We start from the raw sequence: 63,879 nt of genomic DNA on the forward strand, positions 1-63,879 counted from the left end.
AGTAACGGAGGAGGTGGATTAGAAACATGGGTAAGGCATTCATAGACTACACCATTAAGATGTGAGTAGCACCATGCCCATCCGTAGATCCTTAGCCAAAAAACTATTTGGTAAAAGTTCAACAAAGATATTATTGGACTTACATAATTATGAGACTGATAACAAATTATGTTTTATCTGTGGGACATAAAGAACATCTTGTAATAAAATGAATTAGAGGGAGAAGAAAGAGTGGTGGTACCCGTGTGAGTAATAAGTAATTTATGACCATTATCTACTAAAATCTCATCAATTCCATCTTATTCTGAGTGCATGGATAGATTTTGAAGATTTGTAAAAGCATGATGAGAAGCCCCTAAATCCAGTAACCAAGAGAGAGTTGTGGATGGATTTGATGGAGGTGGTCCAAGGATAGAACCTATCGCATAAGCCTGTGGTGGTGATGGTGCATGAGGAAAAGAAGGCTGTTGTTGTGGAGTGTAAGTCCATTGTTGACATAGCAAGGGAAAGAATCTGGCTGAGTGACCTTAGGGAATTGGTCAAACAAAAAATTGGAGAATTGGTCAAATGAAAAACTGGACTGGTTGAGGCAGCCATGTTGAAGATGGGTTTACGAAAGGATGAAGCAACACCACTATAACGAGATTGGTGGTCTCTGGAATTGTTATTTTTGGTGGAGGAGAATCGGCTGGCCATGTTTACTATCATGGCAAAATCTTCAGATTTTGTTTTATGTAGTTTTCGTGCTCCACCAATTTTTTATGGAGTTCTTCTATTGAAATTGATGTGTCTCATGTTCAAAAGGCAGCAAAAATAGTTTCAAAGTTATTGGACAACCAGTTGATGATATACAAGGTAAGATCATCATTGTTGAAGGGATTATCAATCATGGAAAGCTCATCTGCAGTAGCTTTATTCCATGATTGGGCATGTGCCTAGAGAGCGAATAAGCCATTCATGAAGTTTCATTAACCTTGACCTGGATGGTTTGGCAAATGTGAGGGGCCAATTATTGCCATGCTTCTCTAGATGTTTATATATCAGAGATGAATCGATGAACATCTGGTGATAAGGATACAAGAATAGCACTGAGAAGGAAGGAGTCCTGTCGAACCTAGAAGGTGTAGTCAAGATTTGAAGAACTGGCAGAATTAGATAGAATTGGTGATGGACATGGTAGGGTATCATCAATGAATCTATATAAATCATATCCAATCAACAAAGCATCAAAATTACTTTTTCCAGGGAAAAGAGCTTGAGTTGCAACATTGGTGACAACAAGATTCCTGTTAGCAAAGAGAGGTTCGATGCTAACAATAAAAGGATTGATAGAGGTGTGTTTTGAAGTGCATGTTGCAACAGTTGGCATGATGATGATGATGATGAAGAAAAGAGTACGTTTGAGTAAAATTGATGACTCTGATACCATATGAGATAATAGCAGACATGAAGAGAATGATAATTGTTTATTAATCATATAAATGTTTATATATAGAAGTGCAATACAGAAGTTATATAAGATAAACTTTGGTAGCCAACTGCCTGTATACATGTGATAAGGATGACTATGTAACAACTATTACAATAGATAAGTACAAGAGAATATACAATGATCATATTGCATTATTACATATATGTAACCTAACATTAAAAGCTCCTTTGATATACCTTAAAAGATGTTTGTAGTTGACCAGTGGACATCGATAGGTTGTTGCATATATTTTCTTAACTTATTGAAAATGAAACTTAACTCCAATTTAGTTAGAAGAAGGCATTGTAACACATCTAAAATATTTTTATAGAGAAAAGCATCAGAAAAGATAGTACCTACAAATGTGCTTAATTGGATGGAAGTGCTAAAGGGTGTTAGAATATACTTGCATTCTAGCATCTCGATTTGGTGGAGGAGATTACGGATATATTTTGCTTGAGAAAGATGAAGGCTAGTTGAATCCTGAATAACTTATATGATAAGAAAATAGAAAATGAGACCTAGACCTTTTAAATTATGCTTCTAAATTAATTTGTCAATAGCTATGGAGTCTAAACGAGTGATGATAATATCATCAATATAGACTAGTGCCCATAATATAATAGATTGTGAGTAAGAAGAAAGGTGAATCCATAATTGAATGTCGAAACAGGTAGAGAAAGTGGATTTTAATTTGTTATTCCAATCCTTAAGGGCTTGTTTTAAGCCATAAAAAGGCCTATTGAGCTTGCAAAAATGATGGGGCAGTAATGGACTTTGAAATTTTTCTAGTTGAGCCATGAAAATTTGTTTAAAGAGTTTTCCATTAAGAAAGGCATTATTGTTTCCCACTTGTTTAATGACCCACTATTTTGAAATGGCAATAGACAATACTAACTTGGTTATGGCTGGCTTGTTAACGGGACTAAACTTCTCTTCGAAATCAACCCCAAGGTGTTTATGGGAACCCTTAGTAACAAGCCACGCCTTGTACCTATTAGGTGTGACATCTAAATTCTTTTTCAACTTGAAAACCCAACGATTGTGCATAACATCCATTATTTCAATAGATGGAACTAAAGACTAGACATCACTTTTGAAAAAGGCAGGTATCTCATCTTCAATAACTTGCTTCCATTTAGCATAAGACAAGGCTTCTTTTGTGAAAACTAGTTTTGTGTTATCAAGATGAGAAAGTAAGTGAGTTAGGAAAAAAGTTTTTTCTTAAAGATACCATCCATGAGCAAGTTTGCATGGCATGTGTGGAAATTGGTTGTTGAAGCAGAACTTCAACATGAATATCGATTGTTGAGAGAGATTCACTCGTGCATTTAGATGAAGCAGGTGTTCTTGGTTTGTTGGTGAACCAATGGATTGTTAACATAGAACACTTGATTTTGGACTCCAAAGTTTCCATATGTTGAAAAAATGTTGCTGTCTGACAGATAAAGGCTCCAAAGTTGGTGGGTTAACATTGGACAACAATGAAGATTTGGTTTTTGATCCAACTTGTACAGGTGAAGAAGCTATAGAAAGATCTACTATTGGGGAACCTTTGTGATGGCAAACCAAGTTAGTTTGGAAACAAAGGAACAAACAGTGATGATAAATATTTAACAAAGGCATTATGAATGCCATTGTAATTACTATTATAAGAAAACAATTATCATTGAATATTATGTTGGGATTGATAAAAAATTTCCCTAATGGTAGACTTTTACAATTATAGCCTTTATGAGCATAATTATATCCTAGAAAAATATAGCAATCAGAATGATATAAAAATTTCCATGTATTATAAGGATGTAAAAAGGGAAAGCATTTGCAACCTAAATATTTTAGTAATGAAAAATCAATTTTTTTTTCAAAAAGTTTTTGTAATGGTGACTTATTTTTAACTACTTTGGTTGGCAATCCATTAATTAAAAATGTGGATATTGAACAAGCCTTCCACCAATATTTTAAAGGCATGTTACTATAAGCAATATTACTAAAAATAGATATTTCACGATATAAATTGTCCTATTCTTAGCGAAATGGATGTAAAATGATACAAATAGCATGTGTGAATTGAATTTTGAGTGAATCATACATTTCACCCAATTGAATTGGACAATTCTGGTGAAAATTGTCGATCCACCAATTCATTGGCAGCAAGCGTAATACTCTTCCTTAGAAACTTGGTTTTGAGATTGGTTTATGTCTCGGACAATTATTTTGAGTCGGCTATACATAGATTGAATCAAAGAAAAAAACCAGATTTGAAGAAGTGAAAGAAATAAGAGAGAAGAAATAGAGAGTGTAGAAAAATTATTTGGAAATTGGAATCATTTTGGAAATATCAGAGAATCAAAGAACCAAAAGCTAAAACTAGTGTTACCGTGTAGAAAAGAAGATGATGTTGATTAATGAAAAAAGGATTTATTATTATTTTATTTTCTTTTATTTGCTAAAAGAGAAGAAACATGATTATACATCTTAAAAATGTTTTGACATTAAAAAGACTAATTTCTTTCAGTTCATGTGGAAGTGGAATATTAAAAATCCTTTTTATTATTTTAGAAAGGTTAGATGTATATGTATACCTATTCAAATGTAATTTATCGAAGAACTAAGGTCATGGTAGCCGATATAATCCACAAGATTTGCCTTTGATTTTTGCCTCCTTCAATGTTGCGGTTGGTAAATAAGTTTTATTCTTCTTCTTCTTCTTCTTCTTCTTCTTTTATTTCTTTTTCCTTAGGAAACATGGTTGATAAAGAGAAAGGAAAAAACTATGATCCAATTCAGCCCAACTTGGGATCATTATGAAAAACTAGAGGAAGGAAAAAAATAAAAATAAAAGATTGAGGTTGAAGTGTATTCATTGTAGAAATTGTTTTTGGGAAGGTACGTTTAGAAATTGTTATTGAGGAGGTACTTTTAGAATAAAAAGTCATTTAGCGGGCATACAAAAAGATGTTGCACCATGCACAAGTTCCTTTTGATATTCATGATTTTTTCAAGAAATTGATAAATAAGAAAAAAAAATGATGGAGATGATTTTTTTTTGATAATAAGGTAGATGATCACCAAAAATAAAAATGATGATGGATGCTTTTATTAAATGTGGTAAAACAATCAAAAACTACGACCTCAAATACTATATGCAAAAAAGGAAATAGAGATAGTGTTTTGTTTAGATATTTGTAGATTTTTTTATGCCAATGCTCTCTCTTTAATTTGGAGAAAAATTCTTATTTTACATCTATGTTGGATTCATCTGCTTCATTTGGTCTAGGTTTGAAACTTTCAGCTTACGATGAAGTCGGGATTAAATATTTGAAAAGAGAAGTAGAAATAATTTAACAATGAATAGTTAGAAAATATAGAGCTGAATGGAAAAATATAGGATGCACACTCATGTCAGATGGTTGGATAAATGGAAAAAATGATTTATTACTAATTTTTTAGTGAATAGTTCAAGAAGGACTGTGTTTCTCAAAAGTGTTAACACATCATGTATGTTTAATAATGGATAAAATGTATTTAAGCTTATTGATTATGTATAGATGAAATTGATGAAGATAATATAGTTTAATTAGTGACAATAATGCATCAGCATATGTAAAAGCTAGATAATATTTTATGGGTAAAAGAAAAAAAAAAAAATTTTTGGTGTCCTTGTGCAGCATGTGTCTAAGGCAAGAATGGTTACTATGCATACTTCAATACAAAGGGAAAAGAATTAATTAAAATTGTTGTGACTCGTTTTGAAACTACTTATTTGACTTTGAGAAGTCTGAAAGATAATAAAATTGGACTTAAAAGCAATATTTGGTTATGAAGAATGATAGAGAAGCAATTATTCTAAAAAATTAGATAATACAATGGCTACAGATATCATTCTTGCTGATAAAAAGTTTTGGACATCAATTAATTATTGTTTGAAATTTGTACTTTCGTTAGTAAAAGTATTGAGGCTTATTGATGGAGATTTAAAACCTGTCATGGGTTATATCTATGAAATAATATACAATGGAAAAGAACAAATCAAGCTAATTTCAACAAAGTTCAAAAGTATTATAAGCCTATTTGGGATATCATTGGCAAGATATAGGCATTACAGCTTCACAGACCTCTTCATACAATAACTTATTTTCTTAAACCAAGGTACAACTTTATTTTGTTTCTTGTTTAGTGATTTATTTATTTATTTATATAGTAGCCTAACTAGCTATTAATTATATTATTTTTATGACTTTACTAACTAATTAGATTTATTTTTCCTACTTTAATTAATTATCATATTCGAATTGAAGTGCATATTTCATACTTTTCCAAAATTTAATGCGAATTATTGAGTAAGAGCTAGCCTTTATGAGATAATACAAAGAATATATTCTGATCCAAAGTTAAGGATTATAATTGATAGATAGTTGGAGCAATTCTAAAATGCAGAAAATATGTTTAGTATAGATATTGCTATTCAAATTAGAAATAAAAAAAACAACTAGGTAAGATATTAATAATTACTTACATTTAGGTTATATTAAATAATACTTTAAATTTATTTGTTTGTAATTTAATAACTTTATGGTGGGAATCATTTGGTGGAAGTTGAAAAAAGCTTCAAAATCTTGCCATTCGAATTTTTAGTTTGACTTGTAGTGCCATTTAATATGAAAATTGGAGTACATTTGATCAGGTATAATATTATACATTTTAAATATTAATAAATATTATATATGATATAATTTAAGTATTAACATTGTTTTTTAGCAAGGACACTCAATGAGGAGAAATTGTTTACAACAACAAAAATTAAATGCACTTGTTTTCGTAAAATACAATATTTAATTAAAAGCAAAACATAAGAAAATAATATTAGAAGGTGAGTCTTCTAATCCTATCTGCACATCAAATTTAGAATACTATGATGAGTGGATCATTGAAAAAGAAGATTCAATCCTACTTGAAGATATGACTTAGATAAATGTCAATGAATGTTTTGAACTTGAAGAAAAAGAAAATAGCAAAAAAAGGAAAGATAGAGATAATTGTAGTACATAAACATTCTAAGAATTGTAGTATATAAACAATTTAAGTATATTATTTTTTGTAAGGTATTCACTAACATAGCAACATAATATATTTTACTTGTGGGTCTAAGAGATATTACCACCAAATATAAGGTAAAACAAATAGTTGATATTGAAGAAAATGATAATGATGGTAAGGAAGCACAAGACCATTATATAGAGAGTGGTGATGACTTAAGGGGATGTTGATGACATCGATACTTATGAATTTGAAGATTGACACTATTTATAATTGATTATTTATAATTAATTAGATTTTTCTATTTTCATTATTTTTCATAATGTAATATACATTGAAATTTTGTTTCATGGATGTAGTTACCAGTTTAGAATTTGGATATTGAATTAAGAATTAATAATTATATTTGAATTGATGAATGATAGATTGATATTTCTATAATTTTATTATTATTATTACTATTATACTTTAATGGGTAGATTTGATTTAATATTAGATATATTAAAATAAAATAATATAAATTATTGTTTATGATTTGCGATTCGATTCAATTCATTTCTTATTACGATACAACATTTCGATTCAAAATTATTGAGTGTATCTTACAATAAACACTTCATTTCAGTACATGTTTTGCAATTTTAACAAAATGATTTAGGTTTTGATTCATGATTTGACAACCTTCACTGTGAGCAAAGAGGCAAGGCAATCTCAACAATGTGCATATATTTTCTTTTGATATTGCCATTTTAATTGTGTGTATGTGGGCAAGGATGTTAAAAATTTATACCAAAACTAGCTAAAATAAGTTGAAGAGATCTGTAACTGTAACACTTCAACTTGGAAAAATGCTTAAAATTTAAATTTTTGATCAAATTTGACTAAAGTTGTCTGAGGTTGATGAAAGGGTTTCACAATTGACTATTTAAGGATAGTTGAAGTTTCATTTTGACCGGGGCATCATTATGAAGAGGATATCACCACTAGTTCATAGATCAACAGCAAATCTGATTTTGAGCTAGGATAAAAAAGTTATGATCAAAATAGTATTACAGGCATTTTTGTCATTTCCCATTTGAGGCCCACATAAATTGATTATAAATATTATATTATATTATTTTATATACATATATGTGTGCGTGTATTGTGTTTTATATTATTATAATATATATGGAATATATTATCTTATTTTAATTTATTTTAAATAATATATTTTATTATTTTATTATTTCATTAGGGAGATATAAATATATATATATATATATATTTATCTAGAATCGTCTTTTTCTTTTGGAGAAAAGAAAGGGGGAATCTAGTGGAAAACATCCTCACTCCTTCAGCCAACATTGCGACTTAACCCTATTTTTACGCCACTGGAGCTTCAACTCGAATTACTCATTTCTCAAATGCAGATGAGTTACATTGCCACCACCATGACTTAACCCATGCCAAAACTAGCATAATCACTGAAAATTCCATCAAAATTCCTTTCCACGGGCCAAAATTAGGGAAAAATGCCAACAAGGATGTTTGGTTTGGTTGCCAAAATTTGGCGGTTTTCTAGTCATGGGATCACCTTATTCCACTTAATTTAGACCTCCTAAGTCCAAATATAGCCTGTATTCTTCTTAATTCCAAGCCGTTTAATAGTTATATCGATTTAAAGTTTGGCCAGAGTTTTCCATCCATTTTTCGACCACTGCCGGCAAGTTTTGCTAAGTTGATCTAATTATTCTTAATCCTTACCTCTCGAGCTTTTATTTGATATATAATTTGTCAACTATGATTGAATATTTAAGATTTTGCTATTTATAAGCTAATTTTTGTCTTCACTATGAAATTTGATTGTGATTAGGTACCTGGACAAAACCTGAAATTAACAATGTGACAAGGTAAGAGTAAGCATCGTCATCACTATGAGTGGCTTGTTCTCCTAAACTTTTTTAGATCCTTGTTCAATATTTATTGCTAATTATTAAATTTGTAAATCCTTTTTTTTTTTTTTTTTGCAAAACTATTAAATTTGTAAATCCTGTGGTATAAAATGTTATGCCTATATATGTATATATGTGTATATATATAAATTTTTGTGTGTGTATATATTTGTTAGAGGAAATGGTGTATATATATATATAATGGATTTATAAATCGTAACAGATAGTGGAATTTGTTTCTTGAATGCAATTTTGGCAAGTTAGTTATATAATATATTGGTATTGGATAATTATGTTTGAGTAATGTAAAGTATATATTATTATAAACTTTTAATTTAATGTGGTATTTATATTTTTAATATATATATATATATATAATATGTGTGTATATACAGAATCCGTTTATGATGCAGACGTCCGTAAGTTTTTATCATCTGGACCTCGGTATTGACGAAACAGTTTTTGAAAAAATTGTCTACAATACTATCACATAGAGACGAGAATTGACGACGGTTTCTTCAAAATCCGTCATCAACACTAAAGTCTACACTATAATATGGTGCGGATCGTCCGCACCGTAGAATTTCTTTATATATATATATATATAAACATATGCATGTATATATAATTTTGACTTTGTAAGATTATTTGTTTAGTTATAGTTATTTATTTATTTACTTATTTAAATGTTGTTTAATAAAGTGAGGAATTTCATTATTATTAATGTTAATATTATTATCATCATCATCAATGATGATGGTACCTTTATGTATGTGTGCTAAACTATTTTAATAATAAATTGAAGCTATGGTTTATAAAATGGAATTTATGAGAAATAGTTGTAATTAATTATTTGGGGTGGTTTTGGAATTAAGAAATATTATTTAAAAAATATATTTTTAAACGCTTTAGTTAGTCCATTATATATGTGTGTGTGTCGAGATTTAAATATCTGAATTTTTTTCGAAATTTTCTTGAAATTTTTATTTTTTTAAAAGGTCGAAATAAAATTTAGGTTTCAAATGGAAATAGTTCGAATTTCTATAATATCCAAATAAATCTTCGAAATTTTGTCAAAATTTCTATGGAAATATCTCTGAAAATATTGACATCAAATCCTTAATAATTTGGTTAAAAAATCCATAATATAATTTGAGAAATTTCCATGTAAATTTCCAAAAATTTCTATAAAAATTTCGAAAATATTTATGAAATTTGTTTTAAAATAAAAAATTCAAAAATATTATTGCTGTTTAATAAATTATTTTTCCAAATTAACTTTAGTGATTTTTTTAGACATTTTAATTGTTTTTTAAGTTTATAATGATATAAATAAAATAAAGTGAATTGTATTCAATAATCTTAATAAGTTTTATTCATTGATTAAATATATATACTTACTATATATTTTGTGTAAGATGAATTTATTAAAATCCTATAATTACAAGTTAATAATTGATTATGTAAGAATGAAAAATAATAACACAAAATAATAATACGGAAATATAACATTATGTAGAATTCATATTGATATAATTTAAATTAATAATATTAAGCAAATAAAAAAATGATAGAATATATTATACTAAACATTAAAAATAATTATATTTAATACAAGATTCTTATGATTGACATATTGATAATCTTTTAATAATTACTTTTTAAAATTCATATGTCAAAATGAAAACGAGAAAGATACTAATAATTTTTAATTATCTAAGAGTTCTATAAGTATTGAGATGATATTTATAAACTATAATGTAATTGTAAAATAAAAAATTTATCAAATATATATTTTTTTGTGTGCGTATTTTTATCAATAATAGTTTATTTATGATCGTTGCCGCTTACTATAAATTAAATTGATTAAAAGAAATATAATATTTATTCAATATTTTTGCAATTTTTATAATTAATTTGATAGTTGACTGTTTAAATAAGCTAATGTTAAAATTTCAACAAAAATGTTCATTTTTCAAAATAGATTTCTATCATTTTTTTGTGAATTTTTTATTGATATTCTATACTTTCCAATATTGCCATAGAAATTTTCATATTTTGAACTTTTGATATTTCCACCAATACTAAAATTTTGAACCGTAGTGTGTATTCCACAGATGTGGCTGGATATATCTACATATTTAGATATATTTGTTTTAAGATTATTTATTTCTTCGTTTATTTATTTGTTTATTTATTTAGTTAAATTGTTTAATTAATTAATTATTTATTTATTTACTCTGGATTTGGATATACAACTTAGCATGGGTGTAATAATATATTTATTATCAATTTGATTTTAACATGGTGTGTATATATCGTTAGATTATGTACATAAATTTGTATCTATATGTATATATAATCAATGTTTAAAAAATTTAAAATATCCTCGATATTTCTTTGATATATCAATTTTTCCGTGGGGTGAAAACGAAATTTAAGTTTCAAATGGAAATGGATAAAATTTTTATAATATCCAACAAAATTTTCGAAATTTTCTTATAATTTCCATGAAAATTGCCGTCAAAATATCCACATTAAATCTTTAACAATTTGGTTAAAAATTTATAATTTTCACGGAAATTACCAAAATTTCCATGAAATTTTCACCGAAATGTTAAAAATATTCATGAGATTTTTAAAATTTTTTTTGAATTTTAAAAAAAAAATCATAAATATTATTGATATTTAGTAAAAACAAATTAATTTCACTGATAGTTTCTTTTACCCTTTAATTGCTTTTCAAACATTTAGTGATATGAGCAAAATAAAATGAATTGAATTGAATAACATTAATAAGTTCTATTTATTAAATATTGATAAAGTAAAAATACAAAGATTGTGAATTATATTTTTTAACTTGGCAAATCTTATTACCGGGAATATATTTTTTTACAAATGTGGGTAAATAGATTTACAAAAAATCTAAATATTATATTTAATTAAAGTTTTAAATTTATGTATTTATATTTACATTCAAAATTTAATTTTTTTAGAAATAAATTAAAATTAAATTATAACATAGTATTTCATAAATAACAATTAATTAATAATAAAAATAATTTAACAATTTTTATAAGACATTTGTAATGTTTTTTTACACCCATAAACTACTTAAAATAATGTTTTCAAAAACAATTAAAATAAAATTACCAGTCATGGTAAATCATAAATAACAATTAACTACAAATAAAAAAAGTTAACACTATATTTAATTAAGAATTTGTTGATAGCATAAATATATCCATCTCCACTTCATACATATAGATATATATATATATATATAAATTTCACATGTAGTTTTACTTTAACCAAGTACGACATCTGTATATATATTGGCTTTTACAAGGATAATCTACTTATATAACAAATAAGTAAATACACCCATTGTTAGTAAGCCAAATAAACAACCTAATATAAAACCATTAAGTCATTCGTTGTTAAATTGAGCACGTATATGTGCGATGATGGTATTTTGTATTGGATTTGCTTCGTTACAATTCCTCATCATTTGTTCTACAAACTCAACATATGCAATTTCAGCTTCTTCAATTGTATTATAGGCTTGATATAAATTATTTGTAAATCCTTAAACTTGTTGATGACATTCAGACCAAGAATTATATAACTCTAGTTGTCTACCTTTAAACACAACATAAACTCTTCTCTTTGCTATTTAATATTCCTACATATAATAATAAAGAATAATATAATATAGTAATATAGTTAAACAAAATAACAACAAACTAAATCAATAAAGTGCATGTCAATATTCTAAAACATAATACATAATCATAAAATTATCCTTACATGCATAATTAGAAACCAACATCCACTACATTACAATATACGTCCATAAGTTTCAAATCTAATTGTTCATAATTGTCATCCTCTCATACATATCCATAAATATATAATCCAAAATAATACTAATTTAATTATCCAAAAATCCACTAGCAAATTCAATTTTCTGCGCATCCATTATAATAATCTTGAAAACCTCTACGTTCGATAGATCCGATCTCATTGCCTTACAAATTTTGAAATTGTCAGTAATAGGGAATCCTAACCTGTTAAGCTCCACAGCTAAGTATTGTGGATAGTTGGTATCAGATTCGTCTAACGTGTCTAACTTTGTAGCCAATTTATCAATAAACTTATCTTCTACATTGTTTAACCCGCTAACGATATCAACATCCTTCGATTTAGATTTCCTCTTACCTCTTAATTGGGATTGTGTGGGGAGTTGACTATGTGTTTGATTCATAGACAGTGGAGAACACACATCATCAAATTGGTCATTTGCAGCTTCCATATTTATATCATTAACCAAATCAATTGGAGTTTGTGCTCCATGTCCTGTTGCCTGATCCTTTCCAAAAATATTAGCAAGCCTCTCATACATCAGAAAATATTTACCTCTCTAACCTTTTTCACTTGGATTACTCTAAAATAAAGAAACACAACGTTTAGTTAAGAAAAAAGATTTAACATAACAAACAAAAAATTCAATAAAAGTATATTTCCTAGAAAATTCAAAACCTGCACATATGCTTTCCAAGCTTCGTCACTACCAACCTCCACACATTTAAAAGTGTCATTCCATCCAAATTCATGTTTGTTTAGCATGTCATATATTATACCATATTGCTTCTTCCACTTTTTCATATTTAACTCAATATGTGGAGTTGCTCACAATCCCAAGTTAGGACACATCTCATCCAGTTGCCTCTCAATCATATTAAGTGTACCAGGTTTAAATGCTCTCGTGTCACAACGTTGCCTAAAAGCCACAGCTTCATCTAAAATAACTAACAAAGCTTCTTCCTCACCTTTACTCCATGTACGTCTAGATTCATGCCCCTTGTTATCGTTACTACTACCTCCAGCTTCCGTTGCTATTTAGGTAAACATTTCATGATTTCAACATTACCATAACAAGATGCAAACAAAATAACAAGAATCTCAAATGTTGCACTTAATATAATATAAGTTAGTCTTCATACATATTATCCAAAAAATTTAACAAACAAAATTAAATAAGCAGTTACAATATAATATTATACATAACAATCAACTACTAATCATGACGACCTCTCCACCCATCAAACATTTGCTTAGCTAACTTATCTCTCCAGTTTGTCCATTGATCTGAGGAAGCAATTGATCCTATAATGTCCTCCTTTTCATTAACATCCTCATTTTCCATCTTATCGTACTCAACTTCTCCAGGATCGAGTGTCATTTCTCTTCTAATCAGATTATGTATAAGGCATTAATGGTCTTGATTTGTGTTGAAATTGGATAGAAAGATGGACTTCTTAAAATTGACCATCGCATTTTACGAATCCCAAAGCATCTTTCTATGATATTCCTAGCATATGCATGCTTCATGTTGAAATCCTTCACCATTAGTGTAACCAACATCCACTAAGTAATAACAAACTAACACAGAATAATGTCTCCTATTAGTTTATGCAATGGTAATCCACTCAATGAAATATTTAAGGATTGGTCTTACGAGTTCATATTTTTAATCCATTTGGCCTATTTATTGCATCTCGAAATACTCTAGAATCCAAAGCGGAACCTTCCCAACCAGGTAATACAAATATGAATTCCATATTCGAGTTACATACACCTAAGACATTTGTGGCTGTCTCACACTTTCTTGTTCAATATCTTGGCTTATTGATTTCAGGTACTTTCACCTTAATATAAGTTCCATCTAATGCTCCCAAACAATTCTACGACACAAACAAATTTCCCAACCAGGTAATACAAATATGAATTCCATATTCGGGTTACATACACCTAAGACATTTGTGGCTGTCTCACACTTTCTTGTTCAATATCTTGGCTTATTGATTTCAGGTACTTTCACCTTAATATAAGTTCCATATAATGCTCCCAAACAATTCTACGACACAAACAAATTTACTCACATCAGATAATGCTACAAATAATCTAATTATAAATTTATTAACCAAACTAGTCCACAAACATACCTTAAACATTTTCCATCTATCATCCGAGCAATTATCGGACACAGGTTCAGGATGCCTCAACACAATTTCATGTAAGCGTAACATCCCATTTAATACTGAATTGAAATATCTACTAATTGTTTCTCCTGATCTATAAAATCTACTGATAATTGTACGGTTCTTTGCATGATGAGCAATTATGTGCAAAAATATGCACACTTGCTCTTCCAGTGTAACAGTACCATCTCTTTTCCCATATCCATCCTGGCGTAATAACCGACATAAAATACCAAATGTTCTCCTATCCATTCTCATGTGACTAATACAAGTCACTTCATTGTCCAACAAACTATTTATAAAAGATGTACGCAATCTGTACTCCTAGTTATTCTATTCCTAACACCTCTATCATTTCTACATACATGTACATATTGAAGACAAACATAAAGCCTCAACAAAAAGATTCTATTATAGCTAATTTTCTTCCATCCATATTTACCCAAAAAAAAAAAAAGAAAAAAAGAAAAAAAGAAACACATCAAATTGAGTTGCTATTGCTAATACAATTAAAAATACACAGCAAACAAAGTTCTTGCATAAATAATATATTTATATATTATCCTTCACTATAAACATTATATATGTTTAGAAGGTCAAAGTAAAAGGTGGATTTAAGTTTTTTTTAAACTCTTCGAACTCAATATATATATATATGTCATCAAAATTTTTTTTATTAATAATGATGGAGACGAATGAATAATTGTATAAATATAAAATGTTGTACAAGTGATGGAGCCCATTATATACTAGTTATGGTTCTTTTTAATGTTTATATGCAACTATGGAGAAATAGAGTGGCTTATTTTTGTTGGTTTAAGGATGGTCATGGGTTTGATTATGATATGTATACTTTGATTCATTTTTCATTGACCACATGAATAATAATAGAAAAAAAAATCTAGATTTTAATTGTGCCCTTTAAGCTTAAATTATTGTTGAGGTAATCACTTCGATTATAATAAAGGATAAAATATTGTATGCGTATGTGAGTTGCTAAAGTGCGTAGTAATATCTCTATTGGAAAGGAAGGCAGAATGTTGCCTCTTTCCTCACTTCCTATTCCTAACTTACAATATTAATAAGTCACAACATACTAATTCTATCAAACAATATTAAATAGTTACAAAATAATAATTTAAAATCCTAAACTACTTTTATGGACTTTAATAATAATAATATTTTTTAATATATAGATGAGGACATTTAGTTTTTTAATATACAAATCACAATATCATTTCGTAATCATGATTTTGACCACATATAAATATAATATATATATATAATAATAATTATTTGTCCATCATTAAAAATTTTCATACTTAAAAGCATATGTTGGATAAGTTGAACTTTTATAATCTGCTTTAAGTGTAATTGAAATTTCATACGAGTTAAATTAATAAAATCATATCTAGGGATAACAACATTTTTTTATATTTTTTAATCATATACAACTATTGACCTCCCTCCACCTCCACCTGTGGCTCAAAAAATTCATTGATGTACATGGCTTAACAACCAAGCCAATCTCACAAGACAAAACAATGTATAGGATGAAGTACACGTTGTAGCAGAATTCAAGAGCAGCATGGCAAACAAAAATCAAATCTCTCACCATCAGCTATTAAAAGCTTCAATAAGATCCGAACCATGCAGCTGTTAAAAGCTTCCATATAGAACACCAGTACTAGCAACACAAAGCTAAGCAGCAGCACATTATGACAGAGTTAATAGGTAATGCCATAATCTATTACAAAAGAGGAAACACTCGTATAAACTAGAGAAAAACACATTGTACCAACAACTTAACCTGGTTATTTAAAAATTCAAGCAAATATAACCAAATCATATAACAAGAGACCTCTATAGCTTAATGCAGTATGATTGCTAAGTATAAATCTACCATCTACCTATCAAGCACATATTTTATTTTAACAATAACTTCCATATCAGCAGTCAAGAACAAAATCATATACAACAAATACCAGTCATTACAAAGGGTTTTCTAGTAGGACTTGGTGCGAGAGTGAAAAAATGGAATGTTGTGGTATACAACTTAGAAGAAAAGAAGCACACTAAGAAATGTAATATTATAAAGGTTATTTCTTTTCACCCTCATGATTGTTTCTAAGCTTTGGTAATAGCATATATATATATATATGAACAGCATTTTGTTTCATTGTCTTTTTTTTTTTTTTTATTTAGCGGCCTCCTTGTTAATCAAAAAACCAGAAGACATTAGGTCTTCCATCGGGAAAGGTTGATACTTTATATATGAAAGAAAAATAGGTACAACTAAAACTAATAAGAGCAATGTTAAGTTTGCTTATTTAAAAAAACAACAAAATTAAATCTGAGTGCAAGTTAAGGCTGATTACCATTCAATCACATATTTCTAAGAACAATGAGCTTCATAAGATTTGGAAATCAATTATATATGTTAAACAAAGCGTAACTAAATCCAACTCCTAACTATGAATATATTTGATATTATTCTTCTTGGTCTAGTTGAATATCTCTACAAATGCCTTAGAAAGCTAATATTCAACCCCTTGCCTACCAAGAAATTATATGGAACAAAGTAGCTGCCAGTTTGATTGCATTTTCCAAAAAAATAAAAAAGTAAAAAAGTAAAAAAGCCTATTTCATTTATATATTATGCATCACTTTTATTTTTGCTTTTATTTATATGACTATACCACACAAAGTCTTTTGTCCAATAGATGAAAAACAACGCAAATTTAAAAGAACTTTGGCATAAAGAAAGATGGCCCTTTGTGCCTACAGATATATACCACATTCTTATTCAAATAGAATTTCAGTAACTAAATCAATTCTGCGATAGGCAACACCATTTGGGATTTTTAACACCTACATCTCTCTAACTTTTCAAGGTTCAATTTGTTAAATCAGAGTAGTGAAACCACCATTTTCTTGGGTAACAATTCTAATCCCCACATCCCCACTCTAAAAAATTTGCTACATAAAATCTATCAAAAACCAAAAAACAAGAAACCAAAAATTGCCACATAAAATAAATGGGGAAATTAATTAGAGACCCACAAAAACCAGCATATAAAACTCAATTTACATGTTGAATATCTGTATTATAACTAATGTTTACCTAACTATTGACTTTTTATCCAAGTACTAAAAAATGGGTTGTTAAGGAAATTTGGACTCTAATATAGTTTCTTACGGACAAAAAGTTGTAGCCTGGAGAGGAGGCCTCCATACATGCCAAAATTATCATATGCCCATTTTCCAGTTTCCAAAATATATAACTATTTTGTTATATGTTCTTTCTCTGTCAGGCATACTTATGTACTTTTTCTTTTTCTTTTTCTTTTTTAAACAAAAAACATTTAAAAGAAACTCTACTTAGTCTAAACATTTCACATAGTTTTTTGCTCTGTCTTTGCTTGATTCGTCCTAATTTCAATTTAATTAAGAAATCCTCACCCCATTAGTAGGTGGATCCTAGCAGCTATCAAGCTAAATAAAGCATTCATGGCCACATAAAGGAAAATGTGTCTCCTCTGCAAACCGAACTTGCATATTTGTGCACATAACTATTTCTCAGGGAATGCAACAACCACATTTTTACAAACAGCAAATTCCTCTCCAACATCCTACAACAAGACAAACTAACAAAAACCAACACCACCAGAAAAGCGTAAAACAAGGTTCATAGATGCCCTATGAAGTGTGACCAAAACACATTCAAAACATGGTCTTGAATATAATGGCAAAACTTGACTATCTTACCTTCATAATTTGTAGAAGTTGCACTATAGACGTAGACCACAAATATATGCCATTTTCCTCGCAAATCGATGCCTTAATTTCGCAGATCGAAGCCCTAATTGGTGCGGAATGGAAGCCCTAATTTTATGAACCAAATCCCTAAACAAATTAAATGAAGAAGAAGAAGAAGAAGAAAAAGAAGAAGAAGAAGAAGGAAAATGAATAGATCAAAAAGAAGAATAAGAAAACGAACATATCAAAGAAGAAGAGCAGTACTCACCTGGGGTTTCAAATAGAAGAGAGGCGAAGAATGATCAGGCAAGAACTCGAAGAGAGGCGGCGAACGGTCCGGCCAAAGACACCTTCGAGTTGGAGGACGAGAGCTTCTTCGAAAGAGCAGGACAAAAGTGACCGAGGTGTTTCGGTAGGTCAGGTTTGTCCCCTTCGAAGGGGATAAACTGATTAACGGGATAAGGTTGTCTTGTTCTCCATTTTGCTTCCTAAACAATAGACGGGGACTATAACCTGTCCTGACTTGGCCAATCTCGTGTAACAAACATGGTCTTAGTGCTTCGGCTCCATCAACTTGTACATATTCATAATTTGAGACTTTTAGTAATCACTTTAGCTTAAGTGGTAATAAAAATAAATTTAATAAATTATCTGAATTAGAAGTTAGAAAAGGTAGTGGCCAAAGGGAATCACTAAGTTGAGAAGCTGGATTAAGCCCATTTACTGGCTAACAATATTATACACCTGCAACACAAGATGAAAATTATGGGAGTAGAGATGCAGGTTGAGTAATCGGTACAATTGGAAAAAACTATATAAGTAAAAAGAAATCTATAATGGAGATGTCGTAATAAGAATATGATTCGATTTCTATGAATTTTGAATTAGTGAGGATTGAAAGTCATTTTCATAATCCTTATTCAACGGATATTTATGGAATGTCATCAAGTAGCAACTAATGGGTACCATCTCAAACTCAACCATCAGAAAGAAATAGTTATGCGTATAGTCAATCAATAATGCAAGATTTATATGGTTGGTACATTAATAATTATATGTAAAATTATCAGGGAGATATATCTTTTCAAAATTATCAGAGAAATACATCTTTTCGTAACTACTTCTCATGTTTCATATCTCAAAATCAAAATAAGAAATAAATCGATAATTTTCAACCACCCATAAGTTCTATGTGGTATTAAAATTATATTTATGAAATACAATATAATTGTAATAATCTTTTTATATATTTTAGTTAATAAATAATTTTATCAAATATGTATTTTTGACATATATATATATATATGATGTTGATTTCAATTCGCATGTTATATTTAGTCATGTCCTTATGAGTTATGATGAGTAAGGACATTAGACAGGTATTTTGTGATGATGGTTTTAACCACCTTCCCCATTGATAAAGGACGACAATTTTAGTGATTCGTATAGGACCTAATGTAAGGGTAGGTAGGTATTTTGCAGGAATGGTGTTAGCCACCCTTCTCCAAACCATAGGATGATAGGTTATAAGCAACGACACCTTTGAGATGCTAAAGGGGCCACATGCAGGTTCTTTTCTTTCCCTCCTCCCATTTTTTGTCAAGTGGTGTTTGAGATGCTAAACATCATTTGATGGTAGTGGCATATTATATGGTGCATTAGGTGTCTTATCGGTATATTATGTGTTAGGTGTAACATACGGGACCATGGTAGTGACTCAGTTAGACCTATGAGTGGATTAGTATTATATTTCTGCTACTTACGAAATCAGTAGGCTGGATAGCCATTGTAGGCAATCATCACTGATCGCATTAGTAGTTGTATACATATAAGTAGCCAATATTATGGAATGACGCACTAGTATATCGTGTGGTACATCAGGTTATTTTAAGTTTTAGTAGATATATTTGTACACAAGTTCTATATAGTTTCAATGTTTTATATTTATGGATTCATTCATATTTTTAAATACTTTTTAAACATCAGAATTTTAATTATTTTATTATATTTTCATAATTATTTTAATACCTTATTATCATCATCATCATCATCATCATCATCATCATCATCATCATCATTATTATTATTATTTGCATGATTGTTGTTTTTATTTTAATTGATGAATTTCTAGATTTGAAAGCGCATGTGTAATCTAGTTAAGAAGTGAAAAAGTTCGTGAAAAAGTGCATGTTATTGGAATTATTGTTATTATTGTTATCACTATTATTATGGATGTATCATTATCGCTAATAGTATGAAGGACTTGGGATGATATATTTTATTTATATATATATATATATTTATATCTATGTGCTGGTAAATATTTACGGAGTGCTGCAAATTTGTAAAATTGTATTAAGTGGGAGGTGTGGGCGACTATAAATATATAGAAATGTGTTTTCTATATAGGGTTAAATTTGGATAAGTTCATTTTATAGAGGTGATGCTGCTCAATTTTCTGTAAAATTTTCAATCAGATTTCTCTTAGTTGAAGTCATCCTAGGATTCGGGTAGAGAATTCCAATTGAGGTCCTGACATGTACTCTCCTTCCCAACCACTTTGAAATTTTTTTATTTTTCTCTAAAAAGATTTTCAACAAGTAACTTAAATCGTAGAAAAACCTTTTTAATTACAAATTTAATTTTAATGGATATATCCAATAAAACCTTGAATAATTATTCTCAAATAGAGCATAATATCTATATCCTTTTGCAAGGTTCAAAATTTCGATATTGGTGGAAATATTGAAAGTTCAAAATATGAAATTTCCATGAAAATATCAGAAAGTATCGAATATCGATAAAAATTCATAAAAAAATGATGGAAATTTATTTTAAAAAATAAAATTTTTTGTTGAAACTTTAGCGTTAGCTTATTTAAACAATCAATTATTAAACTGATTATGAAAATTGCACAAATATTTTGTTAATCAATTTAATTTAAATAAATGGTAACGATCATAAATAAACTATTATTGATAAAAATATACCAAAAAACGTATATATTTGATAAAATTATTTATTAGTTAAGATAAAACAATCATTATAATTATATTGTATTTCATAAATGTTATCTCAATACTTATAGATCTCTTATGTAATTGAAAATTGATGGTTTATTTCTCATTCTCATTTTGAGATGTGAAATGTGAAAGGTAATTTTTGAAAGATGTATCTCCTTAATAAATTTTTATGTAATTATTAATATGTCAACCATAAAAATCTTTTGTTAAATATAGCTATCCTTGATATTTAGTATAATATATTCTATCATTTTTTTATTTTTATTTGTTTAATGTTATTAATCTAAATGTTATCAATACCAATTCTATATAATATTGTATTTCCATATTATTATTTTATGTTATTATTTTTTAATTATTATATAATCAATTATTAATTTATAATTATGAGATTCTAATTAATCCATCTTATACAAAATATATAGCAAATATATATATATATATATATTATGAATGAATAAAATCTATTAATGTTATTGAATTCAATTAAAATCTATTAAAATCTATTTATTTATAGTATTAAATACTGAAAAGACAATCAAAAGGTAAAATATATATATCTATATCTATAACTAAAGTTAATTTGTAAAATAATTAACTAGATATCAATAGTATTTTTTATTTTTTTATAAAAAAATTTTAAAAATTTTATAGATATTTTCAAAATTTTCATAAAATTTCTGAAATTTACATGAAAATTTTTGAAATTTTTTTCAGAAATTTCAATAGATATTATAGATTTTTTAACCAAATTATTAAGGATTTAATGTGGATATTTTGACAGAAATTTTTATAGAAATTTTGGCTAAATTTTGAAAATTTCGATGGATAATATGGAAATTCTATCTGTTTCCATTTGGAATCTAAATTTCCTTTCAACCCCTTAAAAGAATAAATTTTTTGAAAAAATTTAAAGAAAAATTTCGATATTTAAAACCTTATCCTTTAGTAGTCCCAAACATCTAAAAATATTAATTCCAAAGGTTCTTTACTTTTAGAACTAGAACAATGAGCAAACAATCTATGCTATTTGCATAAAGGGCAAGTAGAACAGAAATTATTAATATTGTTCACCAAAACCTCATTACAACTACCAGCAATAATTTTCAGAACTTAAAAAGAAAGGTGTCCAAGGAAAGTCTATTATTAGATAAATGAGAAATGAAACTCAAAACAATTAGAAATAGATCCTGAATTTGAAACTTTTTCACCATTCTCCTGCCGCTGCGACAACACGTGTTGGCCTATGGTAAAGCCCACCTTAAGACCGATCGACCATCTAAATTTCACGGCAATCTGATCGGTGATGCATTGGGATTGGAGCGATTTCTGGTGGTGGCACCGTTTGCTTTGCCGGCCAATTTCACTCTCACCGACCACCCTGTTGCCTACTCGCCACCACCATTGAATTCCTACTTTGCGGACCTACCTTTAAAATTTGACGATCACTAACCGCAGGACACGCTGGTGCCAGAGCAATTTTTTGGTGTTGAAGGCGGCTTGCCAGTTCACTTGGTTTTAGAGAGTTTTTCACCAAACCACCACTCTTTCTCACTAAATTCGACCCCCCGCCCCCCCTTAAAGTCCAAATTCAAGGTCGATTTACCCAATTCTAGTAGATTGTGAGATTTGGGGACATGAATTTGTCCCAATCTTCTTAACCAGATCCTAGCCATCACCGGTCAGATCTCCAACAGGTAAGACCTGATCTGTGATCCTTGTATTCTAAGCTTCATTTTGGTATATAGATTGTCATTTTCAGTTGAAGTTTGTGTTAGCTCCCCCTAATAAATTATGTATATAATACCCAATTAAAATATTATTTTAATGGGTATTATGTTCTGTTGATATGTCAGGCAACCACATGAATCGAGGGATCGATCCTATGGAGGATCCGGAGTGATCCGCATTGTCAGATGAGTGGTCAATTTTCCAATGTACTTTTGGGTAACTATATTTATGTAATTTGTATTGGTCAAATTCCTATAAAATTTTATGGTAGGTTTTAACTTTAAAAAATTATTATTTAATCGTGTTATGTATAATAATAATGTTATATATATGTTATTTTGTATAAATTGGAATTTGCTTTCAAAAAATAAATTATTCACATACAAAATTATATAGATATGTGTTTATTGTGAGAAGGAATATTTTTATAAAATTTGTAGATTTAAGATTTTTGTGGAATCAAAATAAGAAATTTTATGGGTTCGGAAAAATTTATTAAAACCCATGATTATTTTTATAAAATTTGCTGTTAAACTATATTGATTAATGTGCAGGTATTATTCAGTCATTTTATGAGAGCTAAGGGATAGACGATTAGTAGGTATTTTGCATAGTGAGCATTAATCACTCCTACCCTTTTCTGCAGGATGGTAAGTTATTAGCATCGGTACCTATGGATGCCAAGATGTCCAAGTGCAGGTATCTTTCTTATCTCTCTATTAGAGTGGTGCATGCGATGCCGAATATTGCCTGACATCATTCAGTATATAGTATAGTGTATCAGGTTAAACCCTGGTGATACAAACTTAGGTCAACTCGCTCCTAAACCTGTAACAAATAATGTATGGATCCTTCTAAGGCAATTTTTAATGGAAACCTCAACCCTTAATCAACCTGTGACTAAGAATATTGGTATAGTGATGATGCCACAATAGGGTATGGAAAACCTACTGATAAGGCTAAGGTTTGAATGCCACAAGCAAAGCTTGATAAGTTCAGTAGTTCTTAGAGAACCAGAGAATAACTCTCACAATTATGTTGAAAATTCTTGAACTGCTTATTCAACTAAAAGGGGTGCCTAGTTATAGGTAAAGTACAAATTAAATTAAGCTAGTTTCCTAAAACTAAAATTAGCACTAAACCTAGTTTCCTAATCTTAATTTGACTAATTAACCTTCCTTTAATTGAAATTAGAAAAGGTGATTTAATTTAAACCTAGTTTTCTAATATTAATTTGATTAATCAACCTTCTTTTAATTAAAATTAGAAAATGTGATTAATTTGCATGATTAAAGCAAATTAGGAAACTAATTTGACACTTATCCTAATATAAAATAAATACAAAAATTATTAAGATTCTTAATTATAATTTGGAAACTAATTAGTAACTTGGACACCGAAAAAAGTCAGTTTGGCCTTTAAGCTTATCAAATTTGCACAAATGCCATTAGGATGACATATGACATGATCACATCATCTTACAGTTACCACGTCACTATGCCACATTAGCAATATGCCACATCATTGTACCAAGCCAGCAAAGGTTTTTCTTCATGAATTTGGCCATATAATCCTATATATTGACCTTCGAAAATGAATTTCCCTTGAGAGCTAAACAGCTCCTAAATTAAACAATTTTATGCTTCTTTAAAGCTTTTAGCTTGAGCTTGTATTATTGGTCCTGTCTTCAATTGTATATGATCTTGGCTCTAGCTTGTTGTGCTCCTAGGCATGTCCTTATTATTCCCCTCCTTTTGCAAAGGATTTGTCCTTAGATTAAAGTCATCACCTATAGAAAAAGGAGATAAGTCAGAGACATTAAAAGTAGCACTAATATTATATTTACCTAGCAAATCTAAATGATATGCATTGTCATTTAGTCTTTCTAACATTTGGAAAAGCCTATCTTCTCTTGGCATAAGCTTAGACTTTCGTTGGGTTGGAAATCTTTCTTTCTTTAAATGAATCAAAACAGCACATATATCTATTCCTGAAGTATCACATTAATTTTAAAAGTTTTTGAAAAATTAGGCAAAACTAATACAGGAGCATTAGTAAGTTTTTATTTCAATAGTTTAAAAAACTTTTCTTGTTCTTGTACCCAATGGTAACCTACAATTTTCTTGATCAGCTCTGTCAAAGATGCATCAATGGTAGTAAATTTTTTCACAAACCTTTTATAAAAGCTAGCAAACCCGTGAAAGCTCCTAACATTTGTGATTGAAGTTGATAAAGGCCACTCTTGAATGGCCTTAACATTCTCTTGATCAACTTTAATTCTTACAGTACTTATCACAAAACCAAAAAGACAAGCTCAGACTAATAAAAATTACACTTTTTAAAATTAGCAAATAACTCCTTTTTCTAGGAACTTCTAAAACTGGCCAAGATGTTCTCATCTTCTAAACTCCTACTATATATAAGAATATCATCAAAATACACAATCACAAAACCTACCAATAAAAGCACGCAAAATATGGTTCATTAATCTCATAAAAGTGCTAGAAGCATTAGTCAATCCAAATGGCATAACCAACCACTCATATAATCCATGTTTCGTTTTAAAGGTTTTTTCCTCCTCCTCACCTTCTTTCATGCATATTTGATGATAACCACTCTTAAGGTCAATCTTAGAAAACATGTATGCATTATATAACTCATCAAACATATCATCAACCTAGAGATAGGATTCCTATACTTAATAGTTATCTTGTTAATAGCCCTACAATCAATATACGTTCTCCATGTTCCATCTTTTTTAGGACTAATAACACTAGAATAGCACATGGACTCATGCTTTCTTTAATATAACCATTTTCTAACAACTCACTTACTTGCTGTTGAAGCTTCTTCGTTTCTTCGGGTTTACTTCTATATGTTGGTCGGTTAGGAATCGTTACACTTAGAGTAACTTCAATTTGATATTTAATCCTTTTAATTGGTGGAAGTCCACTTGGTATCTCCTCCGAAAGATATCATCTAATTTCTGCAAAAGAGAAGATACATAACTAGGAAGTAAAGAATTACTAGCATAGGCTTTTTATATGAGAAAACTTTCTTGATCTCACTTGTTTTGCATAAAACCCCTATTTTCTTTTCTCTTTCTTTTTCTACCTGACTTATGGACTTACCTGACTTACCTTTGGAATGTGGTTCAGTCACATGGTAAAAATTACTTATAGGGGCCTGTGATCTCTCTTAGTCGTGGGAATGGTGGATCCGGCCTTTTGGTGTCGTTTAGCCTCTCTCTTTTGTTGCATCTTTAGGAGTTGATGGCATCAGCACAACTTTATCATCCTTATATGAAAACACAATTTTATTGTCTGACCATAATGTTTAGTATCCCTATCAAATTCTCAAATTCTACCCAACAATATACGTCCCGCATGCATAGGTACAACATCACAAAGCACTTCATCCTCATAATCATCAATGCTAGATTTTACCTTTACTTGTTTATTAACTCTAACTTCTCCAATATCATTTAGCTATTGTAATCTATAAGGATCAGGATGTTTCATAGTTGTTAAACCTAATTTTTCAACCATAATAGTACTTGCTACATTAGCACAATTCCTCCATCAATTATCATACTATGTACCTTATCTTTGATTAGGCATCTAATATGAAAGATGTTCTCTCACAGTACTTGATCTTCATCTTTATAGACTATTAGAGCTTTTAGTGCAACTACACCCAAATCTGCCTTCATCGGGTACTTGCATTGAGATTTTGCTTCATCTTTATCAATGATGTCCTCGAGTGTTGGCTTTAACTCATCATCTAACTCATCTACTTCATCCTCAAACTTACTATCTTCATTAAGTACCATGATTCTTCTATTCGGACATTGGCTTGCAATGTGCCCTCTACCTTGACATTTAATGCATAAAATATCTTGATTTCTCGATGGTATAAGGTTGGTTTTATTAACCTGTTTTGCTGAACTAAGGGTTTCAGCCTTAACACCAAAATTAGGCCTATTTGGCTTTTTTTTTTTTTTTCCTCTTGTTTCAGCCTAGGTGCTTTCTTATAAGTGAGATTCAATCTCCAACTTGCTGGACTTACCTCCATTGATTCATTGAACCCCCTAGCCATGTTATTATAGTACCCCTCCTCTTTAATTATTGGTCAATTTTGACCGCCATGTGTAACATATCATTCATTTCTACATAATATTGCAATTCAACTTGGTTGGAAATCTCCTTATTCAAGCCCGCCAAAAATCTTACCATGGTAGCTTCAAGATCTTCCACAATGTCAACCCTCAACATAAGAACCTCCATCTCTTTGTAATAATCCTCCAAACTCTTACAATCCTGGGACAAAGATTGAAACTTTTGATAAAGCATTCTATAGTAGTGACCAGGGATAAATCTTTTCCTCATGATTTGTTTCATCTCCTCCCAAGTCTCCACTTGATGTTGACTTATGATATGTAAAATTAACTCGCAGGTGTACGAATCGTTTTCAAGTAATAAAGTGGAAAAATAGAGTTGTCGTACCAAAGGGATTAAAAATTAAGTACTAAATATAATTGGATTTTGGTAATATTTGAACTAGCAATTAAATTGGCAACTGAAAATTAATTAAACTAAATTAGAAAAAGCAATTAATTGAAATTAGATCAATTTCAAGTGAGAGAGTAAAATTAATAATTATGAATACTAAGGCATTTGACTTCACCACTAACTATTCTAATTTAATTACTTAAATATGTGAATTTAATTAGCTAGTAATTTGTTAACCACACTTAATCACAAAATTAATTAAAAGTAGTTTCCATTCACAATTGATAATATTCACATAATCTAATTTATTCCTTACGTCCTATAAATTAAATCATGAAAATTCATTAAGCATAGATTAAGCAAATAATATGGCATGAGACATATTTAATTTCCAATCAATAATGCATTCATATAAATCATTGCAGATCCATAATATTATTCTTTTCCAAGCTCAAATATTATTAAAATCATTCATTTCTGTCGGCCTATGAAAGCATTAAGCATATCAATGATTTATCAACAAAATATATTACTAATTAAATAAAACTCAACATATATTAAACCTTTATAGTTATGGCTACATCATAGCCGTAGCTATGTAAGTTAGTTCATGACAAAACTAATTTCAATATCCATAATTACTAAAAACAATAAGGTTTACAATTAAAGAGATAAGAGAAAAGAATAAAAACTTAGGAAAAAAATCCTCTGAAAGCTCTCCAAGCCGTGGCCTTCTTCTCCAAGCAAACCCACGTCTGTGCCTTCTCCAAACTCTCAAATTAATCTCCTAAAACTCGAAAACCTTAATATCTTAAAACCATTAAGAGAACTTTAGAAACTTCCAAATTTTGGTTTATTTCTATTCAAGCCTTCTAAAAGCTCGTAAGTAACTTTCTAAACTTGTATATATCCTTTCAATGAGGTAGGGCCTATATATATAGAACCTTGGGGAACTTTTTCTCTTTATTTTCAATGTGGAAGTTTTGCAAGACATCTTTTTTAGGCTGTTAAAAGGGTTGGACGAATTTCATGTATAAAAAAAAAAAAAAATGATATTATTTGCTTACCACAACTTTCCTTTTCTCTAATTCATTCTAGAAAAATTATGAATTAGTCTAATTTACCCTTAATGAAGCATGTGACATGACATGTGCCTTATTATTGATAAATTAACCGATTATCACCACTTCTCCTAATCTTAGCCCTCGGATTGCCTTGATTCCCTTTCTTGATCAATGGTCTAGATTTAATTAGAATTTTCCTTCTATAAATTCCAAACTTCAAATGACGATATCTTTTTACTCGCAACTTAAAATCCAAAAATAATGTGATATTTGAAATCATCAAATTGTGAAGATTCATATGATATCCACTTCCATCGTGAAATTCTTAACATAATCTTTATGGAATCTTTATGGAATCTTCTAAATGTTTGATCCATTTGAGCTCAAATCTTGCTTTCCACCATAATTCGACCCAAAGAATCCACTTTTATGTCTGTTTTCTTGAAATTCTTACTCCTTCACCTAGATTAAGAAATATACATAATTAAGTATCTTTCGATAGAAAATTAATACAAACTAACAAATATTAAGCTATAAATACGGCATATAATCATCAATACTTTAAGCCTAACAATGTGCTATTCTTCGGACTATGGACTTCTGCCACACCATTTAATGGCATAATCTGAAAACTAGAAGGTAGCAAGCTTAACCTTCTTAGCTTCAGAAAAGTGTTGACACTCAAATACCATCTCTATGCATTACTCCCATTCTAAGTATGCTTTTGGATCACTCTTGCCTTGAAAAGGTGTAATCTTGAGCTTAATACCACCTAAATCATCCTTCCAGTCTTTTCTTATCCCCCCACATGGCTGTCTTATGTAGGATTCAATTTCCTCCAATTCTTCCTCGAACTCTTTTACATAGTTACCACCATCAAACTTCTCTTGGGTTTGTCTATGTCCTCCTCTACCATGTCCTCGTTATGGTACATTCGGAATAGGTTATCGAATTGTGGATGCTCTAGAATTTATAGCTACATGCCATTTGAGTTCCTCCATCTCCTTAACCATTCGCTACATATCTCCCATCAAGTTGATGAACACGTTGGCATCAATCTCTATCTTAAAGATCGATGTCTCCTCTTTATCTTTGGATATGTTTACCTATTGATCGTCAGTGATAAAAATAAAGAGACTATCATTAATTTACTCCTTCATGTGTATCACTCAATCAAGGTGTCAATATCTCATGTTTCACACAATTAATTGGATTTTAACCTTAATGAATTAACATTTTAGCCTTTTACTAAAGTTAAATCTATCGGTTCTTTGCAAAGTAATTTAAATTAATTAAAGTTTTGCATATAGGTCCAAACTAAACTTAACAATAAGTCTAAACGATGGCAATTAAAACAACAATCAAACAAAAACCAGTAATATCTAGAATTTGGCCAACTATGAGTGAAATAAAGTGAACTCAAGTTTTGAATGATAACTTGGTCAACCAACAATAATCAAAGGTCTCAAAAATAAAATTGAACAAGTTTGAAGCAATAGAACAAGAAACAAAGAAGAAAAGAAATCTTTTAAAATTAACAAACTTAACCACAATATCAAGCAGCTCTAACAACTTGAATTTCAATTGTTTTCAATTTCTTCCCTTTTTTTTAAAAAAAGAAAAACAAGAAAAATAAGATTTTTGATGCTACTAACAGGTATCAATTTGTTCTTCCACTCAGAATTTAAACAACTTTTCCACAAACCACACAATTATAGTTCTTTAGTGCAATTTTAGAACTTTGATCCTTGATGCAAATTTTTTTTTTTATACAAGGATGAATTTGGTCAGCAATAAGAGTAAAGCAAACAAGAATAACAATATCAATGATTAAAGAAAAAAAAACAATTTTTTTTTTCTTTTTACTATGGATGACAAGAATGACAATAAGAAAAATATGAAACATTTCTTGCCTAATGCAAAAATTGCAGAATTAAAAGATTAAACAAACAAAAACAAGAAACGTAAGATAGATCAAACCTGTACTTCGAAAACCAGGCTCTGATGCCAAATTGATACAAACATAGGTTGACTCACTCCTAAACCTATAACATATAAAGTATGGATCATTCTAAAATAAGTTTTAGTAGAAATCTCAACCCTTAATCAACCTGGGATTAGGAGCTTTGGTATAGTGATAATGCCACAATAGGGAATGGAAACCTAGTGATAAGTCTAGGGTTTGAACAGCACAAGCAAGGCTTGATATGTTCAATAGTTCTTAGAGTTTCAAGAGAATAACTCTCACAATTATGCTGAAAATTCTTAAACTGTTTATTCAACTAAAAGGGGTGCCTATTTATAAGCAAAGTACAAATTAAATTAAGCTAGTTTTCTAAAACAAAAATTGACACTAAACCTAGTTTCCTAATCTTAATTTGACTAATTAACCTTCCTTTAATTGAAATTAGGAAAGGTGATTTAATTGCATAAATAAAGCAACTTAGGAAAACTAATTTGACCATTGTCCTAATATAGAATAAACACAGAAATAATTAATATTCCTAATTACAATTTGGAAATTAATTAATAACTTGAACACCAAGAAAAGTCAATTTGGCCTTTAAACATGTCAAATCCGCACAAACGCCATATAAGACGCCATTTGACATGGCCGCATCATCCTACAGTTGCCACATAAGCAATATGCCACATCATTGTAGCAAGTCAATAAAGGTTTTTCTTCATGAATTTGACCATCCTTGATCCATTTTTAGTAGCGAATTTTCCTTAAAAGCTAAACAACTCCTTAGTTAAACAATTTAGTACTTTTTTAAATCTTTTAGCTTGAGCTCGTGTTATTGGTCCTGTCTTCAATTGTATCAGATCTTGACTTTAACTTGTTGTGCTCCTAGGCATATCCTCATCACCTGGTATGTGTTTTGAAAAAATAGTGGTTTTAAAATATATTTTATTTATTTAAATTATGTTTTTAAAATTTTTAAATTGGTGTTTTACAAATTATTAAAATTGTTGAACTAAATTTTATTATAGTATATCATTTTATTTGATTTTATCTTATCTTATCTTATTTTGTTTGAATTTATTTTATGGCTATTTTGTGTCATTTAAATTTTAATTATATTTCTTCTTAAATTAATATTTGTTTTTAAAATGATTTCTATAGTTATTTTAATTTAATTTAATTTTATTTCTATTTTATGCACTATTTTATTTTGTTTGGGGAATATTAAAATCATGGGTTTTGTATTGAGCAAATTTGTAATGGTTTTGAGTGAATATTTTATTTTTAAATAATTTGTTAAATTATTTAATTTTAATTTCCAATTTATGTATTTATGTACTCAATTATTCATTTTTCATTAATTATCCTTGCTTTATAATAATAATATTTTTTGTACTAGTTGGGTGCTACTCATAGGGATGATTAACATCTCATTATTTTTCTTGTTTGTAAATCTGTTCCTCTAAGTTCAGGTGATAAGTGAACACTGATTGTCTGGGATGCGAGCTCGTAGCTTTCCTTTTGTTGCTGTATTTGGAGAAGAACATTCCTCCTTTTTCATCCCTATAATTTTATTATCATTATTTCGTTTGTATTTATGTTATTTCTGTTCTTAAACTAAAATCGTAAAATACTTTAGTATTAAATGTTGGGGTGCAATAATTTTTATTACTATTATTGTGGATTTATTAATTATTAATTATTGTGGTTGTGCCCTTTAATATTTATTATTGGAGTGCTACACCTTGTGAAAAAATTTATAACAAAGTGTGAGGAATAAGATGTGTATTACTGAAGTGTGTTTTTTGTGCAGGGATTTTTGAAGCAAATCCAACCTTTAAGGAAGATGCTGCCAAATTTTTCATAGGAATGTCCTAGTTAGTATTAGCCATGCGTTTTGGTAGGGAATTTTGGGAAGGTCCCAACATGTTTTTCATGATTTATAGTCTATTCATGGGAATAAATTGCCATTTGTACTATGGTATGGTGTATAAATATTATATTTTGTGTAATGTTGCATTCTAATGTAATGATGAAGAATGCAATATATTTTGTTTTTGTACAATTATTATTATTATTATTATTAGGGGTATATGGGGATTTAAAATTAGAATCACTATTTGAGAAAACTAATTAAATTGTTATTTAAAAGAACTATGATGTTTACTTTTTTGAGAAATTAGGGAAAAGGAATTTTATTATTATCAAGTTTGATAACACAATTCATTCTGTTGCTGATGCAGCAACACATTCTTAGGTGTCATGAGATAATTCCTCTGATAACTATCATTTATTCAAGTATCTATTTGATTTGATCTATTCTAGGGGTTTTATGATACGAATCCACCCGAGACCGTTCAACCGACAACCCGCTGGGATGTTGATCCAATACAGATGAAGGTGGGGCCGACCACTAGAGCCCAAGCCAAGACGTTCAAGGATAATCTTGCTGTCTTTATCCAAGGAATAAGTCATAATCAAGAGGGGTTGTCCATATCTAAAGAACCAAGGCCTGTTTTTACTTATACAAGCAATAGAAGCCAAAACGGGCTCGGGTGACGTTTTTAGTGCCAATATGGAGGTTGCGTTGTATGAATGGGATCCCCATTCTTATGGGTTCAATTCATTTGGTGGATGGGTCATAGAAACCAGCCAAAGCAGCTCCAAAGCCGAACAACATAGTGGTTTGCGCACAAGGGGAAGAAAGGCCGAAATCTGCTGTATTCTTTGCTGGCTTTACTGTATTTTACTGTATTAGCCTTTTTTCATATTTCTAAGCAAGGGAAACTTGAGGAACTTCATAATAAGCTTATTTTTCATTCCAAAAAGACTATTGAAGCTGATTTGGAGTCCAATTAGATCAAAGAAGGGTCATATCAACCTAGCCGAAAATTACCATATTTAGTTTCCTAATTTGTTTTTACTTTTTGTTTTAGGAAACTATCTTTAATTTTGAATTTTTATTTTTTTTATTTATTGAACAAATAAGTTTAGGAAAGTTTTTATTTTATTATTTAGTTTGTAAATTATTTAATTCCTAATTGAAAATAAGGGAATTAATTAATTAGATTATGAAAAGGAAAAATTCGGTCAAGCTAGAACTCTTCATTGTGTGGCCGATTTTTCCTAGGGTTTTTAGGGTTTATTTTGTTTCATTCAAAGCCTATTTAAAGGCTTATTTTCAATAAGAATACAACCTAGATTTGATTGAGAAAATACTTGTGAGATTAATTATCTCTTTATTCTTTGAGAACACCTAAAACACCATTAGAGAATTGGTTGTTTTAGCTTGACTTATCAATAGGTTTTCCATCCCCTATCGTGGCGTCTACATTATACCAAGGTTTCAAACCACAGGTTGGTTAGGGGTTGAGGTCAATTCCATTAGAACTTGAACTTAATTAAGATCCAGGCTAATATAATACAGGTTTAGGAGCAGGTCATCCTAGGTTCGTATCATTTTATGTATGCCTTAACAATTGTATTCTAGATATGCTAAGATTAGTAATAAAGTTAGGCTTACCAGACAAGTATATGAGGTTCACATGAGAGTCTCTTTCATGTATTATATAGACTTCAGCTCTCAATATACAATAAAACAATTGAACCTTTCCTTCAGCCATTCATTCTTACATGGTATTAGATCGGTAAGAATATTAAACGATTTCTTTTATCCAAATGGCTAGTTCTTCCACCACTACCTCTCCCATTGTTCTTGCCTCAATTATTCCATCTTTCTCAAATAGTACCCTCCCAAATTACATTTTTCCCTTTAGATTAGAACAACATAATTATATTATATGGAAATCCCAAATCCTACTAGGCATCATTGGGTGTAACATGGAAGCTTTTGTTGATGGAAGCCTTCAACCACCACCGTATATTGTCATTACTCCAATCACTCGTGATGCTGCAACATTACAATCGACGATGGCGATTCCAATTTACCATTAATGGATAATTCTTGACCAGGCACTTGTCGGCTAGATTTTATCCTCTGTATCACCTGAAATTCATTCACAGATCACCAAGGTATCAAATCAAATTACTACCCATTAGATTTGGTGCTTAATCGAAAGTCTTTTTTGGGAGTCAATCAAAGCCTACAATTATGCAACTCAAGATTCAGTTTCAATCCATTGAAAAAGAGTCTTCATTAATTAAATCTTATTTTTCTAAACTGAAAAATATTGCTGATTCTTTAACAATGGCAGGATTTCCCATATCAGATGAAGATTTTATAATGCAACTTCTTGTTGGATTGCCTTTAGATTATCATGCAGTGGTTGCAAACAAATTCAAGCCGCATAACCATGACCCTTAAGAAAGTTCAACCCTTCTTGGTAATCCAAAAGGTGCGAATCTAATAGGCCACTCCAACTATTATCATTTCTGCTCATATGGCTAGCAAATAGTCCACCAAATCTGATTCTGGTCGAAGCTAAAACTCAGGACATTCTTCTTATCAAAATCGCATATTACCCACTATTGGATAGCAACAAACACGTGGATCTTTCTCCAACAAAGGGCGTGGCAAAGGCCATGGGCATAATACCACTACCAATAATAGTCACATATTCTATCAAACTTTCAAATTACCTGGTCATAGTGTTGATCGCTGCTGGTATCATTTTGATGAGAACTACATAGGTCAGACCAACACCAATGCATTTTATGTTTCTCCTGATGTGTCTGCCAATCCAGAGTGGTTATTAGGTGGTGGAGCAACCAATCACATTACCTCTGATTCTTCCAACATCTCTAGAAAGAGTGAATATTTTGGAGGTAACACACTCATTATTGATAATGGCCAAGGTTTACCAATAATTCATACTGGCTGCTTTTCTCTTAATACTAATTATGGACGAATGAAATTAAACAATATGCTTTATGTTTCCCAAATTACAAAAAAACTTTTAAGTGTCTCCAGATTAACCAATGATAATAATGTGTTTATGGAATTTACTAATCGTTTGGTTTTTGTAAAGGACAAGGATATGAAGAGGATTATTCTCAAAGGATTGCTTAAGGATGGGCTCTATCACATGATTGTACCCAACCAATCTAATGTCATACTTAGGAATTTTTTATCTTCTTTAAATAATATTTCAGATAAATTTCAATGTTTTAGTTCATCAAATAAATTATGGCACTATAGAGTAGATCATCTAAATTCTCTTATTATGAATAAAGTTGCATCACAATGCAACAATTCCTTTTTTGTTAATTCATCTTGTGAATCTTTTTGTATTGCTTATCAATTAAGCAAAAATAAAAGTTATATGCTCCACCATCTTCTAATATTAGTCATGAACCATTAAATCTAATTTTCTCTGATGTGTAGGGACCAGCTTTGTTGAAACACTATATGGTTATAGATATTATTTACTTTTTAAGGATAATTTGACTAGATTTTCTTGGATCTACCCAATGAAAGCTAAGTCTGAAGTAACAATGATTTTTTTGCATTTTAAAAAAAAATTAACAAATAAAAAATTTAAAATATTTTAGGCTGGTTAAGGTGGTGAATACAGACCTCTCAAACTAATCTTAAATGATTTTGGAATAATCTTTCAACATTCCTGTCCATATACTCACAATCAAAATGACAAAGTTGAAAGAAAACATCATCATATAACTGAAATTGCTCTCACCCTTCTGGCTCAAAGTTCCATGCCTTTTAAGAATTGGTGGAATGCCTAATCCACTGCCACATTCTTAATTAACAAGCTTCCTACAAAATTCTAAATTTTCAATCTCCATTCCAAAATTATTTCATAAAAAAATTGATTTCTCTTTTTTAAAATGCTTTGGTTATCAATGCTTTCCATTTCTTAGCCCTTCCAAATTAAAAAAAAAAAATTTAGTTTCCATTCTAAACAGTGCGTTTTCATTGGTTATAATTCTTCACATAAAGGATATCAGTGTCTAAATCTTCTCACTGGCAAAATATATATGTCTCCTAATGGTGTTTTTAATGAAGAATGTTATCCTTTTTCCGCATCAGTTAGACCCCATACTCATGAAAATATTACATCTAACACATCTTATTCTCCTATATTATTTCCCTATAATTCTCTCTTGCAGGCAAAGAAACGATGGGTCCTAATTCAGTCCAAGACCTCCTTAGCATCATTGGGTCAATCCAACTTTCCTCCGTCTAGAACCAATAACAACATGGTTGAATTCCACCCAAAAACTTCCACTCACAAGTTATCTTTTCCACCCGGTACATCGGCTCCATCATCATCCTTATCATCGCCGATAACCATACCAAAAACTATATTCACTCCGTCGCTCTAGCTCCCACTAATTCGGTCCAGCGCACCTTGCAAATCTTTCAAAATAGCTCCTTACAATCCCCTCTAGCCACACCGCTGCATCCATAGCCATCAGATAGTTCTTTCTTTGATATTTTATGTGAAGTTGTTGGCACTCCAACACCTCTACCACTAATCCATTCCATTCAACCTATTCATCCAATGATAACCAAGGCTAAAGTAGGTATCTTCAAGCTTAAATTCTATCTTACCACCATACAGCCTACCTCTCCTTTTGTTAAACCACTATCAATGGCTTACTTTCCTCTACTCTCAATGGAAAACGACCATGGGTGCTGAGTTCATAGCCTTACAAGCCAACAAAACTTGGCTCTTAGTACTTCCTCAAGCTAGTCAATGGTTTGTTGGGAACAAATGGGTGTTTAAAGTGAAAAGAAATCCTAGTTGCTCCATTTTGTGACATAAGTCTCGTCCAGTCACCAAGGGATTCCATTAGAAGCTTGAGTTGGACTTCCATGAGACCTTCAATCCTATTACCAAGCCTTTATGGTTCATGTTGTGTTGTCTATTATTGTTTTCGAAAACTGGGATATGAGACAAATTGATGTAAACAATGCCTTCCTGAATGGCATCCTAACCGAAGAGGTGTGTATGAAGCAACCAGAAGGATTCATCGATCCATCTTAGCCGAATGTTGTGTGTAAGTTACAACGATCTCTTTATTATCTTTGACAAGCTCTGCGAGCTTGGCATGACCAATTAAAAAGGATCTTACGTACGTGGGGTTCTTATACAACTTAAAGATGGACTCCACACTTTGCATCCTTCACAGTTCACTCGGCATTGTTTGGGTTCTCATCTATGTTGATGATAATCTCATCACAGGTAACAACAAGAGACTCATTGACAAGTTCATTCATAAGATGGATACTAATTTTTCTCTCAAGTACTAAGGCTTCTTAAATTATTTCTTGGGCATTGAAGTTCAATGGACTGCCATGGGTATGCATTTATCTCAAACTTCTTATATTGATGAGCTTCTTCAATGCACGAACATGGTCGACTGCAAGACTAGCCTATCTCTTGCTAGTTCGTCACTTCAACTTGCTATTGTCGTGGGTGCTCCCTTACATGATGCTTTTCTTTATCAGAGTACAATTGGAATGTTACAATACCTCACCTTGACAAAGCCTGAAATTTCTTACATTGTTAATAAGCTTAATCAATATATGCATCATCCTACAGAGGTTCATTGGTTTGCTTGCAAGCGTATTTTTCACTATCTTCAAGGTACCAAACATCATGGATTCTTACTTCAGCCATCTACTCATTTAAATTTGTTTAGGTTCACCGATGCTGATTGGGCATCAAATATTGATGATCGCAAGTCTACTAGAAGGTGTTTCATATATCTTGGTGAATCCTTGGTTTCTCAGTCCTCCAAGAAACAAAGTGTAGTTGCTCGTTCTAACACTGAATCTGAATAACAAGCCTTGCCGCATGTATCTGTTGAAGTCTCATGGTTGTAACAACTTCTCATGGAATTAAAAGTTTTCCTACTCCAGTTCTTGTTCTTAGTGTGACCCACATATCGCTTGGAGGGGGATGATAGCATGATTCGTTCTGGTGCCAATGCAGCAACAAGTTATTAGGTGTCATGAGATAAGGTCTGATCCGATCTATTGTAGGATTCATGTATGCTTTAACAACTGTATTCTAGATAAACTAACATTAGTGATAAAGTTAGGCTTATCAGATAAGTATATGAGGCTCACATGAGGGTCTTTGTCATGTATTATATAGACTTTAACTCTTAATATACAATATAACAATTGAACCTTTCCATCAGCCACTCATTCTTATAAGCTCTTAAACATATACGTGGAGATTATCTCCATTATCTTGTGTATATTGATGCATCATGCATGGACGAAAAACCTACTAAACAAATTACTAAAAATTAGAACTACTTTTACATTAGGAGTACACATAACTATATATATACATATATTAACTGTATGCATATGGAACAAACACATATATGTACATGGACATCTTTGTATTTTAGTTACAAAGAACAACTTTTCAATATTTTACCTTACATGTAGCAAATGCAACAAATACTTTATCCTCTTTTACATGGGTAAAAACAAAAAAAAAAAAAGAAAAAAAGAGAACATATTTTATCCTCGTCTTACAAAACTCAAACTCATGTACTAGTACTGAGAAACCAAAGATTCAACAATGATGGCAATCCCACCAGTTGGATCCCCAAAAATGGCTGAAATAATAAGCTTGAGAACCATTTTTGCTATCCTCCAAAACTTTATATCTTTACTCCCAAGCCGACCTTTTCTCCGTGCTACCTCATTGGATGGACTAGCAATTCGCATCAATGCCAAGTTGCTTGTTTGAGCACTACCATTGTTATTGTCTCCATTAAAATATCCATTTCTCCAATTTTCAAGAACTAAGTCCTTCACACAAGCAACATGGTAGCAAAATTCTCCACAAGAGGAAACATAGGACCAACCTGTAATCCCTCTTGAAATTTCCCTACTATTACATTTAAGGCATTTTGAAGGAACCTTATCAGAAAGATGTAGCACGAAACCATCGTTGATGATTTTGGGTTGAAGCTTGAGACAACAAGGATGTAGGTCATGTGCATTATCATGTGTGCATTGGTACACAAAACCCAATACATCTTTTCCACATGCATCACAATATCTACCTCCATATGTTTCCTCATGAAATATTAACTCACATCTTCTGAATAATGGGTGGTAGGATGATTTGGAAGCTAGTGCACATTCTTCATGGAGATGGAAGTTGCAGTCTTCGCACTCAAAACATGGACCAAACCCTAGCTCTTTGCATCCATCACACTTGTAAGGTGTGTCAGAAGATTTTAGCATCAAAATGTGATTAGGGTGACTAGGATGCTCCAACTCAGTTACTTTCATACTTGCTGGTCAAGGTTGCAATATTTAGATGTTAAAGAGCTTTAATTACTTCATACATGATATAATTCAGAGTAGTTAGTATTATTGGTAAACAATTTAGTGCTAGCAGAATTGATATGTATATATATATATATATGTATGTACTATTTTTCTTTTATCTGGTAAATTTTGGAAGAGATTTGTTCAGGATTCACCTTAAGATTGTTTTGTAGGACAGTGGAAAACACCCTATATGTTACTGATAATATAGGTTGAATCTTGGACAAAATTTATTCAAGATTTCCCTGATAAAAGGAAGACTACATATATGTATATTTTGGAGAACCTTGCATCACCTTTGGCATAGATTATATAAGATTTTTAGAAAATATATTGACATTTGAGTTTGAATATATCAAAAATGAAAAAGAAATTAAATCACAACGAAAAAGAGAGATAGGAAAACAAAATCTTTTTTATTTAATATAAAACTAACCCTAGCTATCTTAGTTTTGAGGAGTGCCAACAAGAAAAAATAACTGTCACTATCATTTGGAAAATATGAAAACCTTGAAAGAATTTCTATCTTGATTAGGAGCTAGAAATATTCTTTTAGTTTCAGAATATGATTATATTAATGCAATTCTCAAAAACAATATTTGGAATCTTATTGGTGATCAAAAAGTGAAAACAAAGAAGAAATGATATAGAATTGATATGCAAGTTTGGATGCATCCAAATTAAAGGTTCAAATTAAAAACGAAGTCATGAGAGAGAGAGATTGAGGTGAGGAAACAAAATCTTTTTATTTAACTTTAAACTAATCCTAAACTTAGCTTACTCAGCAAGAAATTACTTCTAACATCAAAACCTCTTATTTCTATTTTTCTTGATTTGTAGCTGAAAATATTCCTCTGAGTGTCTAAAATATAATTATACATATTAATGCAATTGTCAAAAAAAATAAATAAATAAATAAATAAAACTTTGAAAATATGGGGGAGAAAAGTCACATTATTTTCAAGAAATGAAATTATATGTACCATGAACAGAAAAACCTAAAATATGATTTGTGATATAAAACAATTTTTTTATTAATTAATTTAATAATTTATTTTCTCAATGAAATAAACACGCAAACAAGCTGTACGTTGTACAAAGCCAAAACAAAACAAAACGAAGAAAGAATAAATTACCGATTGAATAATTGGAAATAAAATTGCTTTGTCTATATATATATATATATATATGTATATGTATGTTACCTTGGTTTGGTAAGATTGGCGGCAACGGAATAAATGTTCGACTAAGTGGAGGCTCAAAGGAAAACAAACAAGGTTTGGAACAGAAAAGATCTCCAAGATATTTGGTGTAAAGAACTTGTATTTTTTTGACATATTTATAAGGGAAAAAAAAAAAAAAAACGAAGTTTGCCATGGGATATTTAGTCCTTTTTCCTGGTCCTTTTCTTTTCATTTTTTTTTTAATCATAAAGAAACTTCATGGAAATACCCTAAAATATTAAGATTAGGATGTATATTGCGTAACTCAAATCTCTAGACATTTTTCTTTTTTCCCTTTTTGGTTGGTACCTCCATGGCTCTTACTATTTCTAGAACTACCACGTAAGTATATCCCTAATATCTCACAAGCTAAATATATACGTGCATGTAATACATAGGTATATTTGTATATATTACTCTTAAGATTAAACTTCGTAGAAATTTACATAATTTTTTTCTCATTTATTTGGTTAGTTGTCATGTTTGTACACCAAGTTTACTTTTATACATTAAAAAAGGTTAAGGGTTAACTTTTATACATTATTTTTCTAGAAAATAATATAACCATTTGACTTTATCTTAAATTTCGGGGAACAATAAAAAGGAGAGTTGTATTAGCTTTTTATTTTTCTTTATTTTTTATTTCTCTTTGGGCGGGCTACGTGGTGGGAATATGATCAGAAAATACATATAATTATATCGAACCTTATCGCAACCGACCAAAGGAGACTGCTAATGCTGTAGCACTTCTGTGTACTTGTGGTGAGAAGGACATTAATACCTTCTTCTAAATTTCACCTTTTTATTTTGTCTCCTAGTTCTTGGAAGTGAATCTTAATTAATTTTTATATGTAGAGCTTCTATGATAGATTTTAAAGTTTTGAGTTTTATCCCAAAAAATTAATATGGAAACCATTAAAATAGTATTTATTTGTTGAATTTTGTTTGATGGCAATACCTCATGACTAACATAAGTCGTCCTAAAAAAAAAGAAAAAAAACAATACCTCATATGGTCATGTTTAGCAAAACTATTTGAAAGCCAAAACAAAAGTATTTTTCTTTCAAGTTTTTTTTAAAAAAAAATAAATGTTTTGCTTTTTGGTACCGTATGAAACAAAATACTCACAAATGAGTTATAGGTCCTCAAGTTAAATATAGGAACAAACTTTTTATTAACATTACTATTTTTCATTTAATTTCCTCACATAGGTGCAGCCTTTGTATTAAAAGCATAGTTTAGTGGAAAAATAATTGTTTTCTTCTATTGATACTAAGGATAGTGTATTGAATTAGAGTTTAATAAATTTAAAATGAGTTGTAGATTTTAAAAAATTTGATAAGTTATTATGGAATTCCGTAGACTCCATAAAAAATTTATAAGAATCTAACGAAATTTTTGGAATTAAGATGGAATTTCATATTGATAATTTTTTTTCACAATTTCACTTTTGAAATACTTTTAAATTCATTAAAATTCATTATTTTTTAAAATCAATGATTTTGCAATACATTTAGATTTTAAAAGAATTTTGCAAAATCTTAGCTAGATACACCTGCATTTCAATAGACTTTTAAAAAATTATTAAAATTTGAATTGAATATCATTGGACTTTTATAAATTCTTTTAAAATTAAAATTGAATATCTATAAACTTTTAAAATCCTCTAAACTTTAAATTTAAGGCATCCCTAAATTCCGACCCTTATGCCTTTAATATATATATTTTTTAAAAATATTTATTTTGAGATATTAATTTATCTTTATTTTATTGTCTCTCAGGGATAGTCCAATAATAAATTTTATTATTTCTTTGGACAATGATTCAAATTCAAATCTTTAGTACCAATATAAATATATATATATATATATACATATATCTTAGTTCAAATATTTAATACCAAATATATATATATATATATATATCTTTACTTTATTGAACCAATTAAGAAAGCTAATAATTACAGCAGAAACTATAAATTTTTTAGTTTTTATCACCAAGGTAGGTAATTAACTCCCACGGAACGTAATAAAACTGTGTTTCTTAGAAAGTATAAGGGGCAAATTTTCCAATTCCTCCCTAGTCCCTCCTTTCCAATTTGAGGGTTCTGCTGACGGTGGTCATTAAATTAATAGCTACAGAAACAATTTTCTTTATTTTTGGGTCGTTGCACTTGAGTTCGTAAATTAGATGGTATCATAGTCTTTTAAACTTCTGGAATGTGAGTAAAGTTCGAAAATGTTTAAGAAATATAAAAAAAATTACTTTTTTAATTTTTAATAAATTGAAAAGGGAGATTTCAATAGTCATCACCAAACCGAAATTGCAAAGACAACCAGATGGTAATAATTACTACTTTTTTAGACAATGATCTGGGTTTAAATCCTTCCATGTCTAAGAAAAAAATATATATCAGTCATCACCCAAATTTTTCCCTTGTTACAAAAGAACAGAAAAAATTACCATTCAAAATTAAATATTTTTAGTTTTTTAAAGGACATCTTTTACTTTTAATAATTATCATTTTAAGTTTTTAGTTCTAAAGAAAACGACATCGTTTATGTTTAATCATCATCAGTTTAATTTTTAAGTCTACATAAAACGATTTAAAAACTTCTAATATGAGAAGTAGTTTCTTTTTTCTTTTTCTTTTTTTTTTCTTTTTTTTTTTTCACAGTTGACCCATCGACTTCTTGCACTTTTAAGTAAGTGTACACTTAGAAAAAAATTCAGAGGACAACATTGCTATATAAGTTTGCTATCGTAACTCACTTCTGAATGTTTTACCCACCTTCTAAGTCATTCCTTGCATTTTCTTCGTTTTTTTTCGGCAAAGATTGCCACCTGTAGAGAATATTGAAAAGGCCAAGCTGAAACAACCTGAGAAAGAATGAAGATTTGTTCGTAACTTTTCTATCTTTGCTAAATTTTGATGCGGCTTTAATTTCAACAAGGTTTTGTATTTTGGCTAGTGTAACTTGCAAGTAATTTTTGCCTGTGTTGTGTTAGAGTCATTTATAATCAAATAGATTATTCAAACTCCTAAATTGTACACACAATAATTTTACTGTAATACATTATTAAAATTAATGAAACCACTAACCTCCAAAAGTAATCATTGATATCTTGATCTGTGATCCAGTAGAATAGAAAACAAACATGATAGCGTTGCTTAATAAATATATTGTTCTCTAATCCTCTCTCTCACAAGTTTCCCAATAAACCATTAAATTGATCTCAAAATCCTAATAGCAAAAACTGTATCATATTCACATAGACTTGCCTTACAAATAATACCTCAGCCTTTTAAAGATTGAAACCATGTGCAAGTCACATGATTTATCCATTATTTTGATACACATAAAATAATAATTAATAAATAATATATATATAATAAAAAAAATGGATAAGCCAAATGAGCTTCTAAAAAGAGCTGGTACTCAAGCCCAATTGGCTAATTGAAATATTACAAAGAGCGTGAGCCAAAGTTCCTTATTGCATAAGTCAGTAAATAAGAATTCTCATTACTAGTACAAATAAGCTTTATAAGTGAGTCACTGATCCATACAAAATATCTAAGATTGTTCCATTTATACTGCATAATCATCACATACAACAGCAGACACATTTACTACATAATCTCCCAAAAACAAAACATCTTTTTGTCTAAGTATATAGCATGCCGATAGAGCACACAACATATCAACTTTGGTAGTAGAGATTATCTAAGTAAATCTCCCAAAATTAGATACCATTTCAACTAAGAACTTTACAAGCTATAAGCTCAAGCTAAGTAGTAGAGATTTACCTTACTATGTGTAATCCTCCAACACATGTACCATTTCATTCAAGCACACTACGTATCGATAGGATGCAACAAAATACTCAAACAAGTAGTAGAAACTCACCATGGTACCTATAGATCAATATACATATATATATATTTAAAGTCTTAAAATAGACCTGTAAACATAAGAAATAATAATGTGTGTAATAAATACCTTATAAATAAATAAATAATGATCCACATACATCAATGTATTGCTCAACAATACAAACCTAAAGAAATAAACAATATTTAACATGGATATTATTGCACATTATATAATAAATTCTCATTGACCCATAACAGTCTCAACTACTCAACAATCCCATTCGGAATATATGCTCCTCAAATTTGTATACTAGCAAGGCCTTATTAAATGGATCTGTCATAATATTGTAAGTCAGTGTGTGAACAATAGTAATGGGAACCTCTGTAACTTTCTCATTCACTATGAAATACTTTACATCGACGTATCTCATGCCTTGTGTACCTTCCAAATTGTTAGATACAGATACTACTATGGTATTACCATAGTATATCGTAATAGCCCTTTCAATGGAGCTAACCACTCCTAAATCATGAATAAAATTCTGAAGTCAAACTGCATGACAAGCTGCTCATAACATGTCATATACTCTACCTCTATAGTTGAGAATGCTATCACAAACTACTTAGCACGCTTCCAAGAAACAACTCCTCCTACCATAAGAAATATATATACAATCGTAGATTTTTTATCATCCACACAGCTTTTATAATTTACATAACTATAACCAATTACATCAAGAGAGTTGGTGTGTCGATATGTTAATATATGATTTTTAGTACCCTAAAGGTATTTTAAAATCTTTTTAATTACTTGGTATTGAATGGGACCAAGATTGCTCATAAACCTACCAAGCATACCCACTTCAAAAGCAATATAGGCTATATGCAAATTTAAGCATACATTAAACTGCCATCTATAGAAGAATAGTGGACGTCTCTCATCGCCATCCTATCCCTATTGTTCTTAGGATGCATTTTTCACCCTTTATGGCCGTTAAACTTTTAGGAAAACAAGTGTGCATAACCTTTTAAGGATCCTATCAATGTAGATTTTCTAAGATAGTTGCAGCACATAATTAGGCATATCTTAAATAATCTTGATGCCCAAAACAAAAGAAGCCTCTCCAGAATCTTTCATGTCAAAATGGTTGCATGACATCTGCTCTATCTCAATTAATAGGTCATTGTCATTGGTAGCCAAAGTATGACATTAGCATATAATACCAGTAATATGAAGATGCTTCCATTGACCTTCATATATGTATAAACATCAACAACAATCTCTTTAAAGCCATTCTTGGTGACAACGTCATCGAACTTAAAATATCACTGCCTCAAAGCCCGCTAAAGACCATAAATGAACTTTTCAAGCTTGCAAACTAAATTCTTATTTTCCATTTGCTAGAAGCTAACTGGTTGGACCATATACATATCCCCATACAAATCATCATTTAGAAAAGTAGTTTAGACACCCATTTATTGCAAATTCAGATTATAGTGAGCCATAATCACCATAATGATTCTAAGAGAATCCTTTGCAGATACAGGAGAAAATGTCTATGTGTAGTCAATTCTCTCTTTCTGACTAAATCCTTTAGCAATGAATGTGACCTTAGACCTCTCTATTTAACCATTCCAGTCTCTTTTAGTCTTAAAGATCCATTTGCATCCACTAAGCTTATTACCCATTGATAACTCAACTAAGTCTCATGCACCTTTTGATGCCATGGATTTCATTTCATTTTCCATTGTATCTAACCAAAAATTTGAGTACAAACTGCTTATAACCCGCTCATAAATAATTGGATCTGACTCATCATTTATGTCAAACTTATGCTCCTACAAATAAACTTCATAATCATTAGCTATAGTGGATCTCTGAGCCCTTTGTAACTTCCTCAAAGGCACATCAACATCTATTGGAGCTGGAACATCTTGCTCTTCCATAATCGATCCACTCTTATCAACCATAGGTTCATCAGCAACCATATAAATAATATATTTGTTAGGAACATCAATACTAGGAATGAAAGCACCTTCTTCTTTGAATTCAAGCTCCCTTGGACCTTTGCTATCATAAAAGCCAAAATCATCTTCAAAATAAACAACCCTGACTGACTCAATGGTCCAAATGGTGTAAGATGGACAAAAGAATTTTAAACCACTTGATCTTATATAATAACTTACAAATGGTTTTAGGTCCAACTTCTTGATTTAAGGATTATAAATCTAGACTTTAACTTCATAACACCATAATCAAAAATGGTACATGTAGGATTTTTCCTTGCCCACAACTCAAACGGAGTTTAGAAATAGATTTATTCAGCACTTTATCTAGAATGTAGACCATTATTCTCAAAAATTCTTCCCACAAGTAATCTGGAAAACTAGAATTTACCAACATGCATCACACCATATCCAACAAAGTGTGATTTTTCCTCTCAACTATGTCATTCTAGTAAGGAGTGATAGGTACTGTATATTGTACATCAATGTTGCGCTTAAGCAAATAAATTATGAGTGGCCCTGGGTTCCGTCCAGTCTCATCATATCTACCATAGAATGCACCACCTCTTTCATACTTCCTAGTCTTTAGCTTTTTTATTGTTCTGAAGCTCCATTTTCACCTCAAATGCCTTAAAGGCAACTAAGGAGTATGATTTCTCACAGCTAAGCTTAACATGTCAATAACAAGAGAATACATCAATGAAAGTAATAAAATACCTATAACCTCCCAAGTTAGTTGGTGTGAAAGGTTCACAATATCAATGTGGATTGATTCTAAAACATCTCCACACCTAGTAAGCTTATCCTTCCTAACTTTGGAAATCAACTTGCTTTTCACACATTTAGCATGAGTTGACAAGTTGAAGAAGTTAAGACTATCACGTATTCCATCCTTCACCAACCTTTCTATTACGCACCTAAAAATATGCTTCAAATGCATATTGCCACAATATAAAAGAATTATCATTAATTTTTGTGTATTTGGAAGCAACAAAAGGAGTAACAACAATATTAATTGAAGATTTGAGATAATTACTAAACAAATCAAGTTGATATAAATTGCCACATAAAGTTTCAAAATCAACAAGTTTACCTTTCTTATAAAATTCAACTTTCTTATTATCAAACAAAAAGCTACAACCTTGACTATCCAAAAGAGAAGAAATAACAAGTTCTTCTTATTAAAGGCACATGAGAAACTTCTTACAAATCCATAACATATCCTGTGGTAAGCTTCAACTTGATTGTTCCCAAGATGTTTACCTTCACTATTAGGTTATCTATCATGTAAACATGTTGCTCAAGATTGTTTAGCCCCTTTTGACTTATCATCCCCTACAATGGAGTAGTAACATGAATTATTTCTTCGACATCCAACCACTATGTATTCATAGGTACATCAATAATATAGGTCTCAATTATCAAGAGATTACCCATCTTCTCTGGCTTTCCCTTCAACTTCCAATAGATAGCTTTATTGTATCCAATCTAGTTGCAATAATTACATTTTTCATTGAAGTACTCTCTCTTCTCACCTGATGAAGAGTTTCCATCCCTATATCCCTTGGACTTTGAATCGAAAAACTTTTTCTTGTTAGGCTTAAATCTTTGTTTTTTCTTTGAAGGAATATTCTTGGATTTATCCCTTTGATATGATACTATAGTGATGAACTTCAACCTGTTCAACTTGATATCATATTCTTCCTGTCAAGTCCTCTAAGTTATATCTTTCCTTATTGGTATCAAAGCTTGACTTGATATAGTCAAATGGAAGGCTTCTCATTATAGTCTAAGTCAAGAACTCCTTATCAATGTCCATCTTAAGTTTTTTAAATTTGTTGTAATAAGAGAAAAATAACATAATGTGTTTTCTCACACCTTTGATCCCATCATATTTGGTATTGTTCAGAATATCTAAATAATGATACTTCGTATTCATGTCAAACTTAATTAATTTCTTTCCAATTTCCTTAAGAAAATTTTTGGAAGTGTCCACCTTGGGAATGCTTATATATGCAGATTCATCCATATAACTCTCCATTATCACATGTAGCACTTGTAGGAGTGTTTACAATGCTTATAAATTTTTTTGGTTGCAGCAATACGGTCATTGGCTAGAATCTCCAATTTATCCATCTCTAAAGCCATATCGAGTGTCATGAATGTCAAATTCATTAACAGAGTTTTTTTTCTATTTTTGGTAATTGGTCCCGACAAATTTCATCACAGCAATCATTGGCAGAATATTAGAGGTGTAACTAGCTTTGAAAATAGCAATTACAATAAAAGCATTTAATACCATAAAAAAATGCAATTACTATTTTCCTAGGCCATTAATATAAAACAACAACATAAATATCACTAAGATATTTGTAGCACAAAAGATATCTATACATAGACCATGGATAGCCAACCAAATCACTATAATTAAATACATTGAACTGAGTCATCGATAGGGTTACTTTGAATCTGCGATTCATGGTATTCAATCAACTTCCACTGCTATTACAATCATCTTACAATGTAACTAAATCACTAACATGTATCCTAATCATTGTATAGACCCTAGTTCATAAGTGGGTGAGAATAAACACATTAGCAATTTCATGAGATAAGAAAATATTTAAATATCCTATCTACCATGCCATCATTATAGATTGAGACTCATAAATTAGATAAATTAGGTCCTACAAAAAGTAAACAACTAAGATTCCATTTACAATGTTAATCTATATTCCATTGATACATATAACGAAGACAAAATAAATCTCGTGATAGGTCACTGCCTAAAATTCTACACTATTATACCAGCCAAGCATAAAGCCTTTTTAAAGAAAAAGGCGATTACATTCAATTTTGACCGTGGGCATTTTTCAAAATAAAATAAAGTTGGAAATGGAATTTTTTTTCTTAATAAATAAATAAAGAAGTAAAAATAAATTAAAAAAAAACGAATGTCAACATGATGACAATAACATTAGTGAAGTTACCCTGAAAATATTTTTTTTTTAAAAACACATCATACTGATGTTAGCACACTAACTTCAGCAAACAACCTAGTGATGCATCATATGGAGCATCTTCGAGCTGCAGTGGGGTTCATCTGTTGACCCGTTTGCAACAAAATGAATCACACGATCTGGTTTTTGATCCGATGAAAACTAGTCTTTTCGACCATTGTTTCCGGCCAAACCGGCAGTGTAGGCATCATCCAACCATGGGCAATAAGAATCCAGATCCTAATTTGGCCATATCAACAAATAATGACATCCAAATACCTTAGATACAACCACAAGTTTCATAGGTTCACTGGGTATTCAAGGTGTTTCAGACGAAAACAAAGGTGTGAGCTTATTCAATTCCACTAAAAAAAAGTTTTTATAATGCCCAAGTCTTAAATTTGGCCAAAATCAATTTAATCATGAATTTCATAGAATAGAACACTCCCAAAATGAGTCATTTAAATGGCAAACAATATAAAATCCAAAACTGAGGTGTAATATAAAAACAAGCAATGCAATTGGTCTCGAACTCCTATTGATTGTATACACAACAGTTTCACTATGATAAATTATCAAAATTTATTAAACTACTAACCTCCAAAAATAGTTATTGATATTTTGATATGTCACTCCACAAAATAGATAATAAACGTGATAACAATGCCTAATGAACACATTGCTTTCTAACTCTCTCTATCACATATTTTCCAATAGACCATCTGCCAATAATGCCTCAGCCTTTTAAAGATTGAAGTCATGTGCAAGTTACATGGCTTATTTATTATTTTAACAGATACAAAATAATAATTAATAATAATATATATAATAAAAAATTGGATAAACCATATTAATTGTTAAAGAGAGTTTGTCCTCTAATTCAATAGGTCAACCGAAATATTACAAAGAGTATGTGCCCAAAAACCTCTTATATAAGTTAGTAAATAAGTCATTCCTATTACTAGCACAAATAAATCCTATAAGTAAGTCATTGATTATGGTTAGTTCACATAAAATATCTAATCTATTAGACATATTATGCTTAGGATGTTAGACAAGTACCCCTTTTAGATTAAATTTCCTTTGGGCTTCTCATAACACATATAAAGTCAAAATGCTAGATAAACAGATCGCTAATCATTTAGTTATTAAACTCCCAACTGTGTTAATCAGACTTGAACTATTTTGACCTTAAAAAAATATATATAAAAATGCAAACTAAATTATCATGTTAGTTGCCTAATAAATCCCATCAGAATTCTAATAAAAATGGCATTTTTCTTTTCTTAACTTTGATTTATCACATGTGACTTGTCTTATATTGATATTCAAACATATTACATATAGAAATGTCACATATTACTAGTAAGTGAGTAACTATAATCAGATATTGCTTATCGTAATTGATGTCATGAGAGATATTGTTAACAGGAAAATCAAAGGTTCAAAAATATATACAAATATTGATTGTATTATGGAGAAAATTTTGATGTAAAAAATTGAAAGAAAACTAAAAATTGATGGAAAAATAAGAAAATTATAATCAAATTTTAAGATATTATATAGAATCGAGTACCGATCCTTTTAAAAAAAGTTGAAAAAAGTTAGGTGTATAGCGTATTTTCTTTGTTTAAGGTGCTTAAATAAACAATCACATACTTAAATCATTTAGAGATAAATTGAATTTTGTTGGAGATAAATATTCTATTGCTACAGATAAAGTGATAAAGCAACATCAGTGTGGTTATTAGCTGATCTGATTGTTTAGGTATATATACTTATTGTGTATAGTTTTTATAATATATAAAGAGGTATAGTCTTTAATCTTTGCATATCAATCAATACAAAAGTTTTATTTCATCTCTTATTCACATTATGGTATCAGAGTCAAGATTAATTGCTTCTTGTCTTGTTCCTTTTCTTATCAATTTTTTTTTTAGCCCGATCATGCCAGAAAATGCAGATTCTGGATATACCTCTGCTACATGATCCACTAAAACAACAACAGCTATTCCACTATCAACTTTGTTGTCCAGATTGTAGGCATGTTTACTCAACCTTAAAATACAAAACGTAATACCTCAAATTTCCTTTAATGGCATCAGCTACCCATGCCCACCATTAAAGGAAATAGAGTTCTATATTTTATCAAAAACAAAGATGTTGGATCTCTTTGCGTGTAAATTGATCAAATGCCTATCTACTGGTTACTTGAATTATTGACAACTAATGTTTAGACTCAAATTGTTGGCTGGGATACTTCATTTGAGGTATGTTGGTGAAAAATCCAACACTGAGGGTCTCTGATCTGATTGTGTTAGCATGCCACCTTCTAAATTGAAGCAAATAGAAAAAATAATAACAATAATAATTGCAAAAATAAAATCAAATCAAATGATTATATTTAATTGCAGGAAAACAAACAATTCCGAAGGTTTTAATGCCTTAATGAGACTTTAATCATAATAATAATAATAATAATTAAAACTAATAAAATAGGCTGTCTAAGGACAACACACCATTAAATAAACTAAATAATAAAGGCATGCTCTATGTTGAAAACTAGAACTAAAAATGAAAAAAAGAATTAAAAATGAGAGAAAGATTCTAGTGTAAAGAGATATAGTAAAAGCTCAATGAGCAAATTAGGCTTCAATAAGCCACCTACAAATCTCTTACTTTTTCAATATGGAATAATTGAAAGTTTTAAAACCCAATTAGTTTTTTTTTTCCTCCTAACCGGGTTTTTTTTTCCATATGTTTGCCAAAAATATTGGTACAAACAAGGTATGGAAAAATGTTGAAAGAATTTTCTAATCTAAATCTAAATCAAGTACTATACAATATAAGATGTAGCTTCAAACTATCATCAAATGAGGAGTATCTATGGCTTAATATCTTCTCAAAATAAAAAGCACCATTGATGCTCTTGCATCTACTGGTTATTATATCATAAAATATTATCAGATTCTCCACATTCTTGCTAGCCTTAGATTTGAATATAATGCTTTTGTCGTATCAATTGCCATACAAACATGTTGACGTATAACCTCAGTGCTAACATGGAGACAAGGTCTGATGTGGATAAGTGAGCAGCATAGGTGTATTTTCATTTTGGCTTACATGTCAGGTGTCATAGTAAATTGTAAAAGAGTTTGTGTGCATGAAAGTGTGAGTGAGAGAATCTTTATTATAACAGATATGTAATGATCACTTTAATGATGCAAGCATTTTAATATATACTGATATATTGGAATGAAAAAGGAGCGGAGCTCACACAATTCTCTCCTCTAACTTCTCTTTCTCTCTCTCTCTCTAATATTCATTTTTCTACAAAATACAACAATACTATAGAGCTTCTAAGACCATTAACATAGTATCAAAGCTCTTGGTCGAATCTGAGTCTGGGTTAAACATTGTGAGGTGAAGCAAATTTCGAGCACATCTGAGCCCATTTAAAAAAATATATATAAAGAAAATTAAATTAGAAACTCTGGTTTCTTGTAATGCAAAGACCAGCATAAACAATGGTTGGATCTGAAGTGAGAGCTCCAATATTCTCAGTTGAGAATTATGAGTTCTGGAGGATCGAGATGGTGACCATTTTCAAATCCTATGGACTCTGGAGGTTCATGGAAAGAGGAATTCCCATTTCTTATGAGAAGAAAAAGGGAAAAAGTGGAGAAGCTGAAGGAAGTTCAGCAATGGAGGATGATGAACAAATAATGGAGTTCTACATGAAGGATGCGAAGGCTTTGGGAGTTTTAGGGTGCTATTTCAGATAAGATCTTCCCAAGGATAGTAAATGCAGAGACCTCAAAGGAAGCTTGGGAGCTGCGGTACAAAGAATTTCATGGTGGTGACCAGGTAAGGTCTATGAAACTACAAAGTCTAAGGAGGGAATTTGAATATACTAAAATGAAGGAAGATGAAATATTATCTAGCTATTTTACAAGATTGAATGATTTGATGAATCAAATGAAAACATTTGGAGAGAGTTTATCTAATGAGAGGATGTTTCAAAAGGTTTTAATTAGTTTGACTAAAGCCTATGAGCCTATATGCATGGTGATAGAAAACACTAAGGATCTGGAATCAGTAGAATTTCAAGAGGTAGTTGCAATTCTTAAGAGTCAAAAGCAGAGACTTGACTTGAAAGCCACGGATGTCACAGAGAAAGCCTTCTTTACCTTATCTTTGAATACTCATTCTGTAAACTCTAAAACACAAAACAAAGGAGTAATACAATCTAATATAGCTAAATTCCAGAAGAATTAGACTCCAAGAGAGAAGAAGTGGGAACCAAAGCAGAGGTTTTAGCAAATATTTCATGGAAATCAAACTGTAAAAGCTCATTCTGTGAACACTGTCCATGGTGGAAAGAGATGGCAAGGTGGAGGTAATCAAGAAAACTCAAAACCACAGTGTAGAACTTGTGGTAAATATCATTTTGGTGTGTAGATTCAAAGGTAAACCAAAGTGCTATAACTGTGACAGATTCATACATTGGGCAAAAGAGTGTCCAAATGGGAAGAATGTGCAAAAAGCAAATTGCACAAATCAAATAGAGCTGACAGGTAATATGTTTTATGCAGCTAGTGAGCTTGACAAGTTAAGTAAGGATAGTGAATGGTATATAGATAGTGGATGTAGTAATCACATGATAGGGAATATAAGCCTCTTGACTGATGTTAAAAGGAATTTGTATGGAAGAGTTCAAATGCCTAATGGAACACTAGAGAGTATAGTTGGGAAAGGCACATTGGTGATTGATACTGACAAAGGCAAAAAGCATATTAAAGAGGTAATGTATCTACCTAGATTGAAAGAAAATTTGCTAAGTGTTGGTCAAATGGATGAGCATGGTTATTATCTAATGTTTGGTGGAGGAATGTGTTATATTTATGATGGACCTGCATTAGAAAATTTGGTTGTGAAGGTTAAAGCAAAGACAAATATATGTTACCCATTAACTATGACATCAAGTGAACGACTTACTCTAAGAGCTCAAACAGATTTCAGTGTGGAAACTTGGCATAAAAGGATAGGACATCTTCATTTGAATGCATTGCTTGAATTGAAGAAGAAGGATATGGTTTTGGGATTACCAAAACTTGAAGAAACCATGAAGATTTGTGAAGGATATCAGTTTGGAAAGCAGCACCAAAAAGCATTTCAAAAGGATAGAGCATGGAGAGCAAAACAGCCACTACAATTGATTCATACTGACCTGTGTGGTCCAATGCAGACAGAAACTCTTGTTGGAAATAGATACTTTATGCTACTTGTGGATAATTGTACATGTATGGTTTGGGTGTATTTTCTAAGAAACAAATCAAAAGCTTTTATCTGCTTTAAGAAATTCAAAGTAATGGTTGAGCTATAAAGTGGATTTAAAATCAAATACTTAAGGAGTGATAGAGAGGAGAATTCATATCTGCTGAATTTGTTAGATTTTGTGAACTTGAGGGTATTCAAAAGCAAATGACAGTGGCCTACACTCCTCAACATAATGGGGTAGTTGAAAGGAAGAATCGAGTGGTTGTTGAAATGGCTAAAGCCATGCTAATGATAAACAGATGCCTTATTATCTGTGGGGAGAAGCTATTCATACAGCCGTGTATTTGTTAAATAGATGTCCTACTAAAGCTTTAGATCGTGTAACTCCTTTTGAAGCTTATAGTAGAAGAAAACCAGGTATTGCACATTTGAAAATTGTTGGTTCTCTATGTTATGTCCATGTTCCAGTCGAGAAAAGGCAAAAGCTAGATCCTAAAAGCATAAAAGGGATCTTTGTAGGATATGGAACCTATGAGAAGGGTTATAGGGTATTTAATCCTATAACTAAAAAGCTGATTTTATCCAGAGACATTGTATTTGATGTAGAAAGTTAATAGGATTGGAAGGAAAGTGAAAATAATGGAAATGAAAATGTGATTTCTGCAACAATTGATAACTGTGAGGCTTCAAAAAGGAATTCAGTGTTTGAAAGTATTCATCATACACCAGAGAAGCCAGAACAAGGATTTTTTAGTTCAGAAAAGGCTACAAGTAGTAGAAGTGGCATATCAAATATGCATAGGAGTTCAAGTATGAGTTCTATTTACTCAGAAACTGATTGATTGAATGCTGATTTTGATCATACACCAGTAAAATGGAGAAGTCTTACTGATATTTTGGTAAAATGGAATAATTACGTCATTGAGCCTGAAAATTACAAAGAAGCAGCTCAAAGTCAGTTTTGGATCAAGGCAATGACAGATGAGTTCGAGATGATTGAGAAAAACAAAACCTCAAAGTTGGTAAATAGACCAAAAGATAAACCTATGATTGGTTTTAAATGGGTATACAAAACTAAACCCAATCTAGATGGTTCAATTCAAAAGAATAAAGCCAGATTAGTAGTTAAGGGTTATGCATAGAAACCAGGTGTGGACTTCAATAAAACCTTTGCCCTGGTTGCTAGACTTGATACCATTATAACCTTAATTGCTTTAGGAGCTCACAAAAGCTAGAAATTATATCAACTTGATGTTAAGTCAGCATTTTTAAATGGAGTGCTGAGAGGAGGTATATATAGAACAACCAGATGGATTTGTGATTGAAGGGCATGAAGATAAAGTGTACAAGCTAATAAGGCATTGTATGGACTAAAACAGGTTCCTTAAGCCTCGCATAGTGAAATTTATGCTTGTTTGTGTGAAAGTGGGTTTAAGAAGAGTCGGGGTGAGGCCACTTTTTATACAAAGACCAGGAGAGAAAATGGAGAATTGATTATGGCTATATATGTTGATGACATAGTGTATACAGGAAATGATGGTGAGATGCTTCACTGGTTTAAGGAAGATATGATGAAAATGTATCAAATGATAGATTTGGGATTGTTGCATCATTTTCCTAGTATGGGAGTAATACAAACAGATTCGAGTATCTTTGTGCACCAGAAAAAGTATGCTTCCACATTACTAAATAAATTTGTCTTAACAAATTACAATCCATTCCTCACACCACTGATTGCAAATGAGAAGCTTAGCAAAGAAGATGGTAGTGGAATTGTAGATGAAGAGTTTTATCGAAAAATTGTGGGAAGCCTCTTGTATCTTACAGCTATAAGACCATATGTCATGTATGTAGCGAGTCTCCAAGCAAGGTTTATGCATTGTCCTACAAACAAACATCTTGGCACAGCAAAGAGAGTACTAAGATACATCAAAGTTACTTTAGACTATGGCCTGCAATATGTCAAGGGAAAACAAACTGTGTTAATGGGATATTATGACAGTGATTGGAGTGGATCTGTGGATGATATGAGGAGTACATCTGGATATGCTTTTAATTTTGGAAGTGAAGTGTTTTCATGAGCTTCAGTCAAGCAAAATTGTGTTGCACTCTCTACTGCTGAGACATAATACTATGTATGAACACACCAAGAACTTACTCAATTCAAGCATAAACACAACACAAAAATCAACAAGAACATACCCCTTCTATTTACTTCTAAATTTCTCCTATCCAAATTAACATGTGTTACTTCATTATATAGTTCAAAACACCATGAAACAGATATAGTATGTTGTAATAATTTATAAAACTGATTTTTTTTGTTTTTTGAATTGTAAACCACATCAAACTGAAAAACTTTATCCATGTCAGATATTAAATAGCACGATGGATTATGTACATACTAATACCCAATCAGCTATTAAAGTTCAACCCTTTCTTTTTGCCCCAATTCATGCTAAAGTGATGATGATCAATAATACAGACCACAACCAATAAACAATGCATTTCAATGTTTTATGGCCAAAACCCTCACAATAGTCAATGCTTTTGTTACAAGGTCTGCACACCCCATATATATGAATTGTGCAGCTTTTTGAAACAAGGAATCAGATTTTGACAGTTAACAGTTAGGAGTGGTAAACACTCATTTTAATGATTGATCAAAGCAAAAATATCACCAAACTCAATATTAATAAGAAAACAAAAAAATCATATGTATTCAAAATCATGATTTGAAATCTACAAAAAAATGACCAAAAAAATGCAAAATAAATAAATAAATAAAAATAACGTCAATAATATAAGTAATATACATTGAGCTTACCTATTTTAAAAATTTACTAAACTCAACAATTCATGAAATACAACATTTTTTGTCAATGTATAACCTAATTCATCTAGTGAAGGCATAATATTTAGAATTTTTATACATTGTCCCATCTTTGCTCTAAACAAAGCCACATATAACTGACCATGAGAAAAAACCGATTCTGATAAATGTAGACCAACATAATTTAACGTTTGTCCTTGAGCTTTATTAATTGTCATTGCAAAACATAGTCGTATCGGAAATTGTTTATATTTAAAATGTAAAACATCTTTTACATTCTTTATCAGCATAAATGGAATTCTAGGCAAGAAAACTCTTTTTCCTAGATATTCTCCAACACTAATTTCAGCATCTATCACATTTTGATCAAATCTATGATAAATTAATCTTGTGCCATTGCACAGCCCTTCAGAAGGATTAATATTCCTTAATAGTATAACTGGACAATTTACTTTTAATCTTAATTCATGTGAAGGAAATCCATTAGGTACTAACATATTCAAAAAATCTTTATGAACATCTTGTTGATTTTTATCGAAACATTCGTCATAACTATAATATGTTATTGTATTACCTACAAATCTATCTATTAAGACATTATTAATTTGATCCACATAGTCATTTTTTGGTGTTAAAATAGCTCTCTTTATCATACAATCCAAGTTTTCAGCATACTTTTCAATTTCAGGAAATACATGTTTAATTAAATTATCCAATGCATCTTCTTTATCAACATTTGGAACAACTATTTGACATGGCAATTTAATATAATCATCATGAATATATTCTTCAACTCCATCAGCAATGCACAACAAAAATTAACTAAAGAAAGGATCAAATTGAGCTCGCATATTTTGGCGTAATTTTATTTTATGTAATTTTGGCCATAAATATGAATTAACTAAAGATGAATTTATAACTTCTTCACTATTACCTTTTGGAACTACAGGGAGAACCTATCTAAAATCCCCACCAAAAACAACTACTTTACCACCAAATAACAAATAACATTCATTTATATCTTGTAACATCTTATTTAATGATTCAATTGCTTCCTTTTTTACCATCGGAGCTTCATCCCATCCTATTAAATTTGTATCTTTCATAAGTTTCGCTAATCCTTATTGTTTACTAACATGACATGTATTATGTTCTTCCATCACCAAAGGAATTTTAAACCTGGAATGAGCTGTTCTTCCACCAGGTAAAATGGAAGCAACAACTCCAGAAAATGCTGTAACAAGGGCAATTAAACATTTTGATCTAGCAGTAGCAAGAATTGTTTTATATAAGAAAGTTTTTCCACTTCCATCAAGACCATCAATGAAAAACAAACCAGGTACTTTAGAGAACACTTTATCTAATATTTGATCATATGTATATTTTTGTTCAATATTTAAAGATTATGCACATGCAATATCATCATCATTTACAACAATCGATAATTCCTCCCTAATTTCTCTATTGTCATCATGAATATCATTGTCATCAATGTCAAATTCCAAAAGATTATAATCAGCTAAAGTTTTTCCCATTGATTAAAGGATAACATTAATATGTCCTAGAACTTTTGATCTTGTAACTCTATCACTATAATTTAAATCTTTAAAATCATCAGATAATACTTTTTCATACTTAATCCATAAATCTCTCGGATTATTTGGATTACAATATACTAACAAAGTAGCAAACAACCTCCATAAACTTTAAGGCATTTGATACAAAGATGCTTCCTTCAAACATAACTCAAAACTATTATCAGATTCTAATAGACCATACAACAAAGCTACATCATGATATGATAAGCATTGAATACCATTTACACATTTAAGATCATCAAAAGATGTGGCTCCCCTAACATGATTTAATAATAACTTAGATAATACCTTTCATGATCAAATGGATTTATATTTACAATTCTACCAATAACATCACATCGTTTGTGTTTATTCTAAGTTTTAAATTGGGGGGACCAAACATAATGTGCTAGAAACTCCCTATATAATAATTGTCTACTGTTTGCATTTACATAATTTATAACAAAATATTCAGTAAGCATAGTTTTTGCAAGGAAATCATTATTCACTCTACATTGTAAATTAGCATAATTCTTGAAACTCATCATTTGCTTATTTTCCAAATGAAGTTGTAATGTCATTACATATGGATGCATTTCATTTAATGAAAAACCATAAATTCTCCACATCGCTTCAGACGGTGATATCCATCTGGCAGACTGAAAACTATGTATTTCATCAATATCTTCATTATTTTTAAATGACTTTATATTCATTGCAACTTTGTCATGTTCTTTGTATATATATTTATATAAATATTTAACAGCCTTTATAGTAGAACATATTTCAACATTTATGTGACAGTCAAACATTGTAAGCAGATAAGGATTGTAAAGGACCACCCATTGATTATCTAGAATAGATCCTCTAACCCTAACATTGCAACCATTATCACGTCTTCTATATAATGGAAAAGAATTTTTCCCTAAAACAGTTTTTGATGTAAATGTCATAGGAAATTTATTTTACAACTACCATCTTTTTCCATTCATATATTTTTAGGATTAAGTTTTCCACAAGATCCATGCATCATGTGTTTTGTTACTGCAGAAAATAAATGTAAATTATCATTCTTATTTGGTATTTCAACACATACAATATCAAACATATCTGAACATAGTAACTTTGAGTTAGACTTTAAAATGATTAATATATGAGCATGTGGTAAACCTATTTTTTTAAATTCAATTAAATGTACATGTGCATCTACTGGACCAAAGATTTCATCTTTAAAAGATCTTTCTTCAACTCTTCTAATTTAGCTCTAAACACACGTGAAACTAAATCTGGTCTATTCTATGCTTCCTCATATTTTGCTAATTATTGTTTAATTTCTATCCAATTTGGATTGCATGTCATAGTAAGGAAAATATCTGGTTTTCCAAATATTTGAACTAAAGTCATTGCATCCATGTACCTTCTATGCATATCTCTAGGACCACCGATAAAAGTAGAAGTCAATATAATTCTTCGACCAATTTTTATACCTCTAATTTCTCCAACATCAACACTATCCATAATTCCTTGATACAATTCAACACAAATTTCAGTTTGATTTTTTCTAAAATAATCAAGCCTAGAAGCTTCTAATTTTACATACACATCTACAGTAAATTGTTGTAAGAGGCATCCTGTATGTAAAATCATTGAATCATTTAGTGATCTAATTTGCAACTTGTAAGAATAATACTCACGACATGAAACACTGTTTCTTTTCCTCTTCATTCCCATCACTATAGAAACAAATCAAAAAAACAAAGTTAACAGGACTGTTGAAAATATATATATATATATATATTAAATGTGTTGTTTTATCAAAAAAAAAATCAAACAAAAAAAAAAATACACCTTCTGTTTCCTTGTCAAGCATCTCTACAACAGAATCCATTTCAGTCACATTGATCAAAAATTGACCTTCACAATATGATTGTCTTTTTTTTTTTTTTTTTGGTTAATTTTTTTATTCCTTTATGCCAACCAGCATCACCAAAATGAAATATCAAAGGATGTTGTAAGGCATCATAACAACCAAAGTAGCATTCTACTTTATGACTATATCCAGCATGATTATACACAACAATTTCACAATTTCTATTTTCAGAATTCATATCTTCTATCCGTATAGAAGCTATTTGAGATGCAGTAGAAAGATTATAAACTCTCTGATCTAATCCCACATCGGATTATGAATAGAATAATTTTGTAAATTTTCAATATCTTTCAAACTTCGAAAAAACTTTACATAAGGATTCACAAAAAGAATATTGGTTATTTTTTGTAGTAACAATAAATTCATAGGCATTTTATTATGAAACAATAAAACTTTTCCATTTGAACAATGAAATCCCTTAGGTTCATATTGTAACATTTTAGCATTGCAATGCTTACAAAATGTAGGATTTGATAGAACATGCGCACTACTAACTATTTCTTTGAAAATGTCTTTTCGTTGCTTTCTTTTTTTACAAACACTTGTTCCTTTGTTAGATATAAATGACTCATTTTCAATTTGATTTTTCAAATGTATATTAACTATGCCACTCTTAGTTACATATCCAATAGGTAAATTTTCTGCATCATTAATCCCAACCTGACTTGATGAAGATCCTAAATATATAATTTTTAACACTTCATCATGTGCATTTCCTTCCTTGATTTGTTGCTTATTAATTTGGCTTTTTTTCCTTTCAATTTATTTGCATCTCTCTCTTCTTTTTCTTAATTGTTCTTCCCTCTTATTAACTATTGCTGAACTATCATCATCTCTTATATGCATGCCATTTGTCTTGCTCTTTTTAGAATAGGTGTTTTCTATTCCTAAATTTTTTTCTTTTCTTCTTTCTTCATCAACACCAATTATTGCTTCAAATGTATTTCCAACATTATCAATATGACATTCAACAAATGAAGTTTTTGAAAATAAACGGCTTCTTCTAACATTTATGTTTAGTAATTCATTACGTAATAGTTTTTTCTCCCTTTGATTTTTATTTCTTTCTTCTCTTTTAGCATTTGACATATATCATATTTTTGTTTTTCCATACTCTCATCTATCAATGATAAATTAGAAGTGAAAATATATATAAGCTTACCAAACTCTCCAATAAACAAAAGTGAGGCCAAATTGAAGCAGTAACAACAACAAACACCTAAAAAAAAATATGTTTACTGAGAGACATCAGCAAAGAACATAATTATAAACAAAAAAGGGGAAAATAAAAAAAATAAAAAAGAAAAGAAACCACACTTGCTAATTTTTTTATTTAGAAAAAACAATAAATAAAGATAAAACAACATATAAAAATCTAAACCATATGGTAAACAAACTACAAAATGAGCAAGTCAATTTTCCTAGGACTTCCCCATTTCTAGTTATATAAGCAATAACACATGGTTGAAAAAGAGCTAAAATCACACTCTTTTTAAGGTTAGTGCACATGTTTAATGTGATGAGCTAGTTATCTATCCATATACCTAATATCACTTTAAAGTACATTTTCTTCTATTTTAACCTTGGTTTGTTATCTACATTATGATTTCAAAATTGCATTCATAACTAATAAAGATCTATAAATCCATATCCAAAATCTTAAACACACAAAAAATGAGGCCAAATGTAAGTGTAGCAGCAGTTAACACCTAAAAAAGAAAAATTACAGAGAAACATTAGCAAAGTATATAATTATAAAAAATAAAAATAAAAACTACACTTGCTATTTTTTTTAGAAAAAATAAACTTCTAAGAGAGAGGGAGGGACTAAAACGGACATTTCAAAAAGCATAGCCTCCATGACAAATCACACATTACACTACTCTCTCTTTCCGACTTTCTCTCACTCTTTTTTTTCTTTTCAAAAAAAACAATTTTTTTTAAATATTCAACTACATATAAAAAGAAAAATAAAAAAATAAAAATAAAAACCTTTAATGACACCTCCATATAATTTTAAAATATTTTTTTTCCTTTTAATAATAGTCATACTATTATTCATGACAACTTATATAGAAAAATGTCAATATTATCTCTACATGCCAATAATAATACACTAACACAACAACTTCACAAAACTAAATTTATGTAAATTTTTTTAAAAACTTTAAAAAAGATATTTAGAAAAGAAACAAATATATATGTAAATAGAAATATCTGAATTTACCAAACAAACTTGTTAACAAACAAAAATGAGGCCAAATGTAAGATGTAGCAACAGTTAACACATAAAAAAAAAAATTTACAGAGAAACATTAGCAAAGTAT

At 30.2% G+C, this 63,879-nt stretch overlaps 1 protein-coding gene across 1 annotated transcript; it reads right to left on the reverse strand.

Annotated features, from left to right (window-relative positions):
* Positions 1-39,040: 39,040 nt before the first annotated feature.
* LOC107434865 (protein VACUOLELESS GAMETOPHYTES) lies at positions 39,041-39,790 on the reverse strand. The gene has a single exon (XM_016046361.3). It carries the CDS (start codon positions 39,788-39,790, stop codon positions 39,041-39,043), a length of 750 nt encoding a protein of 249 aa, XP_015901847.3.
* Between the last annotated feature and the right edge of the window lie 24,089 nt (positions 39,791-63,879).

Source organism: Ziziphus jujuba, chromosome 3, assembly GCF_031755915.1.
Source record: "Ziziphus jujuba cultivar Dongzao chromosome 3, ASM3175591v1".
NCBI classification, from domain to species: Eukaryota; Viridiplantae; Streptophyta; class Magnoliopsida; order Rosales; family Rhamnaceae; genus Ziziphus; species Ziziphus jujuba.

Bases quoted from the DNA above. Each gene is read 5' to 3' on its own strand.
- LOC107434865 (XM_016046361.3), bottom strand. From the start codon at position 39,790: ATGAAAGTAACTGAGTTGGAGCATCCTAGTCACCCTAATCACATTTTG.